We start from the raw sequence: 57,527 nt of genomic DNA, 5'->3' as shown, positions 1-57,527 counted from the left end.
TTACGGGAGACAGAAGGGCAGGGCTGAGAGACATGACAGGAGGACACGTGGCGCAAAGTAACAACAGCAGCCGCGCGTCTCCACACAAATCAACCACAGGACATGTTTCTGTCCTGACCTTGTCCAGAGAGTTAGAGAACTGAAAAACAGGAAGGACAAAGTCCTGACAAGAATTTCAGATAAAGTTTAAGAATGAAATATAATAAATTGTAAATTACACATTTTTTTTTAACTAATGAAAGTTTTTCATTCATGTATACTCTGCTATCATATCATTACCATCTCATAATGTCTTCATCTTTTTTAATCTCAACATAATAAGACATTATGTGCAGGGATGCCCATGAGTGGTGCGCAGGTGCGCATGCGCAACCAAATTAAACATGCGCTCTGTAAATAGGTTTAGACATTTACATTTATGCATTTGGCAGATGCTTTTATCCAAAGCGACTTACATTGCTTTATCCTATACATTTTACATAGGTGTTTGCAATCCCCTGGGATCGAAGCCACAACCTTGCGTTGTTAAAGCAATGCTCTTACCAGCTCATTTGAGATCCGACATGGTTGAAAGCTTTTAATGCACAAGTACAATCACTGTTTTAGACGGCCTAAATGTATTACCATTGTCACGGTGTGACAAATGGTATATGGAACTTATTCCCGTTGAAGCCGTGTTTCCGCTGGGACACTTTGAGTGTAACACCGGTCCCAGGCCTGTGTGTGCGTCTGTTGCCATGACAACCCCAAATGACCGATTGGAAACAGGTGTGGGGAATTTACCTTGGGGGTTTGAGTGAGGTCCTGTCAGCACTTGAGAGAGTATAAAAAGCAAGAGAAAGAGACTGTCGGGGTGGTTCTCTCCCGTGAGAAGTCGTTTTATCGAGTGGTTGCAGTTATTGGAGTGCGGGTGAATGAAGAGGAGAGTGTGGACTTGATGAGGGACTCGAGGGCAACAGAGGGAAAGTGAAATATCCTGTTTGCATTGGAGAGGAGCTAGGTAGTCGAGAACTGAGTCTCGTAATTGCATGTATTCGACACTGAATTGGATGTGGTTTGGAGTGTGTGGATCACGATCATAAATGTCACCGAGTGGATTGTACTGATTCATTGCCGACCTCCTGTCTCTTTCTCCATCATAAATGGTGATGTGAACTCTGCCTGTGTTTGTGAAGAAAAACATCCCGAAATACCCTTTGCAGCATTGATGAACGCGGCCCCCTCGGACAGAGACCCAAGGGTGAGTGCGGGCTTTAAATTGCACGTCGTGAAGTGAGATTTCAGTGCCTAAGATTGACGTTTCCCCCACTTTATATGCTAGAAGTGGAATTGCTGTGTGTGTGGAAGATACATTCCCTTTGCCGTGCACTCTCCCTGTGCTACGCTGGTCTACTGTCAATAGTGAGAGTTCTGTGTCATTGCTCTGTTCTAACTGAGTGGATGTTGAGGAATTATCATCTGGACTCTGAATTAACCCCTCTGTTTGAGTGAATAAGAGACGAGATGCCTTGTTGAATTGTTCGTGGTCTGTCTCCGTAGAAGTCCCATTCATCCTGCTGACGTTGAGTCTGCTGTATTCCTGCAACGCAGCCGTATTGTGAGAAGTGCTCACTCCCTTCTATGCACATGAACTGTATACCTTGTGTGAAGCACCCTTTCTGTCTGCTCCAGTAGAGGTCCCGTTCAGCCCATCGACTTTGAGCCTGCTGCAACCTGGGAGCCCACCTGTGTGGGGAGAAGTGACTGTCCCTCTGCTGTGAACGTAAAGCCGGTCCGTTCTGTCTGGAATATCCACTTCATCTAGGCCAGAAGAGGTCTTGCTCAGCCTGTCGAATTGAGTCTAGGGAATTCCTGCAATTCATCTGTATCGTGAGAAGTGTTCGTCCCCTTCCAACTCATGTGAACCGTATGCTTACTTGAAGTATCCCTTCTGTCTGTTTCAGTAGGAGCCCTGTGCAACCGGTTGACTTCGAGTCTACTGTATCCTTATAGTCACCTGTGCTGAGAGAAGTGGCTGTCCTTCTGTTACGAACGGGGTTGGTACACTTTGTCTGGAGTATTCCTCTGTTCCAGTTTCTGTGCCTGTGGAGAGAGGGAGGTTGAAATTATTCGCTTACCCTGTAAAGATTCCCTCGCCACCCCATCATCAGAGTGTGAATCTGCTGTATACGTACCTGACTGACGGCCATCTGCTCCGGATCTCGTACCTGTGAAGGAAGGGAGGTTGGAAATATTTACTTACCAGAGAGACTTACCGGGCCGTTCGCCTGTTTACTGCATCTCCACCTGGGAAAGACCTACCTGACAATTTACCTGTCCACCGCCCCATTCACTACAGGGCCCGCACTGAGGAAGAGAGAGGGAGAGACCCTGGTTGTTGTACTGTTCACCTTCGATTCCTGAGGGCAAGAAGGAAGAAGATTTTAGACTAGGATTTTCAAATTGCTTTTACTTCTAAATAAAACTTGTTGAAATTTTATTCTGTCTCCGATTTCTCCCTCTGATACGCTCCTCGAGGTGGTCCTGGTTCAGGGGTGGGCGTAGTCCGGCTTGACCCATCCCGACCTGTGACAGACTTTTGGCGTAGTCGGCAGGGTCTGCCTCGAGTTGAGCGACCAGAGGTGAGATGGCAGAAGAGGGAGAGCCCGGGGTGCGGCAACCGGTCATGCCGATCTTCATGGGGGCTCCGTGGGCTCCGAAGTATGGAGGCCCGGGATCTGAGATGAGTTTGTCGATGTGGAAGACCCAGGTAGAGTACCTGGCAGGGCTTCAAGGTTTGAGCGCCCCACAGAAGGTCCAGTTTGTTCTAAACTCCTTGGATGGAGAAGCGAGAAGAGAAGTTCAGGCGGCTCCGGAAGCAACCCGAGCAACTGTCCAGGCCATTTTTGACTTTCTCACGGGACAATATGGAGACGCCACCCCGGTAGCTGTTCTGAGAACGAAATTCTTTAATTCTCGGCAAGGCCCTCGCCAATCTGTTCGGGCATTTACCCTACAGCTGCGGGAGCAGTTTTCTAGACTTACGGGGAGACAGGATCATGGCCTGGGGGGCGAAGAGGCTCTGCTCCGAGATCAGTTTTTACTGGGGTTACGGGAGGGTCCTGTGCGCCAGAGTCTGCGGGTGCAATTTCGACGAACACCGAATCTGACTTTTGAAGAGCTTCGACGAGAAGCGCTGGCCCTTGAGCATGATCATGCGGAGAATGTAGATCCCCCCAGCTGTCTAGCCACGAACGTTGGGGGCACCCCTTCGACTACTGTGGCACCCGACTGGAAGCAGGCCCTACGGGAAGAACTGAAGAGAGATGTGCGGGAACAAATGTCTGACCTGTCCAAATCTTTTATGGAGGAGCTCCGTCGAGAACGCCCCCAGTTGTCCTCTTTACCGCGGGAGCGGACTTACTCTGATGGGAATCGTCCCCCCGACCGCCGTCCATCCCGACCTTCGGGCTCTCGATTCCAGTGGGATGAACACGGGCGTCCCATCTGTAACGGCTGTGGAGAGCCGGGGCATTACTTTCGTCAGTGTCCTGCTCGACGTGCATCGCAAGGGGGTTTTTAGAGTTTCCGGCCACTGTGGGTCAAGTGGTCGGGACCCCCTCATCAGACCCCTTCCTACCTACATCTTTTAGGAGCCGCTTGGTGGGCTGTTGCCCGGTGGTGGTGGTTCAGGTTAATGACCAGGAAGTGCAGTGCCTTTTGGATACAGGCTCCCAAGTGACCCTATTCACCGAAAGCTTGGCCCATGAGTTGTTTGGCACCGAAAGTCGACCACCTGCGGAAGCCCCCTGGTTGACGCTACGTGGGGCAAATGGCCTCGACATCCCGTACGTAGGATATCTTGTGACCGATCTGAAGATTCACGGGGTTGTAGTGTCTCAGAAAGGAGTGGTGGTCGTACGAGACACATGCCTGGGGTCTCATCGTGCCCTGATTGGGATGAACGTCATTGCAGACTGTTGGGAGGATTTGTTTCGGAGTAGACCGGCTCGGGCAGTTACAACATCGGCCGGCCAGGAGTGGGACCGCATCAGGGCTGACTGCCGCCGGGTATGTCTTGCCGAACGACAGGGGGATAGGGAAAGCACGGGAAGAGTGGCCTGCCGTTACGCCTTATCCATTCCAGCTCAGAGTGAGGCTGTGGTCTGGGCCAGGTTGCCCCCTCGACTTTATAGTCCGGAAGAATGGGTCATGGTGGAACCTCACGAAGATGGTCCCAAGGTGGAAGTCGCTCGAGGATTGGCGACTGTTCGGGGGGGCCGGGTCTCAGTGCGGGTCAGGAACATGAACCCCTTTCCTGTGCATTTGTATCATCACCAACGGTTGGCCCGAGTGACCTCAGTGAGACCCCAGCAGGTTCGTGAACAGGGTGAAGTTAATTTCAATCGAGTGAGCCCGACAGTGGTCGAGGTGGCCCTGGCACGAGCTGGTCCGGAGGCGGGAGAGACAGGAAGAGGAATGCCTGCCCACCTGACGGGGGAGTCTTTACGGGGTGAAGGACTAGGTGAAGAGCAATTGGGACAACTCCAAGAGTTCTTGAGGAAGTGGCAACACTTGTTTTCCACTCATGACGAGGACTACGGTCGCACAGAGGTGGTAAGACATCAAATCCCAACTGGGGACGCTGCACCCAGCCGAGAGCGTTATCGACCCGTGCCCCCGACCTTATACTCAGAGGTCCGCACCCTTTTACGAGGGATGCTCGACAAGGGGTTATTAGAGAGAGCAGTAGCCCTTGGGCCGCCCCGATAGTGCTGGTTCGAAAGAAAACAGGTTCCTGGAGGTTTTGTGTGGATTACCGAAGGCTGAATCAAGTAACCAAAAGAGATGCTTTCCCGTTGCCTCGAGTTGAAGACTCTCTTACGAGCCTCACACAAGCCACCTGGTATTCCACTCTTGACTTGGCCAGCGGTTATTGGCAGGTGCAGATGGATGAGCATGACAGGGAGAAGACAGCGTTCACTACCCCCTTCGGCCTATATGAATGGGACCGGATGCCGTTCGGCCTTTGCAACGCCCCCGCCACATTCCAACGGCTGATGCAGCGTTGTCTAGGCAACCAACTGATGGATACCACCCTTGTCTACTTAGACTACGTTATCGTCTACTCTCCAGATTTCAAGTCCCATCTTGAGCACCTAGAGCAAGTCTTCCGCTCTTTAGAGCGATATGGGTTGAAGCTCCAGCCAGACAAGTGCCAGCTTTTCCGAAAGGAAGTCAGATTCCTGGGGCATGTGGTGAGCGCGGCAGGGATTTCAGTTGATCCGGAGAAGGTGGTGGCAGTACAGGAATGGGCTGCGCCCAAGACGGTGCGCCAGGTCCGTTCGTTCCTGGGCTTCGTGGGCTACTATAGACGATTCATTAAGGATTTCTCTAAAATTGCTAAACCGATCAACCAGTTGCTGGGAGGTACGGGAAGAGTGCGGGGGCGAGGGTCCCCTTCGATCCAATGGGATCCAGCTTGTGAAGCCGCCTTCCAGAAGCTCAAGCAGGAACTACTACAGGCCCCGATTCTAGCCTATGCCGACTTCACACAACCCTTCACTTTGTACACCGACGCTAGCCATCTGGGCTTGGGGGCCGTTTTGGCACAGAAGCAGCAGGGAGAGGAAAAGGTAATTGCTTATGCAAGCCGAAGTCTACATCCAACGGAGAAGAATGACGCTAACTACAGTTCTTTCAAGCTTGAGTTGCTGGCAGTGAAATGGGCGTTGTGTGAAAAATTCAAGGATTATTTATGGGGAGCCAAGGTACGGGTCGTTACGGACAATAATCCATTGGTACATTTGCAGACTGCTAAACTGGGGGCGGTGGAACAACGCTGGGCGGCACAACTGGCCAATTTTGACTATCAGATCCAGTACCGGCCAGGAAGAGAACATACTAATGCCGATGTACTATCTAGGCTACCCGGTGAAGGATCGGCAGGTCAGGGACCGGTACCAGAAGCGGGATTCGACGAGGGATTGATGGTGGGAGTAGTAGAGGCACCGGGGCAAATGCCGGAGGAACCCCCCCCTTGTTGGGGGTGGGACCCGCAGCGATGGAGGTTGTGGCAGGGCGAAGATGGAGATGTAGCGTTGGTTCGAACGTGGCTAGAACAGAAGGCCTGGCCTGAGGGTGCGGCTCGCCGGGCCCAGACTCGGATTGTACGGGGCCTGCTGGGACAGAAGGAGAGACTCTATTTGAAGGAAGGTGTGCTGTGTAGGGCCATTCAGGACCCAGGTCGGGGCGAAGAGGTCTGTCAGATCGTGGTCCCTGAAGGGCGTTGTCAGGCGTTACTGGAGGCATATCACTCCAGGATGGGACACCAAGGGCAAGAGAGGACATTGGCACTGGTGAGACGACATTTCTACTGGCCTGGGATGGAAGGTACCACGAGGACTTACCTTCAGAGGTGCCCCCGCTGCACGTTGTTTAAGACCAAGAAGGAGGCACGGGCACCGCTGGTCCCGATTCAGGCCAAGGCACCGCTGCATATGGTGGCCATGGATTATCTGACTTTGGGACGGCCAATGGATCGGATCCAGAACATCCTCGTGGTAACCGACTTGTTTACCAAGTACGCTTGGGCCATCCCAACTGTGGACCAAACCGCCGTCACTACTACCAACGCCCTCTGGAGGTATGTGATCCAACCATTCGGATGCCCGGAAATCTTCCACTCAGACCAAGGAACCAATTTTGAGTCTAGGGTGATCCATGAGCTGTGCCAATTGTACGGATGCAAGAAGACCCACACGACTCCCTACCACCCCCAAGGGAACGGGGGGTGTGAAAGGTTTAATCAGACCCTATTGAGTTTATTAGGAACCTTGGAGAAGGAACAGCAAGGCCATTGGGTCGACAGGCTCCCGGCGATGGTGCAGGCTTACAATAACAGTGTGCACAGTACCACCGGTTACGCTCCTACTTACCTGATGTTCGGCAGACATGTGAGACTTCCAATGGATATGCTTCTGGGGACCACTGCAGGAGAAGAGGGAGGTAGCTTGACAGATTGGGTGCAGGGACACCACCAACGCCTCCAGTCGGCGTACGAACGAGTCTCTGACCAGATTAATCGAGCAGCGTTAAAGAATAAGAGGTTGTATGACCGGACGGCTCGAGAGGCACCGCTACTGCCAGGGGAGAGGGTGCTGGTGCGGGACAATCGCCGACAAGGGAAGGGAAAGTTGAGTGACCGGTGGGAGGCTCAGCCGTTTGTCGTCCAGCGACAGCCACACCCAGACCAACCTGTATATGCATTGCGACCAGAAGGAAAGGCAGGCCCCGAACGGGTGTTACACCGTAATTTGATTCGCCCTTGTCCAAACTATCCAAAATGTGTTGTAGAGAATCCACCGGTCGAGACGTCCGAGATGCCCCTGCTGGTAGGATGGGCGGTGATTCCCAGAGGCCTAGGCCTAGGACCACGACCTGAAGCACCTGTTTCCCCACCTCGTCGGTCCCAGCGAGAGAATCGAGGTCAGCCTCCAGCTAGGTATGGAGACTGGGTGTCTGGAGACCGTTCTCGGGACTAGAACGGTTTGGCGGGGGGGTATGTCACGGTGTGACCAATGGTATATGGAACTTATTCCCGTTGAAGCCGTGTTTCCGCTGGGACACTTTGAGTGTAACACCGGTCCCAGGCCTGTGTGTGCGTCTGTTGCCATGACAACCCCAAATGACCGATTGGAAACAGGTGTGGGGAATTTACCTTGGGGGTTTGAGTGAGGTCCTGTCAGCACTTGAGAGAGTATAAAAAGCAAGAGAAAGAGACTGTCGGGGTGGTTCTCTCCCGTGAGAAGTCGTTTTATCGAGTGGTTGCAGTTATTGGAGTGCGGGTGAATGAAGAGGAGAGTGTGGACTTGATGAGGGACTCGAGGGCAACAGAGGGAAAGTGAAATATCCTGTTTGCATTGGAGAGGAGCTAGGTAGTCGAGAACTGAGTCTCGTAATTGCATGTATTCGACACTGAATTGGATGTGGTTTGGAGTGTGTGGATCACGATCATAAATGTCACCGAGTGGATTGTACTGATTCATTGCCGACCTCCTGTCTCTTTCTCCATCATAAATGGTGATGTGAACTCTGCCTGTGTTTGTGAAGAAAAACATCCCGAAATACCCTTTGCAGCATTGATGAACGCGGCCCCCTCGGACAGAGACCCAAGGGTGAGTGCGGGCTTTAAATTGCACGTCGTGAAGTGAGATTTCAGTGCCTAAGATTGACGTTTCCCCCACTTTATATGCTAGAAGTGGAATTGCTGTGTGTGTGGAAGATACATTCCCTTTGCCGTGCACTCTCCCTGTGCTACGCTGGTCTACTGTCAATAGTGAGAGTTCTGTGTCATTGCTCTGTTCTAACTGAGTGGATGTTGAGGAATTATCATCTGGACTCTGAATTAACCCCTCTGTTTGAGTGAATAAGAGACGAGATGCCTTGTTGAATTGTTCGTGGTCTGTCTCCGTAGAAGTCCCATTCATCCTGCTGACGTTGAGTCTGCTGTATTCCTGCAACGCAGCCGTATTGTGAGAAGTGCTCACTCCCTTCTATGCACATGAACTGTATACCTTGTGTGAAGCACCCTTTCTGTCTGCTCCAGTAGAGGTCCCGTTCAGCCCATCGACTTTGAGCCTGCTGCAACCTGGGAGCCCACCTGTGTGGGGAGAAGTGACTGTCCCTCTGCTGTGAACGTAAAGCCGGTCCGTTCTGTCTGGAATATCCACTTCATCTAGGCCAGAAGAGGTCTTGCTCAGCCTGTCGACTTGAGTCTAGGGAATTCCTGCAATTCATCTGTATCGTGAGAAGTGTTCGTCCCCTTCCAACTCATGTGAACCGTATGCTTACTTGAAGTATCCCTTCTGTCTGTTTCAGTAGGAGCCCTGTGCAACCGGTTGACTTCGAGTCTACTGTATCCTTATAGTCACCTGTGCTGAGAGAAGTGGCTGTCCTTCTGTTACGAACGGGGTTGGTACACTTTGTCTGGAGTATTCCTCTGTTCCAGTTTCTGTGCCTGTGGAGAGAGGGAGGTTGAAATTATTCGCTTACCCTGTAAAGATTCCCTCGCCACCCCATCATCAGAGTGTGAATCTGCTGTATACGTACCTGACTGACGGCCATCTGCTCCGGATCTCGTACCTGTGAAGGAAGGGAGGTTGGAAATATTTACTTACCAGAGAGACTTACCGGGCCGTTCGCCTGTTTACTGCATCTCCACCTGGGAAAGACCTACCTGACAATTTACCTGTCCACCGCCCCATTCACTACAGGGCCCGCACTGAGGAAGAGAGCGGGAGAGACCCTGGTTGTTGTACTGTTCACCTTCGATTCCTGAGGGCAAGAAGGAAGAAGATTTTAGACTAGGATTTTCAAATTGCTTTTACTTCTAAATAAAACTTGTTGAAATTTTATTCTGTCTCCGATTTCTCCCTCTGATACGCTCCTCGAGGTGGTCCTGGTTCAGGGGTGGGCGTAGTCCGGCTTGACCCATCCCGACCTGTGACACCATATAAGATTTACTTTTGAACTGAATGCTGGTTAAACTTATGTGTTTTGTTCCCGGTGTTAAACAGACCCAAATGATGTCCAACTGGAGTATTTGTAACTCCGCCTTTAAGGGTTCTGTTCTTGTTTCTAGAGAAGCACGCGACACGCTCAGACTCTGTGAATGTCTAGATCTGCACTGATCAGGGCTGGGTTTCCCGATAACGATGTATCTTAGCTCTTAAGAGCGTTTTCTACGTGCAAACTTACGAACGCTCGCAGCAATTCCACGAGCGTTTCCCAAAAATGCACTTAACATAAACGCGCGAGAACGCGCTCTACGTGCTACTTACGAGTCGCTGTCCATTCGCGAAGTGCTGAAATTTAACCTTATATGGAATCGTATTCTGAACGTTTAACCTAATAATTGTCATCTGTGTTGGATTACCAATCAAGACAATCAAGTCTATATAAAGCACCTACACACAGGCGGAGACACTGACAAAATGGCTGAACAAAAAAAAACAAGAAAAGATACCTTTCAAAAGGATGAAATTAATGTCCTCTTAGAGGAGATAGAGAAAAACAAAGATGTGATTTTTACCAGATTTAAAGGACACCATACTAATAAAGAAAAACAAAACATCTGGGAGGACATTGCTACCAAACTAACTGCAACCAGGGGTGTTCAAAGGTCAGGGAAGGAGGTCCGCAAGAAGTGGCAGGATTTTGCAAGCCTGGCAAAAAGGAAGAGGGCACTGCAGAGGACTGCAATTAAAAAAACAGGTGGTGGGACCAATGAGTCCCCCCTTCTTACAGCCGAGGAAGAAAAGGCATTGTCAATACTTGGCACAAGTGCTTCAGATGGAATTAGTGGTGGTATTGACATCCATGGAGGAGTAGGGATAACTCAACCTGAGCCTGAGCCTGAACCTGAGTCAGGTCCTTCATGCTCAGAGGAACCATCAGTTTCATCTGCCATCTCCGAGCACCTACCATCTCCTAGTCCTCCAAAAAACCCTCCCAGGCCACAGCCTCCATCTTCAGTGGTCCAGACTGCAGCCACAACAACTCAGCAGTTTGAGAATGTCTGTAGCTGTAGTCAGGACCTAGTGCAGCTGGAGAGAGAGAAACTAGATGTCTTGAAAGACATTAGGCAATGCCTTCAAGAAGCCAATGAGACAGACAACAACTTCCAACAGCAGCTCATTTAGCTCAAGAAGGCCAAACTGGCCTTAGAAGAGAGGAGGCTTGCACTAGAGGAGATGAGTCTTGCAAGGCCCTCAATTTCTGTGCCAATTGTCTTGCCAGAAGACACAGGTAATGTGATTTATTGTTTCAGTAATTTGTGCAATGTGAAATGTTTTCTATATGTAGTTATGACTCATCTCACTGTACAATGTATTTTGCAGGTTGTGGGGAACTGAATAACCCAAATTAATAAAACTATGCAATGTTTTTTATTAATAAAGCTATATGCAGTGTTTTTGATGTCCATGTCTTTGTTGAACCATGCACACGAGGCCTAAGACCATATGAAATAATATAATAATTGTTATGAGTTCTTCCAAATGTTTCTGAAGTAAATGGCTAATGGTTGATGATTATTTTCAGACATAAGCATTTAAGTTTCAATATTATTAATATAAAGTCTATATATTTGGCGTGACAGATAACACAAATATATATACAGTACTTCATCTAGCCAATACATTTCTACAGGTATAGACAAAAAAATCAACAACATTTTTTACCAGTACTGTTCTATGTATACATTTTTATAATAAGCACAACTTTTCATAATTATGAACAGAGGACAGATTAAAGGAATATAATATGTAATCTATAAAGTTTCTAAGTATGCCACACCTTCACTTTCTTCAAGGTAGGGCCTAATGTCATTACTGAAATTGATGATAGGCAGTGGGATATGTGAACATTATCACAGCCTGATGACCTTCACATGGTTTCTTCAATTAAGCTAGGATTAGATTAGAGTTTACACCTCACTAGACTTGCAGAGGAAATCATAGCTGCACTACAGCGTGTTCTTCAATTGAGGGTCAGAGAAAGACAAAGACAGAGACGACCACGAAGTAGACTGGTGACTTTAAATGCCTTCATCAGACAGCATCAAACCCCCTTGGATATCCTTGATGACATGGCTATAATAAGGCGATACCGTCTGCCAAGAGAACAAATAGCCCAATTTCTAAATAGCATTGGACCTCAGCTGATGCGTGCCACCAATAGAAATTTTGCCTTGTCCCCTGAAATCCAACTCCTATCAGCCTTGAGATTTTATGCAACAGGCAGTTTTCTCCAGGTACTTGGTGATGGGCTTGGACTAAGTAAGGCATCAGTTTCAAGAGCTGTTCAAGCGGTCACCAATGCATTACTTCCACTTGCTGTGGAACACATTCAATCTCCAGCATCAAGACAGGACATCACAGAAATACAACAGTATTTTTTAACACATCATCACATCCCACAGGTCATTGGAGTGATCGATGGTACCTTGATCCCTGTCCTTACACCATCTGTGGATGGCCATGTATATATATGCCGCAAAGGCTATGCAGCTATCAACTGCCAGATGATCTGTGACCATAAGGGTTTGATTACAGACATTGTGGCAAGGTGGCCCGGAAGCACACACGACTCTTCACGCCTGTGGCTAATCCTAAGAATAACAGGGAGACAAATTTCAACGAGGCACACCGTGTTGCACGTAGTATTGTGGAACGCACAATAGGGAGGTGGAAGATGCGCTTTCGGGCAATTCACTAGTCCAGCGGTGGTCTTTTGTTTGCTCCACAAAAGTGCTGTGCAGTAATAATAGTAACAGCTATGTTGCACAACATTGCAGTGCAGATGAGAGTGCCCTTACTTAACAGGGAGGAAGATGAAGAGGTGGAGGAGGAGGATGTGGAGGACGAAGATGGCATGGGACCACATGGCCAACCAAGAAATGCCCAATACATGGCTGGTTTTCGCGCACGTCAGCAAGTCATTGACAGATTTTTTTTAAATCATTCCTATTTTGCCGAGTCTTTGAAGCAAATTTCCCACATTTCTTCTTTTATGATTTTTTGTTCATTCATTTAATTTAGATGTGTTTTTTTATCTTGTTTTCCCCTTTTTATTTATTTCATTTATAAATTCATGTAAACAAAAAACGAGTACAATAAAGTACAATCAAAATATTATTATATTACTCGCGTTGCAGTGTGTTAAATCTAGATAAAAGTGTAATCTGCCGGTTGTCCTGCAGGTGTCCTCATAAATCTGTCTTCTTACGATGCACTTGGGGATGAACGATTACTTCAGAGCACTCGTAGATCTACGAAGATTTTCAAGTGCTACTTAAGCTACGATGCTTTAGGGAAACAGACCGTAATATTAAGATCAATCGTACGATCGTTTTTACGATCAATTTAGGCTTACGATGCTTTTGGGAAACGCAGCCCTGAGCTGCACGTCGAAAAAAAACGCCGCTTCTCTTAAACTTTCTAAAAAGACAAGCTGTTTAAACTTAACACTTGTACACAACCTGTGTTTACCAATGTTTTACTCGATCCTAACTCCGCGAACTTCTCAGCAACCTTTCAAAAAATTAAAAAGGTAGTCGTTTCAGGTTCAAAATTGGTGTTGAATATTAAGTAATGTAAGAAGTTATACACTTTCATTGTATTTTAAGTTTAATTTAAAATAATAGAAATATAGTTTTAATCACACTGTATTATTTTGTTTATTGTTCTTTAAAAGTAACTGTTTTTAATAGGTAAATATAATTTGTCACTTAATGTACACTGGTGTCACGTGATGACATCATTTATTATTCCTCATGTCAAACCTCTATGAGTTTCTTTCTTCATCAGAACACAACAGAAGATATTTTGAAGAATGTTGATAATCAAACAACACTGAACTCCACTGACTTCCATTGTATGAACACTAAACCACTGAGACATTTCTCAAAATATCTTTTTGTGTGATCTACTGAAGAACTCATAAACAAGTTCACAAACACATGAGAGAGAATACGTGAAGTTGTATTTTGTATATAAATCATGTTTTAAATGTGAATTTCTAGTAGAATCAATCAAACTAGTTGGATAAACACAGCTAACACAATAAAACATGATAACATAAAAAAACATGATATTTGAACATTTTTTGAAACAGAGTTATCTATTTTTTGCAAATGGTGGTTACTTAAGAATTTGGATTTTTGGATTTATTTATTAATGCCATTCCAAATTTCAGTCGCAAAGAGCCATTTCTTAAGACCTTTTTATATTCTGAAGAGCTTTTTGTGACACAGAAGGTTCCTCAGATGGTTTTTGGATCCATAAAAATAAAAGTTCTTCAATGTCATTGTTTAGTATATTTATCTTTAAGAGAGTAAAAGAGCTCAAATAAGCAGACAGATGATATACAACTACTCACCATCAACAGTAAGATTGAATCTCTTGACATTTCTCCCAAGAATATTGAATGTATAAAGTCCAGAGTGTTGAGATGTGATGTGTGTGATGGTGAGATCTCCAGTCTGATTGTTCATCTTCAGTTTGTCTCTGAATATCTCAGTCTCATCATATGTGGGATTAATGCTGACTGATCTCTTGATTCTGGCGATGCGGATGTCTTTAAACCTCCACTCGATGACATCATCTGTCTGTATGTGAGTGAGATCAGTGTGTAGAGTAACATTCTGTCCCTCCATCACTGACACTGACTTCACTTCATCACCAAACACACCTGAACAACACAAACAGATATTCAGTGATTCATATTTTACTGCTGACAATATAAAACAAGTCATTGTTGTGTTGAAGTGAGTTTTTAGACACTGCTTCATGACTCTATTACACGGGTGGCTGGAATGCTTGATTCTGATTGGCCAGTCACAACATTTGCAGGTTCATTATTCCCAGATAACAACCTCTCTAAACTAATAAACACGATAACCTGGATGCAGCAAATCATTTTGACAGATTTCTTTGACAAATTAAATGTAAATATGTCTGTCATATTTACAAATGATTAAACCTAATTGCCTGTTTTTGACATTTGAACATAGTTTATTACCTAAAAGAGAGGGTAAACGACTTTTCTACATTGAGCTAATAAAATATTTCTAATTCCCATTTTATTTCCATTTTGTCTTAAGTGGCAAGAAGCCGTGTAATAAGCGGGATAATGTACAAGCAGCCGGCTGTTATTGTGAAATAAGCCCCTTTAGCGTGACACAAGACCCTCCACTTCGGGGCTTATTTCTGTGATAAAATTTTAATTTATTAATTTTGGCAGACGCTTTTATCCAATCGACTTACAAGTAGGATGCAGTAGTCAACTAACACTGCAGAGCAAACAGGGGTAAGGTGCCCTGCTCAAGGGAACTTCAGTCATTTACTGGTGGCACTGAGAATTGAACCAGCGACCTTCTGATTACGAGTCGAACTCTCTAACCACTAGACCACAACTGACCCCCTATTATTTCTGTGATAACAACCAGCTGCCTGTAAATGATCCCGTACGTATGTGCCTGATACTCAATTCACTTTATTGTCACAGCAGTATTTACAGGTAAACAGTGTGAAGAGTTTAGGTGTGTGTGGTCCAGACAGTGCAGCGCACGCGTATACAATAGTCAGGAGAAACAGTACACAACCTTTACAATTTATATACAATATACACCTCAGTGCTGGCAGCTGAATCAACTAATAATAATAAATTTATCACAACATTAATGACACAAGTAAACCTGCATTGGCAGATATCATTTAAATGTAGAGCTGTGTACTGTACGTTAGGTTTGAGTGTGTGTGTGTGTGGGTAAGGTAAACCCTACAGCACAAAGATGGCAATTCTTTGCATTGCATTAGTGTTGCATTTCTTTAAAGAATCATCATATTTTTTACCTTCTTATTATCTAAGGAGCCCCTTGCCACAAAGAATCTTTGGTGAAACAGAAAGGTTCTTCAGATGTTAAAGGTTCTTTATGGAACCATTTAGACAAAAAAGGTTCTTCTATGGCATCATGAAGCACTTTTTAAGAGTGTGGGTTAAAGATAACCCAGCAATATAATCTATGAACACTAAAGTGTTCTCTGAAAAAAAGACATGCTGCTTTTTCTTCAGATTCTAAAGGAGAAAAAAACACTTAAACTAAAGGAACGACAAACGTTTCTGCAAAGCATCGCCATCAATCATTTTTGAATCATGAATCATTTCTTTCTTTCTTCCCACTATAATGGAGCCTTTGTGAAAGTTTTTAACAGTTGCTACTGTAGACACTTCTCAACTGTAGAGACTTTTCTCATAATGATAAACAAACTAAACTGTTGTGTCAAGTTGAAAGTTGGTATCGTTTAGAGAATTTTGGGGAAATGTCTCCTAGCGATTGTAAACAACTGTAATGAGTCTTTATTGAACAATTAATTAATGTTAATAACAAAAAAAGATTCTCTTTTTATTTTCAAGTGCATGGTAGAAAATTATTTAAGAGAGTTAATAACTGGTGAAGAACTCCTCACCAAAATAACATTAAAATCACCAAGACTTTAACTACAAACTAATGTGTTTTTGAATATAGTGTTGAATCAGTTTACAGACACAAACACAGAATGTAACTACAGCACTTCATTTGACATTATGAATTGAGATTTGCTCAAGTTTAAAAACATACTGAACTAATGACATAAAAATAACATAAAACAAAGTAAACTTACCAATCAGACACGAGCAGAAACACAACACAAGTAATGTGTGAAACATATTCAGAATAACGTGAAAAGATGAAAAGTGAGCTGAACTGAACCCAATGAAGACGTTTCACTCAAATCACAAAATGAAATGTAATGTTGAGTGTTGACTAAAGTGAACAGGAGGTGAAGAGGTGTGGCTTTAAATGTGTGTGAGAGAGAGAGAGAGAGAGGTTCAGATATTATGAGGGCCAATTTATTTTAAACGTTCACACTGATATTGGGAAAAGTTTGTGTTTTTCTATTGATCTCAAAAGGTTTGCTTTAGAATATTAAGGAAAGACAAACATTCTACTAAAAGGACAAAAACTCATCCCTCCTCGAAACGGGACATAAACTTCAGAAGTGGGGGAGTTGACCAACACTTATAAAATAACAATTCAACAATATATTTGTGATCAACATTTAAACCCTGACATCAGCTGTGTCATAACATTTGTGAAAAATCTCCTTTCTTGAGGTCACTTCAGTTACTGCACAGCTGACATGAGCTTCACATGAAGACTTCCTTCAGAAGAGCATCAATATTGAGCGATGCATTTAAAATATATACATATAAAACTATATAAGACTTCAGCGGTATAATGTTGAGATGACTGGAGTAGTTTGTGTGTCTGTGTTTGACTTATCAGATCATCATGTGTGAACTTGCTGCTCGTGTATCTTGAACAAATGTGTGAACTTTATTTTGAGCTGTACAGTAAATGCAGAAGTGTTTCTTGTATTCAGGTCTGAGGTCACTGTGTTCCAGAAGCTTCTTAAAGACGTTAAAATTGAAAATGTGCTTATTATCATTCACATGTACTCAAATAAGAAATGATATATTCTCTTATCATTCCTTGGGTTAGCATTGTGATAGAAATGTATGCACGTGTGATGCATTTAACAGATGTTTTAATAAAAAAAAACTTAACAATCCCTTAGAATCAAATCCACAAGCAGATGTCAACCGTTAAACATCACAAATATCTTCACAGCTTTTCTGTCAAATTAAATTCACAGTTTGCTGTGAAACATTTAAACTGTGAAGAAACACACAAAACACATTTACTCAAGACTTTTATCTGTCTGATAACTCCTAATACCTCCTAATCTAAAAGTAGGGATTAACTTTCATTTTTATATTAAAATACATTAATTTCCATTTGGATGTTGCCTGAGAGAGATGATGCAGCACTTTTGGGTTTCACATTTTTTAGTTGGTGTTGTGTATAAACTAACATAAATTGTGAAAAAAGCTGCTTCTTATCTGAACAATTAAAATAAAAAACTTCATACCGATCACGTGACTTCAGGAAGTACAGAGTTTGTGAAGTTTGTCGAGTGGGAGGATCTTACAGGCACGAACTGTAAATGGGAGGAGCTTAGACCGCAAGTATGCTAATGATTGAGGATGACAGGAAGTAGAGACAGTGATAAAAAAAACAAAATTATTTAGATCGGTTGAAGAATTTGATCTATTAGAAGACCCTGATGTTTAGTATGTTTAGAAATTGTTGTTTTCTTATCGTTGTTTATTTGTTTTATTTTTTTCCACTCTTTTGTAGTTCACTTTGTACTTTTGTTTGTTTTGAAGTTAGTATATTTTGTATGTGCTCTTTTTGAAATGCCTCATTGTATTGGTAATGAAAAAAACTATTTAAAAATACATTTTCATCGTAGTCTAAAGTTTTCTTTTTATTAAATTGAAACACTTACACCCAAACAGACTTTGTTGAAAAATGAAGATGAAGAAAAGGCACAACATCAAAGTGACACAAATAAATCAGTTGTGTTAGTATTACTTTAGTCTTTTATTTGTGCGAGCATTATACTGTACTTCACTGAAGTACTCGAACTGTCCTTTAGTACAAATGTCATCTGGTTTAATGCTCGTGTAAACCAACTCTGTCATTTCAGATGTCTGTAAGAAAACACAAAAGAGAAAAACTCTTTAGATTAGATTTATGGGATGCTAGAAACTTTCAAAAGTCAGATGGACAATCAGATATTGATGGATTAGACTGATTCTTGAGTTTAGATTTTCCAATATAAACATGCACAACGTAAACCAATATGATTCAGGTGGGTGCACTAGACTAGAGGATTTCGTTAACTGGATTTCAATACATTTCAAAACGTAATTTAGAATAAATAGAATGAAATTTATGCAAAGGTGGTGCCTTTTATATATTTGTATTATTTTTTATCAGCCAGTAGGTTATTAGTATTTTATATTAGCCTCGTCTTCTTAAGACCAACATGGACTTTTATGGCAACATTTTACTAGCCTCCTCAGAGACAGACTCTTAAATTGTAATCGTTGCTATAGTAACAGTTCCGCTCTATCCGGAAGTCGTGTTGCTGTAGCGGAGCTGTCCTACTCCGGCAGTCTGCTGGGGCCGATGTTTATAGTTCATATTTCCTGTTTATTTGTTGATTAATCGATTGTTTTGCATGTGTATCATCAAGGTATTAGTCATTGAAGAAAAAGTCAGTAAATTTGTTACTATGTCTTTGTGATGCGCGTTGAATTATTTACTTTCGGTTTCGCATGGATATATGTTCAAAGATGTCAAACGCTGCAGAGGTCTAGCAGAATCAGGACCGAGGATTTAGATTCTATTACCCACAAAAATAAAGTGTAAAGTCCCCAGTTCACAAGCACGTCACAGTTATACAATAATTTTATTTTATTTTGTCATGTATGTCCACATGAGCCTCACTTATGAACTAACAGGATTAAGATTTATGTGAATAACTGCATATGCTGATTGAAGCACATTTATAAAAATGTTGTTTTGTTCCATTTATTGCTATTCTTTTTATTAAGTCCTATCAGTTATTCAAACAATATGTAACGCCAAGGCCTAAGTGTTACATTAACACGAGCTCATCATTTCCTTTTAATTACATCGATGTGAAGTGACGTATTACATGAAACATTAAAATTATAAATGGACACAGACAGCTTGATCACCCTTTTACCATAAGATGGCGCTAGTGTGCACCGTTTTGAAAAGCTTCGAGTAAGGAACCATTTTATGACACATTTGAGGGGAAAACCTCTGTGCTTCATTTCACCATCACTACATTTAATACCAAAACAAAATAATCGGCCAACAACCCGCTTTTTCACCCCCTCTTCACGTGAATATGAAAGCGGAATAATGTAGTCCGCTAAACACACATCTGAACCCCTCGTGAACTTCCACAACCCGGGAATGCATTTCCAAATATACAAAATAAAAGTCAACAATGACGTGCACTTACTAATATTAAAAACGTTTTATTTGAAACCAGTTCCATTTCACATTTGTAATACATTTATGATTTACATATGTCATATAACAATCTCTGTTAATGTCACATCTTCTTTCATTTAATACTTTCAAGTGTGTAAATCACTGTTTGAACTCACTTTGTGTCTCTGTATATCGCCCTCTTCTGGTGATGTTTGGCATTATTACAGACAGACTATAAGAGACATGTGAAACACTCCAGTTTGGGGCTTTAGGAAAAGAAAAGGGGAGAAATGTTAAAAGAGAGAAAACCCGAACGTAATGAGTAAATGTGTGGGTTTGAGTTTTGCAATAAAAATAATCCTAAAGTGTGGAGGAGTTATATATAAATGGTTGAGAAAGTTGTATGTAAAAGTGTATAAGGAACGGGGTTGTGGTTTGATAAAAGAGAGATAATTCTCTCAAACGTGACATTTATGACTAATATACTGATACACAGGCAATTTAATGCAACTGATAAGGAATAGTTCAAACTGAAATGCACTCGATTGGCCGCTAGGTGGAGCGCTCGCTCCAGCAATGGCTTACATGCGAGTCACCACATTAAATCAAATTAAACATTAGATATAACATATGGGTGTTTAAACACTAATGTAATATCTAACAACAAATATATACAACAGGATACAAAAATATTCCACCAAAGTGGATGATTAAGTCAAATTAATGAAGTAGGCCTGTATCAGCCCATGTTTATCATCATTCTTATGAGTTTGTCCACACAAGGCAACAGATCACATTCGTGTCAGTCACTTCACTTCAACTTTGACCTGAATAAACTCAACACAACACAAGGAGGCGTCACAGTAACACAAAGAATCAAGTGTCCATCAGTTGGACCATTCTAAAGGCCCTTTGACGTGACCAGTTGAGCACTTCAGTCTGTATGACCCTTTAGTGTGGCGGCCATGATTGTTTTTTCACTCTCGTGTTCTTTGGAGGATGATATCACATCACTGATAGCACACATACATCTGGCAGACATTTATGATGTCTGCATTTACATCTACAAGACAAATTTGTTTTTATTGTTTGCTCATCTGCAATGTCTCTGAGACGTCTGCTGTCAGATGTTATATAGCTAACTGATGTTTGACATTTAGAATTGATGTAAAACTGATTTTATAAGAAGTTAAGCAATCTCTATCATTTTGCTTTAATGGAAATCTTGTTATTAACTCATAACAGAATAAATTTGGGATACATTAGCAGGAAAAGCCGCCCTTTAAACACAGTAAACACTGCAGTCTCAGACATTCATTTAAATTTAGTCATTTGGCAGATGCTTTTATCCAAAGCGACTTACAGTGCACTTATTACAGGGACAATCCCCCTGGAGCAACATGCAGTAAAGTGTCTTGCTCAAGGACACACTGGTGGTGGCTGCTGGGATCGAACCAGCAACCTTTGATTTACCAGTTTAGTGGTTTAACCCACTAGACCACCATCTCATAGTTCACATGCTCAGTTATTTTTCAGTTCTTCTTTTCTTTCACTTTTTTAACTTTAGCTCACGTCTTGATATTTTTCCACACATTCATTCTATTTTTATGTTTAGCTCTCACTTCCCATTTCACACTTAATAAACTCTATGTTGCTTTGGGTTCAAGTCAGCATTGTGTACAAATGTTCAACAATGTCTGTTTCAGCAGTTGGTGTGAATGTTATTAACTTGTATTATATATTTTCTACTGCTGGTCTTAAAACATCATCTACAGTGACAAAATCACTCATCACCACACAAACCTGCAGTCACAAACACTCTTAAAATTGATGAAGTTGCTTAAGGTTTGACTTAAAGTTGTAGTCTGTAACCAACTGTGTCTTGGGTGAATAAAAACATCATCACATCAGAAAAACGATGCACTTTATGAAAATAGCTAATGTTCTCGACTTCCCTGATAGCACAAACACATCTGTGAGACGTATATTTGATGTCTGGACTTGCATATGTAAGATGTATTTTTGTATTGTTTGCTCCTCTGCGATATATCTCTGTGATTTCCACTGTCAGTTGTCATATAGACAGTGTTTTGTAAGATGTTTTATGATTTAAACTACCTTTACTAAGACCTTTATCTGATGCTTTTACTTAGCAGACATCTTACAGATGTACCTGTGCTATCTGTAATGTTAATGTTAATGTACAAAAAAAGATTAACAAAAAGCAGACACATTTAAATAATCGTTTACAGTGGATTTATAACTATATTGAAAATCAATATACATACCAAACAGACTGTACGAATCATAGTGGCAGAATGAAATCAATAATTGTATCATTTTTCACATCTACTGCAGTTTCCTCTTCTCACCACTAGAGGTCACAATCACATCTGCGCTTCTGTTATGGATGACAAACATCAAACCTGCATACACTTTACTAATCCTTTAATATTTTTAACTACACGATACGCTTTTTCTCCGTCTGTGTTTGAAGTTTGACCCTTTGACAATACTCACTTAGATAAAATATAAAATAAACTATAATAATAATATATTTAATAATAATATAATTGATAATAAAGTGATATTTAAAATGTTACAGAAACATGTTTCATCCTCCACTGAGACTATTTGAAAAAAAGAGAAGCGCAAGAAAGAAAGAAGAACTCATCCAAACAAAACTAAATGTACAGCATACCAGCCCACGAGCGAAGCCCACCAGGCGTCAACAACTGTAGTGCGCATGCGCGGCGCGCTACCCGAGACGCCCTAGAATGCGTGTGTATTTACACCACACGTTCACAGAATGTGTTTCAGCATACAGACATTTAATACTGTTCAAATCTACCCTGTTAATAAGCTGTTTGTGTTCATTTATGTAGTAGAGGGGTACAGTGAGGACATTGTGATTTTAAATAATTACATTAGCGCCATTGTAAGGCTCTTTTGTTCTCGGGTTCATTGCCGAATATGACGCAGCGTGCTTTGCGTAGATCACGTGACGCAGTGAGACCGTTGGAGCGCGTCCGTATATCTGTTCTCAGACATTCTACGTTAGTTGCGCAAAATAAAAACATTAACATGAATTTTCTCATAATATTCTTCTGTTCTTTATTGATCCTGTCCGGTGAGTCACAGTTATTTCATTGCTTTAACACACTCGGTTTCACTTTCGGAAACAGAAAGTGCGCATTTTTCCTCATGTTTTTCTCTATTGTAATATACATAATAATAATAATTATTATTGTGCTGTATAAACAATCTTGTGTAAATTGTGTAACACTATAGTGTTCATGAAACTACTCAAGAGATCGTGTTTAGTTCTGGTGTGTGATGTTAGTTTGAGGATGTGGGTTGTGGCTGTAGCCCATAGGCCGCTATAAGCGCTCTTTTAAGAATACAGCAGGAAGATGTCGCGCACATTGTTGTTGTCTCCTGTGAACACACATGTATTTGATGCAGTCAGATTAGGTATCATAAAAATAATGATGAAGAATACGTCATAGCTGAAGTTGTGTTTAAGAGTGTACGAATGTGATGCTGGTTTTGTGGGCGTTCATCTCAGTGGGATTAGGGTGCGGTTCAGATTCATCAAACACACAAGAGTCCTCCTCTGATCTTCACATATCGATGAATTAACTTTAAAGCAAAACAAACACATAAATATCAAAAACACTCAGTGTGCAGCTCTAGTCCGTTATTTTAATAACAGATCACATTTAAAGTGTCTAGTATTTTGCTTTTTTTACACTAAAACATGTGAAAAGTCAAACAACAATAGCACACTTTCCTGAATGCAACGGAGTAACAAAACAATTATAATTGTTATCACTTCTCCTAAATAAAAGGTTATTTTTCCTGTATTTGGTTCCACTGTCCATGGCGATCATTTGAAGTTAATTGATGATATCAGACATCATTTCATATTTACATTACCTACTGCATACTTCATATAAACACACATTGTGTTGGTATGACCTTCAAAATCAAAAGTTGTGCAGTGAGAAGACCAAATCTATACCATTCCTCAGATACAAGCGGATGTTTCTTCTGAAGCAGAAGTCTTCTATTAAAGCACCCTAGACAACAATCCTAACTAGTGTACAGACACAGTACAAGGGTGTTAAGCAGACAGAGGTTTTTTCTTTCAAAAAGAAAGGGTCCATAAATTTGAGAATAAAAGCAGAAAGTTCATTTATTTATCCATTCAAAGATCCAGCGTTCCATTATCACCTTGGTATCTCTTTGTCTATTCGACAAGCATGGATTTCCAGTCGTGTATTCCAAACAATCCTCACGTAATATTCTCTATTTAAGTAACCCATTTACACGGTCAAAAACTGTACGCTTCCTACACAAAATTATTATTTGGCCCTCATATATTCGTCACCCTACACCATAGTGGTAAGCAGCAAATTGGCTCCTACATAAACTACTTATGAATTAAAATAAAGAGGGTTTATTAACATTCCTGCTAGAATACTGTAGTGTTATGCATGAGATGAAATAGAAAATGAAATGAGACATACGTCATTCGAACTGACCAATCAGAAGACTCCAGTGTATGGAATGATTTAGCGGACTTAATTAAAAAGGAATTGCAAACTTCATTTGCAAATGCGTTTCTATGTGCTCTTGAAATAATTGTGATACAAAATTGTGTGGCGCACATTGTGCACCAAATTTCAAAAGGAAAAGCAAAGACTATTTGCAATTGAATTACCTCTGTTTAACGAGTTAGCAATTCCCCATATGCTATTTCACTTCCTCTTGCGTCGTGTAGTAACACTGTCATACCTCAATCGAAATCGCAATCCCTTCGCATTTGCGTTTCATTTGACTTGCGCAGAAACCTGTCAGTGGCACCGTGGGGGTGGGGTTATGTATGGGACGTGTTTGTATCAGGCTGGTGCATCACCCTATGGGCTCATTTACTGCACATGTTGTGGAAAAGTTTGTTCGGAAATTAAATGAATGTTTAAATACAGAAACATCTCCATCGAGTCATTTGTAGATGACAGTTACTTCTGTGTCCATCAAACTCACTGAAACACTGGAGCACAAGTTTGTCTTTGACTCACTATGTTATGAGACACAAATAAGAGATGTAGAATTCACATACTTATGTCATTTATTATTAACTTATTAAATGCATAATGAACAAAAATGATGATGCAGGATGCTGTTTGTTGATACAACGTGAACATGTTTTATTATGGTCGATTAATGGTTATTCATCATGATGCAGCACACATTTAACAATACAGTGTTATACAAGATTATATTTGATTAAATAACAGTTTGTGTTCTTCAGGTGTGTTTGGAGATACAGATGAAGTTAAAGTGTCAGTGAAAGAGGGAGATTCTTTCACACTAAAGATTAAACCTGACGATATAAACAGAGCTACTGAACTGGTGTGGTGGTCCAATGACACAAAAATAGCAAAGATTGATTTAGAGGTGAAAGATAGACAACCAAAATACACTGATGAGAGATTCAGAGACAGACTGAATATGGAGCATCAGACTGGATCTCTCACCATCACAAACATCAGATCTGAAGACTCTGGAGAATATAAACTGGAGATCAAGAGCAGCAGTGATATCAAATACAAGACGTTCAGAGTTTCTGTCAGTGGTGAGTAACTCAAGTGTTTTAATGTCGTCATTATCTGCATTCAGTGTATTAAAACAGTTGATTTGTTCTGGAATGATCAGGATTCATTGTTATGAACAATCATTTTGATATTTTATTTGTTAAAAGATGTAAAATTCATCTTTATTTTAAGTTGCAGTGTGTACACATATTTGTCACTTTCAGAACATTTAAACAAACTAACACCAGCAGCAGGGCTGTGATTTTAACAGTGATCAGAGAATGAAATATGTAAGTGATAATGCACAGGCAGCCGGTTGTTATTGTGATCAGGACGTGAAACGGGGGATCTTGTATCACACTGAAGGGGCTTATTTTGCAATAACAGCCGGCTGCTTGTTCATTATCCCTCTTATTACACGGCTACTTGCCACATAAGAAAAAATCAGGACACGATATTTGAATTTGAAATATTTTATCAGCTCATCTTACCGAATGCTGACCTTCTGCGAGGAAAAGCCGTTTACTTTCGGTTTTGAAGTAAGAAACGAAGTTCAAACGTCACGAACAGGCAAATTGGTTTAACCATTTGTAAATATAATGTTATATATGTTATTAAAAGACATATTTATAATATATTTTTGTGTGGTTTTAAACTGCCCCTCTCAAAATGATCTGCAGTATCCGGATTACAGGGTTTTATCAGTTTTGAGGGGTGGTTATTTGAAAAGAACAACCCTTGAAATGTCGCGACTGGCCAATCAGAATCAAACATTCAAATGAGCCGTGTAATCACTGTAAATACAGTTTAATTTCAGTGTTTAGTCTTCAGTGTGTTTATATAAAGAGTTCAAGAATACTGTAGTTTCCATAATGTTTCTCTTCCTCTCTTTATATCCACAACGCCACCTGCTGTACAACAATGACATTACGCATGAATATTAAACACATCATTAAACCGCCTGGATGGATTTACAAAAGATCAATTAAACTTCTAAAGCCACTTGTATTCAGTGAAATGTACTGTCGCAAACACTGGTGATCACAATAATACATTGAGATTAAATGGTAGTTTAAACTGTTTCATGTAGAGACCTCCCTAATCTGGACATCTATATAAAACGTAATTTCTTGTTTATTTGCATCATCCTATAAATGATATTCTATAGTTCCTTTCATGTGTCATTTTTTTTTTCAATCATACAGTTAGAAATGCCAAGTTGCTCCAGAATCTACAACCCAAATTCTGGAAAAGTTGTGACGGTTTTTTAAATTTGAATAAAATGAAAACTAAAGGAATTTCCAATCACATTAGCCATATTTAATTCACTATAGAACATAGATAACAAAGCAGAAATTGTACACTTATATCCATAAATTAATGCCTGCTACAGGTCTCAAAAAAATTGTCACGGGGGGCAACAAATGGCTAAAAAAGCAAGCAGTTTTGAAAAGATTCAGCTGGGAGAACTAATTCAGTTAATTTATATTAGTTCTGTAACATGATGAGCTATTGAAAAGATGTCTTAGATAAGCAGAGTCTCTCAGAAGTAAAGATGGGCAGAGGCTATCCACATTTACATTTACATTTAGTCATTTGGCAGACGCTTTTATCCAAAGCGACTTACAGTGCACTTATTACAGGGACAATCCCCCTGGAGCAACATGGAGTAAAGTGCCTTGCTCAAGGACACACTGGTGAACCAGCAACCTTCTGATTACCAGTACAGCGGTTTAACCCACTAGACCACCATCTCCACCAGTCTATCTATCCAAACTGTGATAGACTGCGTTAAAAGATTGTGGAATACTTTAAAAACAATGTTCCTTAACGTCAAATTGCAAATGCTTTGCAAATCTCATCATCTACAGTGCATAACATCATCAAAAGATTCAGAAAACTGGAGAAATCTCTGTGCATACGGGACAAGGCCGGAGCCCTTCATTGGATGCCCGTGGTCTTCAGGCCCTCAGGCGACACTGCATCACTCATCGGCATGATTGTGTCAATGACATCAGGAATCCTTCCAGAAACCACTGTCAGTAAACACAATCCGCTGTGCCATCAGCAGATGCCAACTAAAGCTCTATCATGCCAAAACGAAGCCCTATGTGAAGATGGTCCAGAAGCGCCGTCGTGTCCTGTCGGCCATGACTCATTTAAATTGGACTATTTCAAAGTGGAATAGTGTTCTATGGTCAGACGAGGCCAAATTTGACATTCTTGTTAGAAATCACGGACGCTGTGTCCTCCGGGCTAAAGAGGAGGGAGACCTTCCAGCGTGTTATCAGCCTTCAGATCAAAAGCATCTCTGATGGTATGGAGGTGCATAAGTGCAGACGGTATGGGCAGCTTCTATGTTTTTAAGGCTCAGTGAACGACGTGTATTTCAGGGAAGGCCTTGTATACTTCAGCAGAACAATGCAAAACCACATACTGCAGCTCTTACAACAGCATGACTTCGTCGTAGAAGAGTCAGGGTTCTGAATTGGTCTGCCTGCAGTCCAGATATTTCACCTCTAGAGAACATTTGGTGCATCAATAAACGAAAAATACGGCAAAGATGAACACGAACTCTTCAGCAGCTGGAAACCTATATAAGGCAAGAATGGGACCAAATTCCAAAACTCCTGCAACTCATGGCCTCAATGTCCAGACGTCTTCAAACTGTTTTCAGAAGAAAAGGAGATGCTACACCATGTGAACATGCCCCCGTCACAACTATTTTAAGACCTGTAGCAGGAATCAAATTTGAAATGAGCTCATTTTGCGCATACAGTTTTAATGTTTCTAATGACTGGAAACATATGTAGTAAATGAAGATCTTTATTACAGTGATATTCAGACAGAACATAACTCATATGGTATGTCTCTCTTTGGCCATTACAGAATCCAGTTCACACTGGAGGATAACTGGTCCTGTACTAGCAGTGATTCTGCTGCTGCTGGTGGGGGTTTCATATGTATTATACAAGCGCTACAGGAAACGTAAGTAACATTTTCAATGACTGTTTCATGTGTATAAAAAAAGGATTTATATCAGTGTTTTAAGTTTCATGCTGCTGACAGATGTGTGTGTGTGTGTTAGGTGTTGAAATGCTTGAATATGGGGTGAGTCAGAGAACAACAATAAACAAACGCAAACCAACCACAAAAACAATAATATTCAAACAAATATACAATTAATCTACCTGTCTAACAAAATCCAGATTAATGAAATTGATAAATGTCTCTCACACTCTGCTCTTTATGTGTGGATACTGAATACAGTTGTTATTTTATGTCATTTATTATTAACCATTTGGTATATAATAAAACTGTTTACATTGTGCTGAGACAACAGTGTCATATGAATGTGTATCTTCCTAAGAAATATGAATCTACATTTACATTTAGTCATTTAGCAGACACTCTTATCCAAAGCCACTTACAAACAGTTTAGGGAGCAATAAGTCATACAGGAGCAATAATACAGTAGGTGCAAATACAAAGTTACTGGTTTCAACAAAATCTAGAAAGGGTTAGTGTGGTTTTTTTTCGCCATTTGTCCGTCAAGTATTCACAGAAGAGATGGGTTTTTGCAGTTTTGTCAGGATACCAAACAGCGATATCAGTCGGTACTAAATGTGACGATACTTGCATTTCCCGCTATAATTTTGAGCGCTGTTGAACAGATTATAAAAGACCTCTGATTGTGTTTCCAAACTCATCGGATATGTCTTTGAATGGCTCCTTAGCGAGCGCTTGTGCAACCAAACCCGAAAGCGCGTGAAATGATGGACACAGATACACACGGAAACGTTTTTTTTTTTTATACTTCAGAAATAATTACAATAAGGCATATTATATTTGACAATACCATTTTTAAGAAAAACGAGTGCACAGATAAAAAAATGCAGAAATACACCCATCCAATTACTGAGTAAAGGAAAAGCGTTTGATTTTTCACTTTGATAGACTTTCAAACGCTTCCGAATGTATCTGTAAGCATTGTCGCTACCCGATCCGTTCCAGAAACACAATTTGTTCCACGCATGCGCGAAAGAGCGTCTACTTCCGGCCGAAACTATTTACGGTAGTTTAAAAAAAAAAAATTTGACACAACTCGTTCCATACCGTAAATATTTAAAAAAAAACTCTTAATTGAGAATTCCACTTAACATCAAAAGACATTAAACAAATTACAATTTGTAATAGTTTGGAGAAATGTACTGAACGAAGGATAGGCTACACAACCATTTTAAGAGCGTCTTTTTTTATTCATTTTGTTACTTTTTTGTAACACCAATGAAAATACAATATAAAAAAATTATATGTGTCAGGAGTGATAAATATTTTTTATTTATAAAAAATGTTTTTTGTATATTGAAAACTAATATACAATAAGATATGCGGTACATATTTTAATGTACTTTAACAAACGTCTGTATTTAAGAAACATACAGAATGTTCTGAATTCATTCAATTTATTTATTTTATACATTTGCTCCTTGTCTTCTTTAGTCATTCAATCACTCACTATACCTCCCTTCATCCCATAGGCACACACTCACTCACTCACTCATCTATTCATATACTTAAATTGCTGATTGATGAGAATGGCATTGACCTTTAGGCCTAAATTTGGTACACAAGACAAAACAACATAAACATTTGTTTCTTGACAAATTACTTGAAATGCTGAAATTAAATGAAAATATAAGTAAATCAAATAAAGTAATTCAATTAAAATACTAACTAATTTACTGACTGAAAAGCTGTTGTGTTGATTTATCTTGTGCTTATTTTGGGGCACATTTCTGTCATGTTTTATCTTTGTGTACACTTTATAACATGTAAATGTGAGATCACATGATCTATTAATGCCTGTGATTCTGTCCGTGTTCTCTTACAGAAAAAAGTAAAAAAGAAGAGAAGGACACCGTTACACATTTGAAGAATGACGAAGAATGAGGAGACTTCAAACACTCATATAGTCTCTTTATATACAGATGATGACAAAATTCATTTCAAATGCATAATGTAATGTATACAGTTGAAGGCCTAGTTAAGTTATTAATTATGTTTGTTTGCTTTTTTACATGAAAAGGAATAATTATTGTTTAGAGCAGGAGTTCTCAACTTTTTGACTCCAAGACCCGCTACTGTATTGAACAATATTAAGATGCTCCCCTCCCGCTCACAAAAACTCAACTTTTCTACCAGTAAAATATTTCAGAGCTTGACATTAACTGGAAAAGTTTTTATTTGATATGAAAATGGACAAATAATAAGAAATATCTAGGTTTTTTTCGTTGTTGCTTTAAAATGCATAATGTTGTGTCATTTTAAATCATTAGACATCCTGAGGCCTCTCTTCTCTCTTTCTCTCTCTCTCTCTCTCTCTCTCTCTCTCTCTCTCTCTTCTCCCTCTCCCTTTCTCTCTCTCTCTCTGTCTCTGTCTCTCTGTATCTCTCTCTCTCAATTTCAAGGTACTATATTTTAACATATAAGGCATGTACATCTAAATTGCAAATAATAAAGTCCACCAAGTGTTGATCTGCTCTCTCTTCACATTTTATTCAATTTATTTCCAGTCAACCACTTCATGTACAAATGTTCAACAGTGGTGCTAATAAATGATGATCCAGTGATCTGAGTTTAATGTTGTAAACAACTTCAGCATATGACTTGAAACACACGTAAGACTCCTTCATCTGTTTTGTACGAGTACATGACATTTTGATCATTCAAAAGAAGTAATTTATCTACATTTTAATGATATTTCAATTTATGAAACATTACTTATTGTACTTCTATAAAAGTTATTTTTTAATAACTTAAAACTTACAGCAAAATCAAATTGTGAAAATTAGTGACAATACAATACAAAGACAATAATCGTAGAAGAAAAAACTCAATTCACAGATAAAATCATATTTCAACGAAATGATTAGTAAACAAACTCATAGTAACTGTGATGATAACATTCTTTATATTTGAGAGAATGATCAGCGTCTTGTGACCACACCTGCATACACCACATCATCCTCTTCTTGACCTCGCTGTGAGAAACACAAACACACAAGATCAAACAGTAGGTATGAAGCACTGTAGGAGGACATGGAAGACATTTAATGGAATGATGGTCTTGTATTATTATTTCATAATGAAGACTGGTAATTCTGCCAAATGCGTAAATGTAAATATCTAATCTTTCATTACGTTGGCACGTACAGTACATATATTGCACAAAATAATCAGCATTTATAACAATTTTATAAGAGTTTTATCCACAAAAAATGTATCACACTTCCTGTTTGTTCAGCCTGATTTCACATTTACTATTTTTAAAGGTGGCTAATTCATAACCATAAGCAAAACATACTTAAAGTGTGATTGAGGATCAATAGAAATAAATCATGATTTACTCTGTTCTGTGCATGTTGTTTGTAGAATGTTGGATCAGCATACGTGATCTGGTCTTCACGAGTCTGATCTGTAACTATAAAGACCGATTACAAATACAACAACAAAACTCTCATTCGTCATTAGAAATCTAGAAGAATTGATTTATGTTTCTCTCCTCTGACAGTCTCTATGATCATCAGTATTATCTATAGTATATCTGTCATTTACCTTGTTGTGGTTGTTGTTGTTGTTGTTGACGTGTGTTTGTGTGTTTTCTGCGGATGAAGAACATCAGAAGTGCAGATAGAATCATCACACAACCAACAGCAGCACAAGAGAGAGGAATGATATAAACTAAATGTGTTCCTCCTTCAGTATGGACATCTGCTGCTGATGTGATAATAAACAACAATAAAACACTTTTAGTTTTAAGAGTGAACACATCTGATCTGTTAATCTGAGTTAATTTCATTCAGAGAATTCTCATCTTCATCATGTTGATCTATTAGATGTTTGTCAGCGTCTAAAGAGAGCAGAAACCAACACGTATTCATAATGGGTTACAAATTTATATTGTATACAAAATAGCAATGCATTATGTTTCTGTATCAAATGTTCATATTCACATTATCGCAACATATTAAGAATATAAAAAATATAATTTATATTTGCCAGCTCCTAGTCTAGTGTTAATACTAATTAAATTAATATCTTAATAAAAAAATCATATACACTTTCAGAATAAAGTAATCACAAGTAATCAATAACAAGATTTTTATTAAAAATAATGAAAGTTTTCATTCATGTATGCTTTGCTGTCTTATTATTACTGTCTAATAATGTCTTCATCTTCTGTTATCTCTTACCAAATTAACACATTATGTGTGACATTCAATGTCCGTTTCATCATGTCAGTCAGATCTAACCGGCTGGTGTCAACTTCACAGTTCAGACAAAACAGGAGAATTAGTCAAGTTTTTGCTTTTATTGGACAGGACAGTGTGTAGAGATGATAAGAAACTTTAGGGTGGAGAGAGGGGAACAGGATCGGCAGAGGACCTCCAGCCAGTTTTAAACATGGGTCACTGAATGTACACTTGTGTCACATGCTGGATCACTGCACATGTCCATCGCCTCAGACAGAATTCTGAGATCATTTATCTTCCTCATGTCATGTCAAACCTCTAAGAGTTTCTTTCGTCATCAGAACAGAACAGAAGATATTTTGAAGAATGTTGGTAATCAAACAACTCTGAACCTCATTGACTTCCATTGTATGAACACAAAACCACTGAGACATTTCTCAAAATATCTTCTTTTGTGTTCCACTGAAGAAAGACTCACATACAGGTTCACAAACACATGAGAGAGAATAAAGGAAAGGTTTTAAAATATTTTTCATAAAAAATTATCAATCAAACTTTTGGATAAATACAGCTAACACAATAAAAACATGATAACATAAAACATTTTTTTAACATTTTTTAAAACAGAGTTATTTATTTTTTTGCAAATGATGGTTATTTTAGAACTTTGATTTTTTTAAATGTATTTGTTCTCCCATTCCAGCATCAGTGGTTATATTCGTACTACAAACCAGTTAATCTTGGGGAAGGAGGTTTAGAATCTCAAATGTATATAGACTGACATGTCTTTGCGTGACTAAACTAAATGCTCACACCGCCAAAGAATAAACATTTCTCTTTGCCCAAAGAACCTTCCAGTCAATAAAGAACCATTTCTTTAGACCTTTTTATAGTCTGAAGAGCTTTTTGTGACACAGAAAGTTCTGCAGATTGTTTTTGGATCCATACAGATAAAAGTTCTTCAATGTTATTGTTTAGTCTCTTTTATCTTTAAGAGTGTAGAAGAGTAAACATAAACAGACAGAAAATATAAAACTACTCACCATTAACAGTAAGATTGAATCTCTTGATTGTGTCCTTTTGTTCCCCAGGAATATTGATACGATAAAGTCCAGAGTGTTGAGATGTGATGTTTGTGATGGTGAGATCTCCAGTCTGATTGTTCATCTTCAGTCTTTCTCTGAATATCTCTATAGTCTCATTATATGTGGGATTAATGTTGACTGATCTCTTGATTCTGGCGATGACAGGACCGTTTACTCCAAACCTCCACTCGATCTCAACATGTGTCTGTCTGTGAGTGACATCAGTATGTAGAGTAACAGATTCTCCCTCCATCACTGACACTGACTTCACTTCATCACCAAACAAACCTGAACAACACAAACAGATCTTCAATGATTCATATTTATAGCTGTCAATATAAAACAAGTCATTGTTGTGTTGAAGTGAGTTTTTAGACACTGCTTCATGACTCTATTACACAGCTGGTTGGAATGCTTGATTCTGATTGGCCAGTCGAGACATTTGCAGGTTCATTATTCCCAGATAACTTGTTTTATCTCAAAACTAATAACACACGCTTATCCCGGATGAAGCAAATCATGTTGAGAGACTTCTTTGAAAAATTAAATATAAATATATTTTTTATTACATAAATTACATTATATTTACAAATGGTCAAAGCGCCTGTTCGTGACATTTGATTGTCATTTCTTACCTTAAACGGCTTTCCTTGCTGAATTGCATTTGGTAAAAAAGAGCTAATAAAATAATAATAAAATATTAGCTGAATGATGTACAATGAGCCGGGTGTTATCAGGAAATAGGCCTCTCAGTGTGATACAAGACACTTATTTCTGTGAAAACAACCGTACATTATCTCTACATATGTGTCTGTTACTCAACTGTTCTTTATTTTCACAACAGTATTTACAGGTAAAGGTGCTTAGGTGTGTGATCCAGACATTGCAGCGTACATGTATACAATAGTTAGGTGAAACAGTACACAAGCATTACATTTTTACAATATACACAAAAGTGCTGGCGGCAGAATCAACATATAATAATACAAATATATCACAACATAAATGACAAATCTGCATGATTTAAATACACACACAAAATAATGTTGGGTTAAAAATAACCCAACAAGTAACCTAACTATGGATTGGTATAGCATCTTACCGACTGTGGGATAATTTTATTTTTTTCTACTAAGTTTAATACCTAAATACAAATTTTATTCAAATTCAGATAATTTATTTCAAGTACAATTAGTATGCTTTAAAGTACAATAAATGTTTTAAAAAGTGTATTTAAATGGCAAGTATTAAATAACTGTAACTAATAAAGTTTCTGACTTCAAATCCTTGAAAAATAACATAACAGTAGATTTATTTCAGAAGTAATGTTACACAAAAACGTAACACAAGAAACAACAGCTGAATCCATCCATGGAGATGATATAGAACTCCAATTATCTTCAAGTATTGAACATTGTCCACTGTAGTGACGGGTTGAGAACTCGGATCTCACAGTGAAGCATAAACCGTACTAACCACCAGACCAATTGTATATCACGCCTGTTAAACAAAACTCAAACTCATGGGGACCCGTGTCACTGTGGGGACCAAAATTGAGGTCCTCGCGTGAAAAAAATATTATAAATTGTACAGAACGATATTTTTTATTTTTTTAAATGCAATAAGTTTTCTACAATCTTTAGGTTTAGGGTTTGGGTTAGGGATAAAGTTTGTACAGTATACAACTCAGTACACATATGGACTGTCGCCACGGTGTGTGTGTTTGTGCGTGTGTGCGTGTGTGTGTGTGTGTGTAGTGTAGTGTAATGTGCATTGCATTAGTCTTGCATCAGATTCATCATGTTTTGTGAAACAGAAAGGTTCTTTAGATGTTAAAGGTTCTCCTATGACACCATGAACCACCTTTATTTTTAAGAGTGGGTTATAGATAACCCAGCAATTGTGTGATTTTTAACCCAGCAGTGAGTTCTGTCCAGTATTTATCCATCATGACTCAAACACAACCCATCATGTTTAGAGAGAGCTCTTCTGTGTTTGAGATGTTGAGAGAGAGAATATTCTAGCACCAGTACATTAGAGATTACACTTCATCTCTCACATGCTGTTGAATGTTGAACTGTAGTCTATGAACAACATTCTCTTTAAATATTCAGGCCATATTATTTTCTATTAACTGGACAATAGCTGCACATTTATAGATAGTTGTTTGTTCTCTGAAAGAATAGACATGCTGCTTTTCTTCAGGTTCTAAAGGAGAAAAAAACACTTAAACTAAAGGAACTACAAACGTTTCTGCACAGCATTTCTGAATCATGAATCATTTCTTTCTTTCTTCCCACTATAATGGAGCTTTTGTGAAAGTTTTTAACAGTTGCTACTGTAGACACTTCAAAGTAAACTGTTGTGTCAAGCTGAAAGTTGGTATCATTTAGAAATTTTGGGGAAATGTCTCCTAGTGATTGTAAACAACTGTAGTGGGTCTTTATCAAAAAATTGATTAAAAAAATTCTCTTTAGCACATTTATTTCAAGAGTGTAGCAGCAACATGATTTAAGAGAGTTAGAAACTGGTGAAGAACTCCAAAATACCAAAATAACATTTGAATCACTAAGACTTTAACTACAAACGAATGTATTATTGAATATAGTGTTGAATCAGTTTACAGACACAAACACAGAATGTAACTACAGTCCTTCATTTGACATCATGAATTGAGATTTGCTCAAGTTTAAAAACATACTGAACTAATGAGATAAAAATAACATAAAACAAAGTAAACTTACCAATCAGACACGAGCAGAAACACAACACAAGTAATGTGTGAAACATATTCACAATAACGTGAAAAGAAGAAAAGTGAGCTGAACTGAACCCAATGAAGACGATTCATTCAAATCACAAAATGAAATGTAATGTTGTGTGTTGACTAAAGTGAACAGGAGGTGAAGAGGTGTGGCTATAAATGTGTGAGAGAGAGAGAATGAAGTTCTGCTATTATGAGGGCCAATTCTTTTTAAACTCCCACACTGATATCATAAACAGTTTGTGTTTTTCTTTAAATCCATTGATCTCAAAAGGTTTGCTTTAGAATATTAAGGGAAGACAAACATTCTCCTAAAAGGACAAAATTCAGTCCTCCTCGAAACTGCTGATGGTGTATCTTGAACTTCCCTATGGTTTATCTTTAACAAGCGCATGAACTTAATTCTGAGCTGTACAGCAGCTACATCACTACATTAGTTTCACAATTTCCTGTGGAACATTTAAACAGTGAAGAAACACACAAAACACATTTACTCAAGACTTTTAACTGTCTGATATAATGTCCAAAAACACAATCTCCTCAAACCTCTTTTTTTAACATATATACAATTAATAATATATATAATTTTATAATATAAAAAATACATAAATTTCCATTTGGATGTTGCATGAGATGGATTTCACATGTTTTCAGTTGTAGTGTATAAACTAAGTTGTTTTGTGAAAAAAGCTTATTCTTCCCTGAAGAATAAAAATAAACTTCATAGCGATCATGTGACTTCAGGAAGTGCAGAGTGGCTTGTTAAGTGGGAGGAGCTTACGGGCAGGAACAGTAAGTGGGAGGAGCTTACGGGCAGGAACAGTAAGTGGGAGGAGCTTAAGGGCAGGAACAGTAAGTGGGAGGAGCTTAGACCGCAAGAAGGCTAATAATTAAGTATGGCAGGAACTAGAGTACGACGAAATGTTACGAGGACAAAGTCGAAATGTTACGAGGACAAAGTCGAAATGTTACGAGGACAAAGTCGAAATGTTACGAGAATAAAGTCGAAATGTTACGAGAATAAAGTCGAAATGTTACGAGAATAAAGTCGAAATGTTACGAGGACAAAGTCGAAATGTTACGAGAATAATGTTACGAGAATAAAGTCGTATTGTTACGAGAATAAAGTCGAAATGTTACGAGAATAAAGTCGAAATGTTACGAGAATAAAGTCGAAATGTTACGAGAATAAAGTCGAAATGTTACGAGATTAAAGTCGAAATGTTACGAGAATAAAGTCGAAATGTTACGAGGACAAAGTCGAAATGTTACGAGAATAATGTTACGAGAATAAAGTCGTATTGTTACGAGAATAAAGTCGAAATGTTACGAGAATAAAGTCGAAATGTTACGAGAATAAAGTCGAAATGTTACGAGAATAAAGTCGAAATGTTACGAGAATAAAGTCGAAATATTACGAGAATAATGTTACGAGAATAAAGTCGTATTGTTACGAGAATAAAGTCGAAATGTTACGAGGACAAAGTCGAAATGTTACGAGAATAAAGTCGAAATGTTACGAGGACAAAGTCGAAATGTTACGAGGACAAAGTCGAAATGTTACGAAAAATAAAGTCGAAATGTTACGAGAATAAAGTCGAAATGTTACGAGAATAAAGTCGAAATGTTACGAGAATAATGTTACGAGAATAAAGTCGTATTGTTACGAGAATAAAGTCAAAATGTTACGAGGACAAAGTCGAAATGTTACGAGAATAAAGTCGAAATGCTTCGAGAATAAACATGTCGTGAATGTTGTATTTTAAGAGTTTAAGTGGTGTTTAAGCACGTCATCTGAACCAGTGAGTTAGTTCGGAAGGCCTTGCAAACACCAGCAGTCATTTTAAAACCTCTTTAGTTCACATTTGTACATTTTTATAAATCCTTAAGGATTGTGGATTTTATAAACTTGATGCAACCAGATTTTTGTACATTTGGTAATCAAGCATTGTTTTAATGTTTTAATGTTTGTATTCTATTTCAATGTTTGCTTCGGTTTATCATATGAATCCATATGCCACAACGCGTTGGGACCGCCGCTGAAGTACTTTAACCAAATCCTCCACAGCCATTGTTTCTAGCAATTCTGTTAATTTTCTCAAAATATTACGAGATTATTCTCGTATTACTACGAGTTTATTTTCGTAACATTTCGACTTTATTCTCGTAACAATACGACTTTATTCTCGTAACATTTCGACTTTAATCTCGTAACATTTCGACTTTATTCTCGAAATCTTTTTTTTTTTTTACGTGGCACTAAAATTATTTTGATTGGTTGAAGAATTTGAACTATTAGAAGACCCTGATGTTTGGTTGTTTAATTGTTGGTTTCTTATCTTTATTTTATTTATTTATTTTCACTCTTTAGTATTTCACTTTGTACTTTTGTTTGTTTTGTTCATAAGTTAGTATATTTTGTATGTGCTCTGTTTTCCTCAGAACTTCCTATTTAATTTTGAAATGTCATATTGAATTTGTATGTCTGAAGCTCACTTAAACAATATAACTTATAAAAAAAAAATTTCATTGTAGTTTAAAGTTTTGTTTTTAATAAATGTGTTCCAATGCATCAAATGAATGTACAATAAAGCCAAAACGAAACTATTCATGTACAAAGCACGTTTTATTCCAGTTCTAGATGCCGCATTCAAGCGCTCCGGGCACCTAGACGCGTCCGCCATCTTGGTGCGGTCCAATGACGTCACTCACAGTTTGCAAGTGCAGCCCAACTGCGCAGCCATGTCTGTGAAAGCCACGGGGATTTAAACTCCCGAAAAATGGGATAACCTGTCGTTGCTATCATGTGTAAGTGTATCAGATATGTTCGAGTTTACAAAACGATTCATCTTTTTTCAAAATCTTAAACAGTCATCTTGCTCTTGACCGTCACCGGCATTATAACCGTTCCAATATGGCGGACGACCTTATCGGCTCATAGAAACTGATTTTAAAAACGAAAACGGTTTACAAACTACAATGCTTTCATTCATAGCTAAATGTATCTTTATACATATAAAGGTTAAGCGTGGCTGTTAAATGTCCATGTTTACAGATTATTTTGTTATTTGTTTTCCAGAAACACACCTGCTGTACATTGATACTTGAGTAAAGCTTCAGTAAACTCATTGATCGAGCGTTCTGATCAATCGATGGAGAATAATATTACAAAATTGTTTCTTTATTGTATAAGTTCTCACTCTAAAAATGTTGTGTTTTTTAATCCATGGCTGGGTACATATGGGAGAGAACACACTGCTGGGTTAAAAATGACCGAATTGCTTGGATGTTTTTACTAATCCATGGTTAGTAACAGTTTTGAAAATATTTATAGCTGTTTTACACAAGTGTTCATGTTTTTTATTAATGTAGATTTCTGTCTGACATCTACTGCAGTTTCATCATTTCACCACTAGAGGTCACTATCACAAAGCACACTTCAATTCGACTTTATTTATTTAGCGCTTTTCACAATGTGGATTGTTACAAAGCAGCTTTACAAGAGAAAAATAGAAAATACACAGAAAGATAAATGGTGTTTATGGAACAAGTAAGATCATTCTAGTAAATTATATATAATAAATTCAGTCTCCTGGTGAGCAAGCCTGCCAACAATGCCCTGCGGGGAAGAACCCAAACTACAGAGATAAATAACTGGAGAAAAAAAGGAGTAAATATTTATAAAGATCAGGGAGAGTTTATTAGTTGTTATTTAGGATGTTTCAATTGTTGAAACTGTTTGGGTCTATTTGTCTTATTTTTTCTTTAAATTTTTAATCGATATCAGGCAACAGAGTAACGTTATAATAATAATGGCATAATGTAACTTAGTGCAGCTATAACTTCAAACTGCTGTCATGTAATGTAAGTTTAGCATTTAATACTAATTATTGTAAATTTAGCATTAATGTGACGAGTGGTCCGTCCTTGATCTTGGTTGGAGATGGAATTGTCTGAGAGGATGACACGGGATGTTCATCTGGTCCTGACGTAATCTCTCTATACCTCAGGATGGGCATCTCGAGGTGGAGGAGGAGGAGAGAAAAAGAGAATAATTAGTGTATCAGCCGTTCATTAATTTATTAATTTAGTATATTATACATTAAGTGAAAGCTTGGCTGAAAAGATGTGTCTTTGGTCTAGATTTAAATTGGAAGAGTGTGTCTGACCCTCGAATAGTATCAGGAAGACTATTCCAGAGTTTAAGTGCTACGTATGAGAAAGCTCGACCCCCTTTGGTGGATTTAGTTATTAGGTGTTACCAAAAGTCCTGAGTTTTGAGATCTTAGAGAGCGTGATGGGTTGTAATGTGATATAAGGTGTAGATCTTTAACTGTGTTTGATGGAGTAATAGTGCAGCGTACAATTTGCAGGTTATGATCCGAAATATTATGTTTACGTGTCTTTGGTCTGATAAGTAATATTTCTGTTTTGTTAGAGTTTAAAAGAAGGAAATTACAAGTAATCTAATGTTTTATATCTATGATGCACTTTGTCAATGTGGATAACTGAAGGAATCATCTGGTCTTGAAGAGATATATGACTGAGTATCATCTGTGGAAGCTTATAACACGCACATACAGCAGCATGTTTACATGACTGTTTACAATAAACTTCTTTGTGGTGTTTTAATGAAAGAAATGTATTTAATACTGAATGGAAAATAAAATATATCTCTGTTTGTACTGCTGATTAAATTCAGTGAAATAAAAAGTCCAGATGTGTTCATCAGTTTTAATAAAGCTGTGTTGAAAGGAGGATTTCAGTACTGACAGAACAACAATAAAATACATTCAGTGTTGGGACAACAAACTTGGTATATAATCAATAAATAATATCAAACTTTTTGTTGTTGTAGTCAATCCATAACAGGTGACAGAGTTGTCTGATCTCCTTTAAAGCTGTAATATGTATAAACCACCGTCATCATTTCAGATTCCTAAAAACACAAAACACAGAGGATGACAACAGATGACAACTGTCACACTCACATAAACCTCTTCACAGCTTTTCTGTCACATGAGTTCAAACAGTAAAATCTGTGATGTAAGATGTGTGAGACAGCACTACACAGAGACATAAAGGACAGAAGGACCTGAGATTCCTCAAGAAACTTTGATGAAAGAGTGACATCATATGACAAATGTGATTCGGTCATGATGAGCAGATGCACTGCAGATATATTTGACAGTATATACAGTACATATAAGATTGTTAATAAACATGAGTGACAGCTGTCTGAGAGAAGTGACACAGAGAGAAGAGGTAGAGAGGATAGATCAGTCGATCTGAAACAGATCCTTTACCTGTGTGTTGTGTTTGGTGAATGTTGAATCAGAGCAGATGATTTGCTTTTCATAATCTGAAACAATAATAACAGATGAACATGTTTTATCTGTTAGACCTTCATTGACATCACAGATGGTTTCCCAACAGTCTTTACATTGTTAAATATGAAATTAATATTTCTTAAACAACACTACATGCACACACAGAACAATGTCTATTTCTCTCTCCTCTGACAGTCTCTATGTTCATCTGTAGTTGTCATTTACCTTGTTGTTGTTGTTGACGTGTATTTGTGTGTTTTCTGCAGATGAAGAACATCAGAAGTGAAGCTACAATCATCACAGTTCCAACAGCACAAGAGATCACAACTATATAAACTAAATGTGTTTTTCCTTCAGTATGATGAACATCTACTGCTTCTGTAATAATAAACAACAATAAAACACTTTTAGTTTAAAGAGTGAACACATCTGATCTGTCAATCTGAGTTTATTTCATTCAGAGAATTCTCACCTTCATCGTGTTGATCTATTGGATGTATGTCAGCGTCTAAAGAGCACAAAAGCAACACATATTAATAATGGGTTGCAAATTAAAATTTCTATTGTATGCAAAATAGCAATACAATATTTTTCAGAATCTAAATTTTCATTTTCCCATCTGCGCTACATTTCAACAATATACAAAATATAATTTATATTTGCGTCTAGTGTTAATATTTTAATGCTTTAAGTTTCAAAATCAAATATAATTAAATTTAAATTTAAATGACAAGCTTTTTATTACAAATAATGAAAGTTTTTCATTCATCTATGCTATGCTATCTGATTATTATCTCATAATGTCTTCATTTTCTTTATTCTCAACAAAAGATGACATTATGTGTGTCACTTAATGTCTATTTCATCATATCAGTCAGACCTGAACGGCTGCAGTCAACTTTACTGTTTAGACAAAAGATGAGAATTATTTCGACTTTTTTTAAATATATTTTTAAGTGGGTTTTTTGCTTTTATTGGACAGGACAGTGTGTAGAGATGATAAGAAACTTTAAGGTGGAGAGAGGGGAACAGGATCGGCAAAGGACCTCCAGCCAGTTTTGAACACACTGGTGCTACATGCGACACTCCCCACTAGTCCATCGCCTCTGACAGAATTCTGCCATAATTTTTTCTTCCTCATGTCATGTCAAACCTCTTCGAGTTTCTTTCTTCGTCAGAACACAACAGAAGGTATTTTGATGAATTTTGATATTTAAACACTGAAACTCCATTGACTTCCATTGTATGAACACAAAATCACTGAGACATTTCTCAAAATATCTTCTTTTTATGTTCTACTAATGAAAGACTCATATACAGGTTCACAAACACATGAGATCTAAAGGCGTTTATTTGCAAATAAAACATCTTATATAAATCATGTTTTAAATGTGAATTTCATGTAATATCAATCAAACTAGTTGGATAAACACAGTTAACACAATAAAAACATGGTGACATAAAAAACATGATTTTTTAAAACTGAGTTAATTTTTTTGAGAATTGTTATCATTGGATTTATTAATTCTGCCATTCTAGCATCTGTCAGTATATTCATACTAAAAACCAGATAATCTTGGGGAAGGAGGTTTAGTATCACAAATGTATGTAGACTGACATGTCTCTGTGGGACTAAACTAAATGCTCATCCTGCCAAAGAAAAAGCCATTTCTTTAGACCTTTTTATAGTCTGAAGATCTTTTTGTGACACAGAAGGTTCAGCAGATGTTTTTGGATCCATACAGATAAAAGTTATTCAATGTCATTGTTTAGTGTATTTATCTTTAAGAGTTTAGAAGAGCTCAAATAAACAGACAGATCATATAAAACTACTCACCATTAACAGTAAGATGGAATCTCTTGACTGTGTCCTTATTTCTCCCAAGAATGTAGAGTTTATAAAGTCCAGAGTGTTGAGATGTGATGTGTGTGATGGTGAGATCTCCAGTCTGATTGTTCATCTTCAGTCTGTCTCTGAATATCTCTATAGTCTCATCATATATGTGATTAATGTTGACTGATCTCTTGATTCTGGCGATGCGGAAGTCTTTAAACCTCCACTCGATGACATCATGTGTCTTTATGTGAGTGAGATCAGTGTGTAGAGTAACAGAATGTCCCTCCATCACTGACACTGACTTCACTTCATCACCAAACACACCTGAACAACACAAACACAAACAGATATTCAGTGATTCATATTTTACAGCTGACAATATAAAACAAGTCATTGTTGTGTTGAAGTGAGTTTTTATTGTCTGCGCAGCATTTACAGGTAAACGGTGCTTAGGTGCGTGGTCCAGACATTGCAGCGTACGTAAATATATTAGTTCGGTGAAACTCCTTCTTGTTAATACAGTATATTGTGCCCTATTATCACAGAGTGTAGACAGTATATATGAATGATATGTGGATATATGAATATGTAGGGGTTATGTTGAAGTGTTATGTGTGTGTGGTGGTGTAATCTTTAGTGCATTAGTGCTGCATCAGATGTCAGGGTTCCTGTCAAGTGTCTTTGTTTTCACTCGTGTCAATGTTTTGTCTCTTGTTGAGCTGTGAGCACATGGTATGGGTTACAGCCTGCTTTCCTGTAAAGTGTGATGTGACTCCGCCCCCTCATTACCATGTTGTCTTCACATTATTGTTTCAGTCTTCTCACCTGTGCTAGTCATGTCTTATCTCTTTTCTCTCCTGTCTCGTTTTCTTCATGAATCTCAGCTGGTTTCCTCATGAATCTCATCTGGTTTCCTCATGAATCTCATCTGGTTTCCTCTTTGTCTTCACTCTCTCTCCCCCCTGTTTCTAGTTTGGGTTTTGATTTCCTTCCCTTTATATTCCCTTGTGTTCCATTCTTAACTTCCTCAGTCATCTCAGGCCGAAGAGGCTCTTAGATGACAACATAGTGTTCAGCAAAACCTGTTTCTGTCTGATGAATCTTCACAATGGTTTACATTTGCGCAGACCATATGAGGTTACTGATATAAACACGGAGGAATAACAAGCTTCTGACTCTCTCTCTATTGAGGTCCATTGGTGATGGGGTCATGCTCTCTGATCTGTTTCCAGACCACAACAAGTCTTCTAAAATGTGCTGGGTTGTTTTTGAGCCGTGCTGCTAATGGACAGAACGCACTGCTGGGTTAAAAATCACCTAATGATTAGACTTTTCAACCCAACTGCTGTGATGTTTCCAGTGATCAAGACGACCCAGCAATGGGGTAATTTTTAACCCAGCAGTGTGTTAACAGTTGCTTGAACACTTCTCAACTTAGAAAAGTTTTGCAAAACTCTTGATACACTGAACAAACACAACTGCGGATCATCTGTCATATAAATAGGATAAATAAATAAAAACTGTGAACTAAAAATTGAGTAATGTGTCCTTGCGATTGTAAATAACTGTAATGACTCTTTATTGAACAATTCATTAAAAAATGATCCTACGGCATTGTTGGGAAATTACTGGAGGATTAAAAACTGGTGAAGAACTCCTCATATACATAACATTAAAATCTCTAAGACTGTAAATGAAATGTAATGTTGTGTGTTGACAAAAGTGAACAGGAGGTGAAGAGATGTGGCTGAGAGAGAGAGAGAGAGAGAGAGAGAGAGAGAGAGAAAGATCTCAAAAGGTTTGCTTTAGAATACTAAGAAAAGACAAACTTTCTCCTTAAAGGACAAAATTCACGAGAGCATCAATATTGAGCGATGCATTTAAAATATAAACATGTAAAACTATATAAGACTGCAGCGGTATAATGTTGAGATGACTGCAGTAGTTTGTGTGTCTGTGTTTGACTTATCAGATCATCATGTGTGAACTTGCTGATGGTGTATCTTGAACAAATGTGTGAACTTTATTTTGAGCTGTACAGTAAATGCAGAAGTGTTTCTTGTATTCAGGTCTGAGGTCAATGTTTTCCAGAAGCTTCTTAAAGACGTTAACATTGAAAATGTGCTTATTATCAATCATATGTACTCAAATAAAAAATGATATATTCTCTAATCATTCCTTGGGTTAGCATTGTGCTAGAAATGTATGCATATGTGTGATGCATTTAACAGATGTTTTAAAAAAAAAAACTTAACAATCCCTTAGAATCAAATCCACAAGGTTTTGCACAGATGATGTCATGCTCTACCACAGGAACTAACAAAACATGAAACAAGCTCATCGCTGGAGCTCCTCTTGAGGTCTGGAGTAAAGTTTTACCTGCAGCGCTCTCTTAGGCCTTCGTTACACACGTCAGTTATTGATTCATTGGATTGAGTATTGAGTATGACTTATAATATTGAGCTCATTCAGTGTCAACAGTTCACAACTCACACATCTAACCACTGATGAAGTCTGTACAGGAGTTAAAAGAGCGAACAGAAAGGTTAAAGGTCATCACAGCAGATGTCAACTTTTAAACATCTCAAACATCTTCACAGCTTTTCTGTCACATTAGTTTCACAGTTTCCTGTGGAACATTTAAACTGTGAAGAAACACACAAAACACATTTACTTAAAACTTTCAACTGTCTGATCTCCTCAAACCTCGTTTTTTGACATTATAATTTTATAATATAAAAATACATTAATTTCGATTTGGATGTTGCCTGAGTGGGATTTTACATGTTTTAGTTTGTGTGTAGTGTATAAACTAACATGTTTTGTGACAAAAGCTGCTTCTTATCTGAACAATTAAAATAAAAAACTTCATACCGATCATGTGACTTCAGGAAGTGCAGAGTGGGTGAAGCTTGTCAAGTGGGAGGAGCTTACGGGCACGAACAGTCAGTGGGAGGAGCTTAGACCGCAAGAAGGCTAATGATTAAGTATGGCAGGAACTAGAGACAGTGATGAAAAACTAAAATTATTTAGATTGGTTGAAGAATTTGAAGTATTAGAAGACCCTGATGTTTAGTAGTTTAGTTGTTGTCTAATCTTTGTTTTATTTATTTTCACTCTTTAGTATTTGACTTTGTGCTTTTGTTTGTTTTGTTCATAAGTCAGTATATTTGGAATGTGCTCTGTTTTCCTCAGAACTTCCTATTTAATTTTGAAATGTCATATTGAATTTGTATGTCTAAAGGTTAATTAAAAAATATAACTAATAAAAATGAAATTTTCATCGTAGTTTAGAGTTTTGTTTTTATTAAAATGTGTTCAAATGCATCAAATGAATGTACAATAAAGCAAAAAAAAACTATTCATGGACAAAGCACGTTTTAGTCCAGTTCTAGATGCCTCATTCAAGCGCTCCGGGCAAGTAAGACGCGTCCGCCATATACACTGAAATGTCTCGATGTTAATAGATATTTATGGTGAACATTTATATCGTGAATGTAATGCACTATACTAAAAGTTACCATTCTTTGTACTATGTTATTGTATTTGTATTATGCATTTTGCTCGAAGCAATAAAAAAAAAAAAAAGACGCGTCCGCCATATTGGTAGGGTCCATTGACGTCACTCAGAGTTTGCAAGTGTTGCCCAACTGCGCAGCCATGACTGTGAGAGTCAAGGGGATTCAAACTCCCGAATAATGGGATAACCTGTCGTTTCTATCATGTGTAAGTGTATCAGATATGTCTGAGTTTACACAACAACTAATATTTTTCATAATCTTATACAGTCATCTTGCTCTTGACCGTCACCGGCACTGTAACCGTTCCAATATGGCGGACGACCTTATCTGCTCATAGAAACATATTTAAAAAACGAACAGGCTTTTACAAACTACAATGCTTTAATTTATAGTTAAATTAATCTTTATACGTATAAAGAACATACAGAACAGTACAGAACAAGCGTGGCTGTTAAATGTCCATGTTTACAGATTATTTTGTTATTTGTTCTGTACATTGATACTTGAGTAAAGCTTCAGTAAACTCATTGATCGAGCGTTCTGATCACTCGATGGGGAACAATATTTCAAAATCATTTCTTTATTGTATAAATTCTCACTCTAAAAATGCTGTGGTTTTTAATCCATGGCTGTGTAAACATGGGAGAGAACACACTGCTACGTTACAAGTGACCCAATTGCTTGGATGTTTTTACTCAACCATCGTTAGAAACAGTTTTGAAAATGTTTACTTAATATATAGCTGTTTTACACAAGTGTTCATGTTTTTATTAATGTAGGGTTCTGTCTGACATCTACTGCAGTTTCATCATTTCACCACTAGAGGTCACAATCACACAGAACAATTCAATTTTATTTTATTTATTTAGCGCTTTTCACAATGTGGATTGTTCCAAAGCAGCTTTACAAGAGAAAAATAGAAAAAACACAGTAAGGTAAATGGTGTTTATCGAAAAAGTAAGATCATTCTAGTAAATAATATATAATAAATTCAGTCTCCTGGTGAGCAAGCCTGCCAACAATGCCCTGTGGCGAAGAACCCAAACTACAAAGATAAATTACTGGAGTAAATATTTATAAAGATCAGGGAGAGTTTATTAGTTGTGATTTAGGAAGTTTCATTGGTTGGAACTGTTTGGGTCTATTTGTCTTTTTTATTTAAAAAAATTATCGATATGAGGCAACAGAGGAACGTTATAATAATAATGTCATAATGTAAATTAGTCCAGCTATAACTTCAAACTGCTGTCATATGATGTAAGTTTAGCATTTAATACTAATCATTGTAAATTTAGCTTTAATGTGACAAGTAGTCCGTCCTTGATCTTGGTTGGTGATGGAATTGTCTGAGATGGAGCTCAGATGGTCAGTCAGTCTGCAGGAGGATGGCACGGGATGTTCATCTGGTCCTGGCGTAATCTCTCCATACCTAAACTACAGTTAGTTCAGAATGCAGCTCCCAGAGTTCTTACTAGGTCAAGAAAATACGATCACATAACCCCAGTTCTATCGTCGCTTCACTGGCTACCCATTAAGTATCGTATTGACTTTAAAATTCTTTTAATTACTTACAAAGCCTTAAACGGTTTAGCACCTACTTACTTAACCGAGCTTTTATCACGTTACAACCCATCACGCTCTCTAAGATCTCAAAACTCAGGACTTTTGATAACACCTAGAATAACTAAATCCACCAAAGGGGCTCGAGCTTTCTCATACGTAGCACTTCAACTCTGGAATAGTCTTCCTGATACTATTGGAGGGTCAGACACGCTCTCCCACTTTAAATCTAGATCAAAGACACATCTTTTCAGCCAAGCTTTCACTTAATGCATATTTAATGAACAGCAGCTACGCTAATTATTCTCTTTATTCTCTTTCCGCCTCTGCCTCGGGAGGCCCATCCCGAGGTAGAAAGAAGTTCAACCATGTCCAGACGACCGACAGATGCCCATCCCCAATTTGAGATTACGCCAGCTACAGCTGCAGACTGACTGACCATCCCAGCTCCATCTAAGGCAATTCCACCACCAGCCAAGAGAAATATGACCATCGGACCATCCCAGCTCAGACCACTACATCCCCAACCAAGAGCAAAGACGGACTATTTGTCTTATTAATGCTGAAGTTACAATATTTGGTATTAAATGCTAAACTTAAATCACATGTCAGCAGTTTATGTGCAGCTGTGACACGTCAGAGGGGATCTGGCCCTCCCGGTTGAGCCTGGTTTCTCCCGAGGTGTTTTTCTCCATTAATCAATCATTGGAGTTTGGGTTCCTCGCCACAGCAGGGCAGTGTCAGCCTGCTCACCGGGAGACTGCTTTTATTTATGTATTTAGAAGTGATATATTATTTATTAGAATGATCTTAGAATGATTGTATAAATACAATGTGCTGTGTTTTACCTTTTCTGTTTTCCTGTTTGCCCTGTAAAGCTGCTTTGAAACAATACATACTGTGAAAAGCGCTATATAAATAAACTTGAATTGAATTGAATTGAATACCTCAGGATGGGCATCTCGAGGCGGAGGAGGAGAGAAAAAGAGAATAATTAGTGTAGCAGCAGTTCATTAAATAATTAATTAATTGAGTATATTATACATTAAGTGAAAGCTTGTCTGAAAAGATGTGTCTTGATCTAGATTTAAAGTGGGAGAGTGTGTCTGACCCTCAAATAGTATCAGTAAGACTATTCCAGAGTTTAAGTGCTACGTATGAGAAAGCTCGTCCCCCTTTGGTGGATTTAGTTTTCTAAGAGTTTTGAGATCTTAGAGAGCGTGATGGGTTGTAATGTGATATAAGGTGTAGATCTTTAACTGTGTTTGTTGGAGTTATAGAGCAGTGTACAATTTGCAGGTTATAATCTGAAATATTATGTTTACGTGTCTTTGGTCTGATAAGTAATATTTCTGTTTTATTAGTATTCAAATGTTTTATATCTACGATGCACTCTGTCAATGTGGATAACTGAAGGAATCATCTGGACTTGAAAAGATATATAACTGAGTATCATCTGTGGAAGCTTATAACACGCACATACAGCAGCATGTTTACATGACTGTTTACAATAAACTTCTTTGTGGTGTTTTAATGAAAGAAATGTAATTAATACTGAATGAAAATAAAATATCTCTGTTTTTACTGCTGATTAAATTCAGCGAAATAAAAAGTCCAAATGTGTTCATCAGTTTTAATACACATGTTGTGAAAGGAGGATTTCAGTACTGACAGAACAACAATAAAACAACAACAATAAAATACATTCAGTGTTGGGACAACAAACTTTGTAAATAATCAGTAAATAATATTAACAAACTTTTTGTTGTTTTGTAGTCAATCCATAACATGTAACAGAGGAGTCTGATCTTCTTTAAAGCTGTAATATGTATAAACCACCTTCGTCATTTCAGATTCCTAAAAACACAAAACACAGAGGATGACAACAGATGACAACTGTCACACTCACATAAACCTCTTCACAGCTTTTCTGTCACATGAGTTCAAACAGTAAAATCTGTGATGTAAGATGTGTGAGACAGCACTACAGAGAGACATAAAGGACAGAAGGACCTGAGATTTCTCAAGAAACTTTGAAGAAAGAGTGACATCATATAACAAATGTGATGCAGTTATGATGAGCAGATACACTGCAGATATATTTGACAGTATATACAGTACACATAAGATTGATAATAAACATGAGTGACACCTGTCTGAGAGAAGTGACACAGAGAGAAGAGGTAGAGAGGATAGATAAGTCGATCTGAAACAGATCCTTTACCTGTGTGTTGTGTTTGCTGAATGTTGAATCAGAACAGATGATTTGGTTTTCATAATCTGAAACAATAATGACAGATGAACATGTTTTATCTGTTAGACCTTCATTGACATCACAGATGGTTTCCCAACAGTCTTCATAATGTTAAATATAATATAAATATAAAAATATGTACAGTTGTGTTCAAAATTATTCAACCCCCACTGAAATTGATTGTTTTGGTCGGTTTGACTATGATCATTCAGTCATCCTGCTTACAATTAAATCAAAGAGGCAGGTGTAGGTCAGACAAATATAACATAACATTTATAATGAAATAACCACAAATGTCTTTTCTGACCTCACATCATTATCAGTTTTATTCAACCCCCAAGTGACATTCAATCTTAGTACTTAGTACAACATCCTTTTACAGTTATAACAGCTTTTAAACGTGAAGCATAGCTTGACACAAGTGTCTTGCAGCGATCTACGGGTATCTTCGCCCATTCATCATGGGCAAAAGCCTCCAGTTCAGTCACATTCTTAGGCTTGCGCACTGCAACTGCTTTCTTTAAGTCCCACCAGAGGTTCTCAATCGGATTTAAGTCTGGTGACTGCGATGGCCACTTCAAAATGTTCCAGCCTTTAATCTGCAACCATGCTCCAGTGCAGCGGTTCTCAATCCTTGTCCTCGCGACCCCCCGCTCTGCATATTTTGTATGCTTCTCCTACCGCTTCGGAGGTTTGTTTAATACGCCCATAAGAGCCCTGCGAAGTAAACATTAGATATTCTGCCATAAATCCAGTTCGAAATGGGCATAATGTTGCGCAAATCTCAAAATTACGGTTAAATAACCCTTCAATCTTCCGTAGTAGGTTTTGTTCTTCGTGTTCTTAAGTTAACGTCAGCCGATTTCATGTGTGCAGGGAGTAGAGAGCAATGAACACAGTTTAGGGAACACGTCAATCGGAACGCGGTTCATTCATTAAGCTCTCTTCTAACGGGCTAGAGATTTAAATCAGGTGTGTTAAACAAGAGAGATAGACAAAATATGCAGAGCGGTGGGTCGCGAGGACCAGGATTGAGAACCGCTGCTCTAGTGGACTTGGAGGTATGCTTGGGATCATTGTCCTGTTGAAAGGTCCAACGTCTTCCAAGCCTCAGGTTTGTGACGGACTGCATCACATTGTCATCCAATATCTCCTGGTACTGAAGAGAATTCATGGTACCTTGCACACGCTGAAGCTTCCCAGTACCTGCAGAAGCAAAACAGCCCCAAAGCATGATTGACCCCCGCCATGCTTCACAGTAGGCAAGGTGTTCTTTTCTTCATAGGCCTTGTTCTTCCTCCTCCAAACATAGCGTTGATCCATGGGCCCAAACAGTTCTAATTTTGTTTCATCAGTCCACAGAACACTATCCCAAAACTTCTGTGGTTTGTCCACATGACTTTTGGCATACTGCAGTCGACTCTTCTTATTCTTTGGGGACAGCAAGGGGGTGCGCCTGGGAGTTCTGGCATGGAGGCCTTCATTACGCAGGGTGCGCCGTATTGTCTGAGCAGAAACTTCAGTACCCACATCTGACAAATCTTTTCTCAGTTCCTCAGCAGTCACACGGGGACTTTTCTCCACTCTACGCTTCAGGTAGCGCACAGCAGTCGAAGTCAGCATCTTCTTTCTGCTACGACCAGGTAGCGTTTCAACAGTGCCCTTTGCCTTGAATTTGCGAATGATGCTTCCAATGGTGTCTCTTGGTATGTTTAACATCTTTGCAATCTTCTTATAGCCATTGCCCTTCCTGTGAAGAGTAATCACCTGTTCTCTTGTCTTCCTGGACCATTCTCTTGACCTCACCATGTTTGTAACCACACCAGTAAATGTCTAGAAGGAGCTGAGTATCACAGTCATTTTAAAGCTGCCTAATTGGTGCTTATTAGGCTTTATTGATGCTCCCTGATATCCACAGGTGTACCTGATTGAAAACACTTCATTGAACCTCTGTTCTTCAGAGTGGTAGTCTTTAAGGGGTTGAATAATTATGTCAATGAAGAATTCACAAAAGAAACATTTACTACTGTATTACAAAACTAATTGATGTCATTTTAGTTGCATATGGTTCTTTAAGAAGTCCGTGTAGGATTTCATTCTGAATACAATTACAAATGTACACTAAATTCCCTAAAACCATTTACAGCATTGGGGGTTGAATAATTTTGAACACAACTGTATTTTAGCCGCACACACACACATTCATGTTTATTTCTCTCTCCTCTGACAGTCTCTCTGTTCATCGGTTGTTGTCATTTACCATGTTGTTGTTGTTGTTGACGTGTCTTTGTGTGTTTTTTGCAGATGAAGAACATCAGAAGTGCAAATACAATCATCACAGATCCAACAGCACAAGAGAGAGGAATGATATAAACCAGATGTGTTCCTCCTTCAATATAATCAACATCTACTGCTTCTGTAATAATAAACAACAATAAAACACTTTTAGTTTTAAGAGTGAACACATCTGATCTGTAAATCTGAGTTTATTTCCTTCAGAGAATTCTCACCTTCATCATATTGATATATTGGATGTATGTCAGCGTCTAAAGAGCACAAAAGCAACACATATTAATAATGGGTTGCAAATTTCACTTTCTAATGTTTCTGTTTCTTAATGTTATTTTTCCATAAGCGCAACATTTAAATAATATACAAAATATGAGAGATTTTTGACAGTTCCTACTCTAGTGTTAATATTTAAAATAAGAATCAAGTCTAATCAAATGTCAATTTACAAGCTTTTTAATTTTAAGGTTTTTCATTCATCTGTGCTCTGCTATCTTAATATTACTGTCTCATAATGTCTTCATCTTTTTTAATACCTAACCAAAATAAGACATTATGTTTGTCATTTAAGTCCGTTTCATCATATCTGATGTCAACTCCACTTGAAGACAAGCTTCACAGTTCAGACAAAGCATGATGATTATTTCTCATGTCATGTCAAACCTCTATAAGTTTCTTTCTTAATCAGAACACAACAGAAGATATTTTGAAGAATGTTGACAATCTATTGATTTACATTGTATGAACACAAACCACTGAGACATTTCTCAAAATATCTTCTTCTCTGTTCTACTGAAGAAAGACTCACATACAGGTTCACAAACAGATGAGAATAAATGACGAGTTTCTTTGCAAAAAAACATATTTTTCAAAAAACATGTTTTAAATGTGAATTTCAAGTAATATAGATCAAACTAGTTGGATAAATACAGCTACGACAATAAAAACATTATTTTGGGATATTTTTTAAAACTGAATTGATGAAAGAATTTAGATTTTTGGACTTATTTATTTATTTATTAATGCCATTCCAGCATATCAAATCACTTTTATATTCACATCACATCAGCACAAGTGTCTTGGTGAGTGAAATTCTTTAGTGTGCTCCAAAAAGTGAAGAAATAATTTACATATAGACAGAAACATATACATACATACAGACTTATACAGATGACAGTGTGCAATACACACACACATATACTCAGAACACACAGTATCCTATTAGACATACTTACAATTATCAACACACATTATGCACCATATGTACACATTCTACATTATGTACACAAAGATTAAACATAAACTGGATACGCAAATCTGTGGGTATATTCACAATAAAAACAGTTAATCTTGGGGAAGGTTCAGTATCACACATGTATCTAGACTGACATGTCTTTGTGTGACTAAACTAAATGCTCACCCTGCCAAAGATAAAACCCAATTCCATACCGATAAAAGTTATTCTATGTCATTGTTTAGTGTATTTACACAGATTGTAGACAGTATATATGAATTATATGTGGATATATGGTTTCATGTTGAAGTGTTATGTGTGTTATTTGTGTAATCTTTAGTCCATTAGTGGTGCAACAGGGGCCCGTTTCAGAAAGCAGGGTAAGTGCAAACTCAGAGTAAGTCAACCCCAGAAAACGGAATACTCAGGGTTTTTGGTTTCAGAACGCGAGGTATGTCAAACCCGCGACCACGGAGTAAGTCAAGCCCATTTCAGAAATCGAGGTATTTTATACTCCGAGTGAGTAACCAGAGTAACCTACTCCGTGAACCTAACCTGGTCGGGAGCAGGTTTTATTCCGCAAACCTAGGGTTTGTTACAATCTCCTCCCCCTTTTCGAAGTGAAAGCGAGCGGTGTTGAAATTGCATACGTCATTTGTTTATTGATTCGTGTTCCTAATCGTGCTCTATTTAGTCACACAGAACTTAAAATAGCATGTTCGTTTATTTAGGAACCCATAGAAGAGGAAGCTGCATTAATTCGCAGAGAATTATATTTATGTCGGGAGAGAATTGTGAGGCCCCGTTTGGACGTTTTATCTTAACTTTTAAGGCCAGTTTAAGAAGTATATTTAACATTTCCCAATCAGGCATCTTACTAGCAAGACCATTTTATTTCTTTAAAGTTTCCTGAATAAATGATGTTATTGTATTTCTACGACGGCGTTTTAGTGGCACGTTAAAAATAAAATAAATTCAAGATTACGAGATTAAAGTCGAAATGTTACGAGATTAAAGTCGAAATGTTACGAGAATAAACTCGTCGTAATACGTATTTTATTTTCGTGAAGGTTGTAGTTTAAGAGTTGAAGTTATGTTTGAGCACGTCATCTGAATCAGTGAGTTAATTCGTAGTTCATGTCAGATTTTTTCTTCTGAATAAATTCAGTTTCCTACATAACGGCTGCAGTGTCCTTTAACTAATTATAACTCCGTGATGATGCGCCAAAATACAAAGAATTTCCTTATTGCTAAATCATAATCTAAAGTAGGATTTAACCAAATCCTCCACATCCATTGTTTCTAGAAATTCTGTTATTTTTCTCAAAATATTACGACTTTATTCTCGTAACATTTCGACTTTATTCTCGTAACATTTCGACTTTATTCTCGTAACATTTCGACCTTATATTTCGACTTTTTCTCGTAAAATTTCGACTTTATTCTCGTAACATTTCGACCTTATATTTCGACTTTATTCTCGTAACATTTTGACTTTATATTTCGACTTTATTCTCGTAACATTTCGACTTTATTCTCGAAATGTTTTTTTTTTTACGACGCCGTCGTATATTTCATATTCAGCTGCTGCCAAGATCTTTTTATTGCAAAAGGATAGCACCTACATGAGAGCGAGAGAGTTAAATATAATTCGCATTTTCACAGTTTCAACAAAATAAATATAAAAGTGATTGACATATAAACTGGCGCATTAACAAGTGAAGCACTTTTCTCCCATACCAACTCTCTTTCTTTTGCTGCTGCGGCTGTGTTGCTCTTTTTTTCTTAATATTCACCTTACGCTTGTAACAGTTCCTTCAATTCGATTGGCGAGAAATGAACAGAGCGCTTTTTGTCACGTGCCGTTGCCATGGTGAATCGTGCTATCTTCACTCAATTGATAATGGCTTTTCATCGCCATGCTGAACGCGCGTAACCTAGAGTGAACTTACTCAGGGTTGATTAAACTAACTCAAATCAGCTGTTCTGAAACTGAAAACTCAGAGTAGCGATTCTCTGAGTAAATCAACTCAGAGTTCAGATTTTAACTCGGTGTTGGTTGAACTTCCTTATTGAAACGGGCCCCAGATGTCAGGGTTCCTCAGTGTCTTTGTTTTCACTCGTGTCAATGTTTTGTCTCTTGTTGAGCAGTGAGCACATGGTATGGATTACAGCCTGCTTTCCTGTAAAGTGTGATGTGACTCCGCCCCCTCATTACCATGTTGTCTTCTCATTATTGTTTCAGTCTTCTCACCTTTGCTAGTCATGTCTTATCTCTTTTCTCTCCTGTCTCGTTTTCTTTATGAATCTCATCTGGTTTCATCTTTGTCTTCTCTCTCCCCCCTGTTTCTAGTTTGATTTCCTTCCCTTTATATTCCCTTCTGTTCCATTCCTAACTTCCTCAGTCATCTCAGGCCGAAGAGGCGCTGAGATGACAACATAGTGTTCCGCAAAACCTGTTTCTGCCTGATGAATCTTCACAATGTCTTAAATTTGTGCAGTTCATGTGAGGTTATTACTGATGTAAACATGGAGGAATTATAAGCTTCTGACTCTCTCTATGGAGGTCCATTGGTGATGGGGTCATGCTCTGTGTTCTGTTTCCTGAAGTCCACAACGAACCTTCTAAAATGTGCTGGGTTGTTTTTGAGCCGTGCTGCTATTGGACAGAACACACTGCTGGCTTAAAAATCACCCAATGTTGAGATTTTCCAACCGAACTGCTGAAATGTTCCCAATGATGATTGAATGAAGACAACCCAGCAATGGGGTAATTTTTAACCCAGCAGTGTGTTAACAGTTGCTTGAACACTTCTCAACTTAGAAAACTTTCGCAAAACTCTTGACACACTGAACAAACAAAACTGCGGATCATTTATCGTTGCTAATGATAAATAAATAAAAACTTTGAACTACGTGGTCAAACTCAAAGCTTGAACTGTTTAGCAAAAAAAGTTTGCGATTGCAAACAACTGTAATGAGTCTTTATTGAACAATTCATTCAAAAAAGGCTCTTACGGCATTGTTGGGAAATTACTGGAGAATTAAAACTGGTGAAGAACTCCTCACCAAAATAACATTTGAATCCCTAAGACTTTAACTACAAACTAATGTATTATTGAATATAGTGTTGAATCAGTTTACAGACAAAAACACAGAATGTAACTTAATTTGACATCATGAATTGAGATTTGCTCAAGTTTAAAAACATACTGAACTAATGACATAAAAATAACATAAAAACAAAGTAAACTTACCAATCAGACACGAGCAGAAACACAACACAAGTAATGTGTGAAACATATTCAGAATAACGTGAAAAGATGAAAAGTGAG

The 57,527-nt window shown here is 38.4% G+C and overlaps 5 protein-coding genes across 9 annotated transcripts; 3 read left to right on the top strand and 2 right to left on the bottom strand.

Moving 5' to 3' along the window:
* Window positions 1–634: 634 nt before the first annotated feature.
* Window positions 635–4,648, top strand: LOC130429505 (uncharacterized). The gene is made up of 2 exons (XM_056758102.1): window positions 635–1,240; window positions 1,322–4,648. Exon 2 carries the CDS (start codon window positions 2,627–2,629, stop codon window positions 3,560–3,562), a length of 936 nt encoding a protein of 311 aa, XP_056614080.1. The 5' UTR covers window positions 635–1,240; window positions 1,322–2,626; the 3' UTR covers window positions 3,563–4,648.
* Window positions 4,649–9,974: 5,326 nt separating this feature from the next.
* Window positions 9,975–10,682, top strand: LOC130429839 (myb-related transcription factor, partner of profilin-like). The gene has a single exon (XM_056758665.1). It carries the CDS (start codon window positions 9,975–9,977, stop codon window positions 10,680–10,682), a length of 708 nt encoding a protein of 235 aa, XP_056614643.1.
* Window positions 10,683–22,257: 11,575 nt separating this feature from the next.
* Window positions 22,258–30,598, top strand: LOC130430312 (uncharacterized). 3 transcript variants are annotated; one of them, XM_056759367.1, is made up of 5 exons: window positions 22,262–22,592; window positions 24,780–25,103; window positions 27,952–28,050; window positions 28,151–28,173; window positions 29,957–30,598. In XM_056759367.1, exons 1-5 carry the CDS (start codon window positions 22,436–22,438, stop codon window positions 29,996–29,998), a joined length of 645 nt encoding a protein of 214 aa, XP_056615345.1. In that variant the 5' UTR covers window positions 22,262–22,435; the 3' UTR covers window positions 29,999–30,598. The 3 variants fall into 3 exon arrangements, with proteins under 3 accessions (XP_056615347.1, XP_056615345.1, XP_056615346.1); XM_056759368.1 differs by lacking the exon at window positions 28,151–28,173 and having other exon boundaries at window positions 22,267–22,592; XM_056759369.1 differs by lacking the exons at window positions 27,952–28,050; window positions 28,151–28,173; window positions 29,957–30,598 and adding an exon at window positions 26,706–27,945 and having other exon boundaries at window positions 22,258–22,592.
* Window positions 30,599–30,600: 2 nt separating this feature from the next.
* Window positions 30,601–36,285, bottom strand: LOC130430311 (uncharacterized). Of its 3 annotated transcripts, none has more exons than XM_056759363.1 (5): window positions 36,148–36,285; window positions 33,362–33,691; window positions 31,681–31,842; window positions 31,473–31,546; window positions 30,601–31,106 (listed from the first exon to the last, which is right to left on the bottom strand). In XM_056759363.1, exons 1-5 carry the CDS (start codon window positions 36,191–36,193, stop codon window positions 31,053–31,055), a joined length of 666 nt encoding a protein of 221 aa, XP_056615341.1. In that variant the 5' UTR covers window positions 36,194–36,285; the 3' UTR covers window positions 30,601–31,052. The 3 variants fall into 3 exon arrangements, with proteins under 3 accessions (XP_056615341.1, XP_056615342.1, XP_056615344.1); XM_056759364.1 differs by having other exon boundaries at window positions 31,681–31,839; XM_056759366.1 differs by having other exon boundaries at window positions 31,681–31,727.
* A 4,602-nt stretch (window positions 36,286–40,887) lies between these two features.
* Window positions 40,888–43,650, bottom strand: LOC130430449 (uncharacterized). Its single transcript, XM_056759564.1, has 5 exons — window positions 43,335–43,650; window positions 41,970–42,005; window positions 41,723–41,875; window positions 41,474–41,529; window positions 40,888–41,106 (listed from the first exon to the last, which is right to left on the bottom strand). The coding sequence occupies exons 1-5, from the start codon at window positions 43,621–43,623 to the stop codon at window positions 41,026–41,028; spliced, it is 615 nt and encodes a 204-aa protein (XP_056615542.1). The 5' UTR covers window positions 43,624–43,650; the 3' UTR covers window positions 40,888–41,025.
* Between the last annotated feature and the right edge of the window lie 13,877 nt (window positions 43,651–57,527).

Source organism: Triplophysa dalaica, chromosome 10 (assembly GCF_015846415.1).
Source record: "Triplophysa dalaica isolate WHDGS20190420 chromosome 10, ASM1584641v1, whole genome shotgun sequence".
Classification (NCBI taxonomy): Eukaryota; Metazoa; Chordata; class Actinopteri; order Cypriniformes; family Nemacheilidae; genus Triplophysa; species Triplophysa dalaica.
The sequence above is the reverse complement of the archived record's forward strand: the minus strand, read 5'-3'. Positions and strand labels throughout refer to the sequence as shown.

What these genes read in the sequence shown, in the direction of transcription:
- LOC130429505 (XM_056758102.1), top strand. Translation starts at nt 2,627, where the DNA reads ATGGCAGAAGAGGGAGAGCCCGGGGTGCGGCAACCGGTCATGCCGATC.
- LOC130429839 (XM_056758665.1), top strand. Translation starts at nt 9,975, where the DNA reads ATGGCTGAACAAAAAAAAACAAGAAAAGATACCTTTCAAAAGGATGAA.
- LOC130430312 (XM_056759367.1), top strand. Translation starts at nt 22,436, where the DNA reads ATGACGCAGCGTGCTTTGCGTAGATCACGTGACGCAGTGAGACCGTTG. An exon ending in GTTCAGAGTTTCTGTCAGTG is followed by an intron (nt 25,104 to 27,951) that starts GTGAGTAACTCA and finishes TGGCCATTACAG; the next exon opens with AATCCAGTTCACACTGGAGG. An exon ending in ATACAAGCGCTACAGGAAAC is followed by an intron (nt 28,051 to 28,150) that starts GTAAGTAACATT and finishes TGTGTGTGTTAG; the next exon opens with GTGTTGAAATGCTTGAATAT.
- LOC130430311 (XM_056759363.1), bottom strand. Translation starts at nt 36,193, where the DNA reads ATGTTTCACACATTACTTGTGTTGTGTTTCTGCTCGTGTCTGATTG. An exon ending in ATTCAATCTTACTGTTAATG is followed by an intron (nt 31,843 to 33,361) that starts GTGAGTAGTTTT and finishes TTATCACATCAG; the next exon opens with CAGCAGATGTCCATACTGAA. An exon ending in AACAACATGCACAGAACAGA is followed by an intron (nt 31,107 to 31,472) that starts GTAAATCATGAT and finishes TGTTTCTCACAG; the next exon opens with CGAGGTCAAGAAGAGGATGA.
- LOC130430449 (XM_056759564.1), bottom strand. Translation starts at nt 43,623, where the DNA reads ATGGAGGGACATTCTGTTACTCTACACACTGATCTCACTCACATAAAG. An exon ending in ATTCCATCTTACTGTTAATG is followed by an intron (nt 42,006 to 43,334) that starts GTGAGTAGTTTT and finishes TGTGCTCTTTAG; the next exon opens with ACGCTGACATACATCCAATA. An exon ending in TCACCAAACACAACACACAG is followed by an intron (nt 41,107 to 41,473) that starts GTAAAGGATCTG and finishes TTGTGTTTTTAG; the next exon opens with GAATCTGAAATGATGACGGT.